We start from the raw sequence: 72089 nt of genomic DNA, 5'->3' as shown, positions 1-72089 counted from the left end.
ATCCTTCAACCATACAGATGCTTTTTCAGTCATGCAAAGGCTCCATATTGCAAATCTAAGCTCCTATGGCATGATTATCACGTAAAGTTGCAAACTTTACGTGCATACAAGATCCCCAAAACAAGCTAAAGGAGTGGCTTAAGGTTGAGGAAATGTCATTTCTTAACAAAGACTGATACCTTATGACAAAGAGGGACTAAAGGAGTCCAGATCTGAGGTTGCAAACCTCATATCTTAACCCAAAACGGAGAACCACCTCAAAACCCCAAAAAGGCTCTAAACCCATAAATGAAGAGATCTAACTAAAGGAGAGTCAAGGTAGCAACTTGATACCTTCAAAACAATGCCAAAACATAGAAGAACTCGTATCTACAACAGCCCCTTGCTTCACACTTCTTGAACTCCAATCCCCTTTACTCTAACGATATTCTTTCAAGATAAGAAGCACACAAAAATAGAGGGAAAGCACAATTAGGGTTTCTGAATTCAAGGGAGGCAGTAAGAGAGGTTAGGGGGAAATAAGTGTTCCTTAAATAGGGTGCAAAACCCTGGAAATTAGGGTTTCATCCTCCAGCTCCTACTCGTCGAGTCCCTTCTTGGACTCGGCGAGTAGGTTACTAAAAACACGCGAACCAACCCACTGCTACTCAACGAGTAGGGCAACCAACTCGTCGAGTAGACCTTGAATCTAGGAAATTCTTATTTAAAATCGATACCTGAGAATCGAGGCATTACATTATGGGGAATAGACGTTCTTCACCTGTTACCAAGATTGTGACGTATGGACTTGTGCTCGTTGGTGGTGCTAGGTTAGATTTGATTAATTGCAGCTTTTCATCAGAATTGACAAGAAACATTATTTCATTTCATAAATTGTTTAGACAAGGTTTTAGATATTCATTTGATAATGACAATGCCTTTATTTTATTTTTTTTATAAAAATGGTTGTTTTATATTCAAAGCCTTACCTTGTAATGATGTGTATGAAAATGTGACATGTGTTGATAACTTAGGCAATAATGTGTTCCATATTGATTCGTCTAATCGTGTAGACAAAGCATGCTTGTGGCGTTGTCATCTTGGGTACATTAACAAGAAACAAATCGCCCAACTCCAAATGGATGGAGTGTTGGACTCATTTGACTTAAGGTCAAATGATGAATGAGAGTCTTCTCTTTTGGCCAAGATGACAAAATCACCTTTCACTGGAACATGTGAAAGAGGTGAAGGATTACCTTATCCATAAGGATGTGTGTGTGTCCTTCGGATCTGCTACAAGGGATGCCAATCGATACTATGTGACATTTACGGATGATTATAGCAGATATGGGTATATCTACTTGATCAAACATAAATCATAAACCTTTGAATAGTTTAAAGAGTTTAAGCACGAGGTCGAAGATCAACTGGGTAGGAAGATAAATATGCTTCGATCTGACAGAGGTGGAGAGTATCTTAGTATCGAGTTGCACGAAAATCTAAAGGAATGTGGAATCGGTTCATAAATGACTGCTCCCAGAACACTACAAATTCAAGGTGTGGCTGAGAAGCGTAATCGAACCTTACGTTCCATGATGAGTTGAGATCTGCTTTCAATATCTTTCTGGAGGTATGCCTTAGAGACAGCCGCCTATACCCTAAATCTTGTTCCCACTAAGAAGTTTTTCCAAAACACCTCATGATACGTGGACAAGGAAAGTACCCTCACTCGTACATATCAAGGTCTAGGGTTGTGAAGCTCTTGTAAGGTGAGAAACTCATGACAAACTTGAGCCCAGATCCGATAAGTGTATTTTCATTGGTTACCTACAAAAGTGTGTTGGATACTTGTTCTAAGACCTAGTGAGAACATGGTCTTTGTAGCTCAAAGAGGAGTCTTTCTCAAGAGAGAGCTCATATTCAAAAAGGAAAGTGGGAGTGTTATTGATCTGGAAGAGATTCCAGAGTCATCCAATGAAGGAACCTTATATGAAACTAGCTCTCAACCAGTGGATGAGACTCCTATTGATCCCCTTGACAATTCATTATCTCTTCGTCGATCCAGTAGGGTTAGCATGCCACTTGAGTTTTATGGTTTTCATATAGCTGCAGATGGGGACACGTTCATTAGTGATAGAAAACTAGTGAATTTAGATGAACCTACAACCTACAAGGAAGCGATGGCAGGCCTTGAGGCTGCAAAATGGAAGGAGGTGATGGATAGCGAGATCCAATCCATGTATGATAACCAAGCATGGAACATCGTTGATCATGAACCTGGTCGAAAGATAGTAGGTTGTAAATGGATCTTCACGAAGAAGACCGACATGGATGGAATGGTACACACGTTCAAGGCTCGACTGGTTGCGAAGGGCTTTACTCAAACCCAAGGGGTTGACTATGATGAGACTTTTCTCACCAGTGGCTAAGATCAAGTCAATCAGGATTATGCTTGCCATAACTACCTTTTATGATTATGAGGTATGGTAAATAGATGTTCAAACCACTTTCCTAAATGGGAAGTTAACTGAGGACGTCTACATGAGACAGCCATAAGGTTTTGTACATGCAAAGTATCCTAATAGAGTGTGTGTAAGCTTGAGAAATCCATTTATGGATTGAAACAAACATCTTGCTACTGGAATCTTTGCTTCCATGAGAAAGTCAAAGAGTTTGGATTCTCTAGGAGTGAGGATGAGTCTTGTGTGTATGTCAAAGCTAGTGGGAGTATAATAACTTTCCTAGTGTTGTATGCTGATGACATACTCCTTATAGGAAACGATGTTCCAACCTTGCAAGAAGTGAAATCTTAGCTTGGGAAGTGTTTCTCTGTGAATGATCTAAGGGAAGCAACCTATATTATTGGGATAATAATTTTGAGGGATAAAAAGAACCATCTTATTGGTCTTAGCCAGAGTACATACTTGGACAAAATATTGAAGCGTTTCAATATGGAGAACTCCAAGAAAGGGGATTTGGCGATTCACTATAATATCAAACTAAGTACGACTCAAAGTCCCAATATTGAGGAAGAAATAGAAGACATGAGTCAATTCCTATATGATTCAGCTATAGGATCGATCATGTATGCTATGGCATGTACTCGTTCTGATGTGGGTTATACTTTGAGCATAGTTAGTCGCTTTTAGGGAAATCCTGGCAGAGCCCACTGGACAGAAGTCACGAATATTCTTAAGTATTTACGAAGAACAAAATACATGTTTCAAGTTCCTGGCGGCAATGATACGTTTAGAGTGAGTGGTTACAGTGACACCATCTTTCAAACATATAGTGAAAACTTTTGTTCTCAATATGACTAGGTTTTCTTGTTGAATGGTGGGGTGGTGACTTGGAAGAGTCCCAAGCAGTCAACGGTGGCTGATTCTACTTTTGAGTCAGAGTACATCGCATCGAGTGAGGCATCGAAGGAAGCGACTTGGTTGAAGAACTTCATCGGAGATTTCGGAGTAGTCCCCACCATTCAAGAGCCAATAGAGCTTTTCTGTGATAATGAAGGTGCGGTTGCTTTGACAAAAGAATCGAAAGACCATGGCAGGTCTAAAATTATCGACAGAAAGTACCATTACATCAGACATAGGGTTAAAGAAGGGCATCTCCTGGTGAAAAGAGTATCATTAGAAGATAATCCTACAGATCCTTTGACAAAGGTTTTGAGGAGGGTCAAGCTCAATCAGCATGTCAGGAGCATTGGCCTAAGAAATGATGTTAGTTTTAGTAGTTAGTTGATAGATTGAAAATTTGTAACAAAAATAAATTTAGTTAATTTTGGTGAATGAATAATAGAGAATTATTTATGAGTATCGTACTGCCTTCTTCAATTATTTATTCTTGTGTTTCGCTTTGCATGTTTTACTTCCTGAATAATTTAATTATTCGAAATTCCACAGTCGCTCATACTTTTGGAAGTAAGTAGTGATTTACACTACTAGAAAAACAGCCTTTTATGACGCGCAATGTGTATCGTAAAACGCTCAGACGAAGCGCAAATGCATGTCAAGGAAGGCCCTGTCATAACGAGAGACGACACGCTTTTGCACGTCGTCTATAGACGACGCACATTTACGACGCGCAATTACGACACGCAATTACGATGCTCATTTATGACACGCAATGCGTATCAAGGAAGGCCCTGTCATAAAGGAAGATGACACGCATTTGCGTGTCGTAACCTTACAACGTGCGTTTAGGACACGCATTGCTTATCATTATAACCTTTGTCATAAATGAAGATGACACACATTTGCGTGTCATAAACTTCAGCAACCATTTACAATATGCATATACGACGTGCCTTTACGATACTCTTTTACGCATAATACAAAAATATAGAAAAAAAATATATAGCAAAATAATAAATTTCATCCAATAACATCATGTCAAAAAATTGTAATACATTGATATTAAAGGGATCTAATTGTACATTGTTATTAAGAGGTTTTCCCTAACTATATAATCTAATACTACATTGCTATAAAGGGGCACCTTCTTGTTTCAGATATCATGTCAAAAAAAAATCCTCCATATCATTAGTTTGTCATGACCTGGTGTACTAGTCTACTGGGCTGCTGTCCACCGGGCGTAGATGGCAAGTAGTGACTTGAACATTAGCTGAAACATCATGCATGTCACCAACTCCAGTATGTATGCACATATAGAATATTCACAGCCATGCGGTTCTCTATAAAACAAAATGGATATAAAATTTAGCTATTGAAATTATAAATTTATATATATATATATATATATATATATATATATATATATATATATATATATATATATATATATATATATATATATATATATATATATATATATATATATATATATATATAACTTAGAAACAAAAAATATATAAATGTGGAGGAAAACAAAAACTGAATATTAATATTATTAATTTTAATATTTTATTACAAATTTGACATTTTTTCTTTTTCCGTACTTTGACAATTTGTGTTGCTGCTGATTCCGGAGCCAATCCGCGACTGCATTCTAGAGCTGATTCGGCGGAAAGAGCATCCCAGACTCCATCACTTGAAATTACAAGCCGCCCACCAGCAGAAGATAGCTGAAGATCATGAATAAATAAAAGTTGTTAATAAAAAGAGAAATAAATTGAGTTTAATTACAAAACTAACCTTCACTTGTTTGACATGAGGAACTGGAATAATGAACTCCTCAACATCTCTATCTCCAATAGATCTTGAAAGGCATAACCCACCTCGCCAACATTTTAAAGGACCAATCTATCATAAATATAAAAACATTGGTAAGTTAAGTAAGATCCCATTTGGCCATTTATATAGAAAAAAATTTAAAAAATAAAATTTTATAAGATTTTATATAGAAAAATTATAAAGTGATTTTTACCTTTGCAAGGAATCCAAATTGACCTAGCATGCGAGTGCTAACAATGTCTAACATTGTCACATTATGTTTCAAAACAATGCTGGTAAGTACTGCCTGTAAAATCAGGGACAAATTTTATAGTTGTGAATGATAAGTAACCTTTCAAATTTTTTAGTGATTAAGGTACCAGGTGCTTTCATGAACAATAAATAAACCTAGTCAACTTTTCAATTTTAGACATACTAGGTTCCCAAAGTCAAAGTGTACCTCCTAGTCTTACCCTTCTATTCACAAAATCATTATTCTACTATTTTAACAGGAAAATGCAATGCCTGATATCATAAAGTGACACTCTCCTCACTTACCCGATACAACATACTAAAGAAAGTGAATGACCTTTTACCCTTGTATCTGCAAAACTACTAAATCTAATAGAAACATGGGTAGAACGGGAAAATACAACATCTTAATGCATAGAGTGAGTGACACCCATTACGACATTGCTAAAGAAAGTAAATGAAGTGTCTGAATGTGAGTAAATGACCATTTTACCCTTGCATTAACAAAACAATAGTGCTACTATTAACTACATGATGCTAAATGTATTCAAGTCAGAAAGAAACGAGCCTTTAGTCAACTTACCAATCTCATTTCCACGTTCCATGTCAGCAGCATTAGCTTGGTCAACAACAGTCTTACTTCTGATTCCCAACAAGCTTCCATCAATCAACATAGCATTTTCAGTCCCATTATTGGTGTTATGAGATAAATGATCTAAAGCTTGTTTTTGTTGTTCTTTTTGCAGTTCCCTTTCCTCTTCGGCTTTCCTTTTAGCCTCATCAATCTCTTCCTCCTCTTTAATTCTATCATCCATGTCTTCTTCCTTCTCCCTTAACCTCCTTTTCCTTTCTTCTCTATCCTCTCCACTACTTCTATATTTCCTCCTTTTGTTATACCTATCATCATTTTCTTGATCCAAAATCTCATATTTCCTATCTTGTTCCCTATCTTTTTCCTTTTCTCTCTCCTGTTTGCGTGTCCTTTCTTTCTCCTTTTCCCTGTATTCCCACTCTTTCAAACGTGCTCTGTATCTGCGTTCATCTTCACGTATTTTGTATTCTCTTTCCCTCTCTCTTTTAACCCTATCTTGCTCTCTTTCCCTTTCATATCTTTCCAATTCCCTTTCCTTTTCACATTTCAGGTCTCTCTCAGGTTCTCTGCTTCTTCTACTGCTTCTGTCAGGTGAACTTGTTTCAGGTCTCTCACTGCTTTTGCTCCTCATTTCTTCATCGTTTCTATCTTCTGTTGCATGTATAAGTCAAATAGTCAACTGTTTAAGTCATTCTGTCCAGATTAAGTACAAAAAGAAACAGCCATGTACAGAGGAAGGAAAGAGAAACATCCCCTTAGTTATTTACCATTTCTTGTTGTATCAACATCTGAATGTTCAGGGGTTGAATTTGGAAGAACATCAGAAGCAGCTTGTGGGGGTGGAGGTGGTGGTGGTAAAGGTTTATTCTTTATCCTTTCTTCTATCATTCCTGTAAGCTTTTCACTAGATTCTCTGTCTGCTTCCTTATCTTCATTACTCACAAGGCCAAAAGTCGCATATTCATCAGTTTCTTTCTTTCCTTCACTCTTATCATCTTCCTTTTTGGATTCCTCCACAGAAGGCTCCTTTTTCTCTTCCTCTTTACCACCACCTTCAGTATTCTTCAAGTTCTCTTTTATCTTTTCAACATAACTCTTGAGATACTCTTTTGTTGCATTATCAAATTTCAACTGTAAACTCAAAATAAAAAAAAATGTACAGATCAGATAGAGCATGATTTACATAAATATACACGAAGAAGAAAGATAGAGAATGCGGAAATCATACCATGAGCTCCTGACCATCAATACTTAATTTACTCAGAAGCCTTAAAGCACGCAGAACTCCTTCAACATTTCCACATTCACAAAAACCAAAGCCCTTCAAAGCCCCAGTAGTGGGATCTGGTACACGTTTCCAACTTTTAACAGGCCCACAGAGCTTCAAAAGACATATAAATATGTAATCAGTCCATGAACATTGGGGAATAAGATCTGTTTCTAGTAAAGATGTGAGAAAAGAGGAACTTACTTGCAAAAGGGAGAGCATGAACTCATTGTCCACCGATGATGCTATCTTGCCAACATAAACTGTGGTCGTTAGCTTTTCAGTTGGAGTTATTGTATTGATGGGTGGCCTAATGATTGTAGGGACCACTGGACCCCGCATAGCCATCATTGGTGGGCGTGCTAATGATGGAATGACTCCCATTGCTCCGAGTGGCCTTTGAGGATATGCTGGTCGCGGCATTTGTGGATATGGAGAGGCATAACGGAGAATCCCTGCAAAAATAAGACAAAAATACTAACAAAGAAAAGAGAGATCGAATAGTGAAAGTATCACATAACAAGTCAAACATATCGCACATATTTTCATCATTAACATATATAACTATATACCAAAAACTCAAATCTGATGTGAAGTTTAAAAAAAAGGAAATTTTAACTGAATTTAAAATTAAAACATGAAGGGCTGTAACTAAGCTAATGCTCTGTTCCATGGAAGGCTCGTGGAAGGTCAATGAATGATTTGATTGTTCCACTTCCATAACTCTCTGTCTCTAGCTGAATCACGAGCTTAAAACAACAAATTTGGGGGAAATTCAAGAAGAAGTGATCATTTGATATCAGCAAAAGAACCCTAGCTTTGATCGTACAATGCAAATTTGAGAAATGAGTTAGTGAAACTTTGGAATAACTTTTCAGTTAGCCAAGTTGGGAAGCATCAAATGGGAGATGTGTGGGAGATGATGGTGGAGTAAAGGTAACTGGCGAGGGCTGGTTCAGATTCGGCGTCACGGCGAGCTTCAACTTTGATTTCGTTCCAGACCCAGTCGCATTCATTTTCTCTGCCGTTAACGGCAGTTTTTTGAGACGATGATGACATCTTGTACTGCGATGTGGAGTTCCGATCTTGAACCGACATCTTGAGATGGCGGAAGTGTTTGCTTAGGTACTTCGAACTCTTAAAGCTTATGAGGTTCGATGCTGGTGGTGGCGGCTTAGGGCTTGCAGAGAGAGAGGGAGACAGAGAGAGAGAGAGAGAGAGAGAGAGAGAGGAAGACGAACTCCTTCAAGGATTATTAGGGCGTTTTGGTAGAGGATTTTAGAAGAAGAGGAAGAAGGAGATGCATCGGCGGGCTGTTTAATTTTTTGGGATTTCATTTCCCTCCAAGAGAACGCGCCTTCCTAAAAAAAATATAAAACAACACATTTACACGACATGCTTTTTATGATTGGTGCCATCCGTGTTTTTTTTGTTGGACACTAATTTTAGGGCACGCAAAAATGTGTGTCCTCTATCCTTCAAATTTTACAAAACTGACATTATTTTTTAGGACACGCACAAATGCGTGTCCTCTATCAGCGCGTGTCATTGTTTGCACATCATTAAATGGTTGTTTTCTAGTAGTGTTAATACTATCATGAACCGATTGTAGATTGTCTATAGAGATTTGACATTGCATGGGATTGCTGCAATATTCGTGAGTACTTTGAAAATAGAGATTTTAAGTATTGGATAAACTCACGCTTAGATATTACTTCATGGATTCAATCACGAGTAATTCTAAGACAATAATATCTTCTATTCTTCAAACGAAGATATATAAGTTGTGATTTACAACTCGGTTGTGCATTGGTGTTTCGAAAACGCATCAATAACATGATGTTATAAAATGTAGTATCATGTATGATTTGGTGAGTAAATGACACATTTATATAGCCAAAGTTTATTCCTTCCTTTTGACCTAACGGAAAAAGCAATATCTTTGGGCCCCTCAGTGATTTTGTGTTGACATTATAGTGTTGGGCCCAGCCAGGACTCATTACAGGAATAACCACCTGCGCCGACGACATCTATACAGATGACGTATGTCGTCGGTAAGGTTTACCTGTCCCGACGACATGTTGTTGGTACAGAGTTGACCAACTTTCTTTGACTTGGAACTCTATGCTGACGACATATCGTCTGAATTGGCTAGGCGGGAATGGAATTTTTTTTGGCGGTTGTCTGAAAACTATGCCGACGATAAGTCATCGGTATAGGTAACGGAAATTGTAATTTTCCAATTTTTTTATAGTTCGTGTTTCAGTAAATAAAACTAACGTCGTTTTCGTGTAAATTTATCCGACGACAAGTCGTCTGTAAAGAAAATGGTGATCCGTGTGAACTTTGTACTGACGACTTGTCGTCGGTATAGGGTTCCTATTTTTTATTTTTTTTAGTTGCGAGAAAAGGATACGATGTCGTATAACTTAATGCCTATACCGACGATATGTCGTCGGTATAGGGTTTTAACCCAAATTAGACTGGTTCGTCTGCCACATTTGCAGCCATCGTATCTCACCTCTTCTTTTCTCTTCTCCGTCGAAATCCCACTTGAAGACGAGAAATCCGGCCGCCTCCTGCACCTTCGACCGTCGGTATAGGTAAAATCACTCCATAATTCTGATTTTCTCATCTTTTTGAAGTTTAATTTTGATTTGGGTGCCTAATGTACCACCTTTTTCCTTTGTTTTCCGGTTAGGGTCTCACCGGAGGACCACTGTGGACCTCACTCTTCTTCCAACCTCTCTCTGGCCGTCGACAATAGGTAAGATGTTTGATTTTTGAGTTTTTTTTACTGATTTCTGTTTTCCGGTGACCACCAGCCACCTCCAGTAGACCACCGTTAAAGCCTACCCCCGACGTCCAGCTACCACTGCCCACAAAACAGGTAAGGATGTTTGATTTGTTTTTTTTATTGATATGTTGTTTTCAGGTGACCACCAGCCACCACCGGAGGACCACAATTGAAGCCAACCCGGGAGAAATCCCGCTAGCACTGCCACAAAACAGGTATGTTGTTTATTTTTATTTTTTGTTTTATTGTTTTATTGTTTTTTTGGTTGGATAATCTTATGAAATTGTGATATCTTGTATGCCTACTATATATGATGATTTGTATAATTGTTGGAAATTGATTGTATGAAAATGGTAAAAATTTCTTTGGTAATCGTATGAAATTGTGGTATAAAATGTTTGTTTTTGTGTTTAGATGTTTGAAACTGAAGTTTGGTATATGTCTTGATTTTGAGTGCTTCTGTATTTTGATGTTGATGTGCTTGCTTGAAGTATGACTTTAATATGATATTGGAGTGATTCTTTGCTTGAAATTTTATCATTGCTTGGAATATGAAAGTGGTATTGTATTTCTAAAATGAGATGGAAATTGGAATTGAATGTATTGTATACATGTATGATTATGTGATATTTAGGTTTAATAGTTTGAGTGTATAAAATTATATGTATTCGAATTGTAGTATACTTGTATGAAATTGAAATTGTTGTATACTTGTAAAGAATCAGAATTGATGTATAAAATTGTATGTTATAAAATTGGAATTGATTGTGTTAGATAAATTGATAAATTTCTTAATTGATAAGTTAAAGTGCTTGTATTTAGAAAAGTAAATAACTTAAGAGCTATGTTTTTTTATATACTTGTGAATATAATATAATATAAAAAGTACGATGCTATAATAGAAAATAAATAAAAGTATGATGTTATAATTAACAAAAATATGACTCCATTAATGATGACGATGACGGTGGTGATACGTACTCTTTAGATAATGATGGTGATTTACATGTATATTGTTCTAGTGATGATTCTGATTGATGGTATGTTACGGCTGCTATACATTTTGATTGCTTAAGATTGTTTATTAGTTTTTTTAAAAGTATGTTTAATATATTTTCTAATATTTGTTAAGCAGATGGCTATAGATGTTGCGATGGGGCATGGAGGAGACGGCGGGGACCGACCTCCACACGAGGGCGCAGGCAAGATACCGACGAGTTGTCAATCTTGTAAGTTACATGAAATTATTAAATATATTGGATATATTTTCAAAAGTTTAAATTTCAAAATTTTCAATTCTATGTGTCAATGTATCAAACCCGGCATGTCGATGTGGAAAGGGAAGTTGCTTAAATATGCAAAAACTGTTCAAGGGCGGTGGTAATAAACTTTTACCTGTGGAAGTTGATAGCGACGGGGGGAACTATAAATTCATAAATGAAAATAGCAAAATGGTGACAAGGTTTATCTCAATTTATGTGGCAGATCATGTACCACTCCATTATAGGACTTGGAGGCATGTTCCTTTCCATTACTATGAAACTATGTATCCTGAGATTGAAGTAAGTACACAATACTTTTTATATGTGAAAATTTTTGTACTTTTTAAATATTTTTTACTAATTAAATTTGTTTTTTATTGCAGTCATTTTTTGATCTTGATATGTATCGGGGTACATATATGTGGGAAGCCGTTCGAGCGGCTGTACAGAGCGACTGCCAAAGAGCTTATAAAGAACACAAGCATGAAGTGAAAAAAAATATTTTGATAGGGTTGGCGGATATGATGATGTGGAAGGTGCAAGAAAATGTCCACCAGATGATATGGACGACCAAGCTTGGGATGACATGATTGATCTTCTTTTTTGGATGAGGGTTATAGGAATCAGTGCGATAAAGGTAAAGAAAGTAGGGCCAAACTTCCATATACCAGTTCTCATGGAAGTAGATCATATGCAAACAGACGTTGCGAGGATGTAATTAAATTTATTTATATTATATAAAAATTTTAGTAACACTTATATAAATATATTAATTGTTTTTGGCTTATTATAGAGAGCAAAAGAACAAGACCCGCAACATATCGATGGTTGAAGACAAATGTGATTTAAAGAAAGTCGGGGTTGGTGTTCACCGCAAGCGGAAGTAACTTGGGTAAGTAATAAACAAAGTTAATATGTTATTTGATAAATATGTTGTTGTTATTGTAAAGCCTGGTTCCTTGTGTCACACCCCCGAACCAGACGGCGGAAACGTCCGGAGGCGGGTGACTTCATTGTGAAGTATCATTACAATTGAATATAAATGAAACATAGCAAATCCAAACATCATACATTGAGATAACAAACTTACATCGTTTACATATTGTATTTGTTCTTCAAATTACACAAAAGAGACATAAGTAAATAAATTTCCAAACTACAGCAAATAGTCCTAAATCCGCGTCCCTTTAACCTCCTTACTAGATCCCTGAGAATACAAGTCGTTTTGAAAAGCATCAACTAAAAAGTTGGTGAGTTCATAAGCATTTTTGTATAAAAATAGTTTTACACTTGTTTAGAATTGTTCTCGTACTTTTAGAAAATCCGATATTTTCTATAAAATCGTTTGAAGTCTTGCTCTAAAGTCATGGATATATGCATGCATGTCAAAGCTAGTGGGAGTATAATAACTTTCCTAGTGTTGTATGCTGATGACATACTCCTTATAGGAAACGATGTTCCAACCTTGCAAGAAGTGAAATCTTAGCTTGGGAAGTGTTTCTCTGTGAATGATCTAAGGGAAGCAACCTATATTATTGGGATAATAATTTTGAGGGATAAAAAGAACCATCTTATTGGTCTTAGCCAGAGTACATACTTGGACAAAATATTGAAGCGTTTCAATATGGAGAACTCCAAGAAAGGGGATTTGGCGATTCACTATAATATCAAACTAAGTACGACTCAAAGTCCCAATATTGAGGAAGAAATAGAAGACATGAGTCAATTCCTATATGATTCAGCTATAGGATCGATCATGTATGCTATGGCATGTACTCGTTCTGATGTGGGTTATACTTTGAGCATAGTTAGTCGCTTTTAGGGAAATCCTGGCAGAGCCCACTGGACAGAAGTCACGAATATTCTTAAGTATTTACGAAGAACAAAATACATGTTTCAAGTTCCTGGCGGCAATGATACGTTTAGAGTGAGTGGTTACAGTGACACCATCTTTCAAACATATAGTGAAAACTTTTGTTCTCAATATGACTAGGTTTTCTTGTTGAATGGTGGGGTGGTGACTTGGAAGAGTCCCAAGCAGTCAACGGTGGCTGATTCTACTTTTGAGTCAGAGTACATCGCATCGAGTGAGGCATCGAAGGAAGCGACTTGGTTGAAGAACTTCATCGGAGATTTCGGAGTAGTCCCCACCATTCAAGAGCCAATAGAGCTTTTCTGTGATAATGAAGGTGCGGTTGCTTTGACAAAAGAATCGAAAGACCATGGCAGGTCTAAAATTATCGACAGAAAGTACCATTACATCAGACATAGGGTTAAAGAAGGGCATCTCCTGGTGAAAAGAGTATCATTAGAAGATAATCCTACAGATCCTTTGACAAAGGTTTTGAGGAGGGTCAAGCTCAATTAGCATGTCAGGAGCATTGGCCTAAGAGATGATGTTAGTTTTAGTAGTTAGTTGATAGATTGAAAATTTGTAACAAAAATAAATTTAGTTAATTTTGGTGAATGAATAATAGAGAATTATTTATGAGTATCGTACTGCCTTCTTCAATTATTTATTCTTGTGTTTCGCTTTGCATGTTTTACTTCCTGAATAATTTAATTATTCGAAATTCCACAGTCGCTCATACTTTTGGAAGTAAGTAGTGATTTACACTACTAGAAAAACAGCCTTTTATGACGCGCAATGTGTATCGTAAAACGCTCAGACGAAGCGCAAATGCATGTCAAGGAAGGCCCTGTCATAACGAGAGACGACACGCTTTTGCACGTCGTCTATAGACGACGCACATTTACGACGCGCAATTACGACACGCAATTACGATGCTCATTTATGACACGCAATGCGTATCAAGGAAGGCCCTGTCATAAAGGAAGATGACACGCATTTGCGTGTCGTAACCTTACAACGTGCGTTTAGGACACGCATTGCTTATCATTATAACCTTTGTCATAAATGAAGATGACACACATTTGCGTGTCATAAACTTCAGCAACCATTTACAATATGCATATACGACGTGCCTTTACGATACTCTTTTACGCATAATACAAAAATATAGAAAAAAAATATATAGCAAAATAATAAATTTCATCCAATAACATCATGTCAAAAAATTGTAATACATTGATATTAAAGGGATCTAATTGTACATTGTTATTAAGAGGTTTTCCCTAACTATATAATCTAATACTACATTGCTATAAAGGGGCACCTTCTTGTTTCAGATATCATGTCAAAAAAAAATCCTCCATATCATTAGTTTGTCATGACCTGGTGTACTAGTCTACTGGGCTGCTGTCCACCGGGCGTAGATGGCAAGTAGTGACTTGAACATTAGCTGAAACATCATGCATGTCACCAACTCCAGTATGTATGCACATATAGAATATTCACAGCCATGCGGTTCTCTATAAAACAAAATGGATATAAAATTTAGCTATTGAAATTATAAATTTATATATATATATATATATATATATATATATATATATATATATATATATATATATATATAACTTAGAAACAAAAAATATATAAATGTGGAGGAAAACAAAAACTGAATATTAATATTATTAATTTTAATATTTTATTACAAATTTGACATTTTTTCTTTTTCCGTACTTTGACAATTTGTGTTGCTGCTGATTCCGGAGCCAATCCGCGACTGCATTCTAGAGCTGATTCGGCGGAAAGAGCATCCCAGACTCCATCACTTGAAATTACAAGCCGCCCACCAGCAGAAGATAGCTAAAGATCATGAATAAATAAAAGTTGTTAATAAAAAGAGAAATAAATTGAGTTTAATTACAAAACTAACCTTCACTTGTTTGACATGAGGAACTGGAATAATGAACTCCTCAACATCTCTATCTCCAATAGATCTTGAAAGGCATAACCCACCTCGCCAACATTTTAAAGGACCAATCTATCATAAATATAAAAACATTGGTAAGTTAAGTAAGATCCCATTTGGCCATTTATATAGAAAAAAATTTTAAAAATAAAATTTTATAAGATTTTATATAGAAAAATTATAAAGTGATTTTTACCTTTGCAAGGAATCCAAATTGACCTAGCATGCGAGTGCTAACAATGTCTAACATTGTCACATTATGTTTCAAAACAATGCTGGTAAGTACTGCCTGTAAAATCAGGGACAAATTTTATAGTTGTGAATGATAAGTAACCTTTCAAATTTTTTAGTGATTAAGGTACCAGGTGCTTTCATGAACAATAAATAAACCTAGTCAACTTTTCAATTTTTGACATACTAGGTTCCCAAAGTCAAAGTGTACCTCCTAGTCTTACCCTTCTATTCACAAAATCATTATTCTACTATTTTAACAGGAAAATGCAATGCCTGATATCATAAAGTGACACTCTCCTCACTTACCCGATACAACATACTAAAGAAAGTGAATGACCTTTTACCCTTGTATCTGCAAAACTACTAAATCTAATAGAAACATGGGTAGAACGGGAAAATACAACATCTTAATGCATAGAGTGAGTGACACCCATTACGACATTGCTAAAGAAAGTAAATGAAGTGTCTGAATGTGAGTAAATGACCATTTTACCCTTGCATTAACAAAACAATAGTGCTACTATTAACTACATGATGCTAAATGTATTCAAGTCAGAAAGAAACGAGCCTTTAGTCAACTTACCAATCTCATTTCCACGTTCCATGTCAGCAGCATTAGCTTGGTCAACAACAGTCTTACTTCTGATTCCCAACAAGCTTCCATCAATAAACATAGCATTTTCAGTCCCAGTATTGGTGTTATGAGATAAATGCTCTAAAGCTTGTTTTTGTTGTTCTTTTTGCAGTTCCCTTTCCTCTTCGGCTTTCCTTTTAGCCTCATCAATCTCTTCCTCCTCTTTAATTCTATCATCCATGTCTTCTTCCTTCTCCCTTAACCTCCTTTTCCTTTCTTCTCTATCCTCTCCACTACTTCTATATTTCCTCCTTTTGTTATACCTATCATCATTTTCTTGATCCAAAATCTCATATTTCCTATCTTGTTCCCTATCTTTTTCCTTTTCTCTCTCCTGTTTGCGTGTCCTTTCTTTCTCCTTTTCCCTGTATTCCCACTCTTTCAAACGTGCTCTGTATCTGCGTTCATCTTCACGTATTTTGTATTCTCTTTCCCTCTCTCTTTTAACCCTATCTTGCTCTCTTTCCCTTTCATATCTTTCCAATTCCCTTTCCTTTTCACGTTTCAGGTCTCTCTCACGTTCTCTGCTTCTTCTACTGCTTCTGTCAGGTGAACTTGTTTCAGGTCTCTCACTGCTTTTGCTCCTCATTTCTTCATCGTTTCTATCTTCTGTTGCATGTATAAGTCAAATAGTCAACAGTTTAAGTCATTCTGTCCAGATTAAGTACAAAAAGAAACAGTCATGTACAGAGGAAGGAAAGAGAAACATCCCCTTAGTTATTTACCGTTTCTTGTTGTATCAACATCTGAATGTTCAGGGGTTGAATTTGGAAGAACATCAGAAGCAGCTTGTGGGGGTGGAGGTGGTGGTGGTAAAGGTTTATTCTTCATCCTTTCTTCTATCATTCCTGTAAGCTTTTCACTAGATTCTCTGTCTGCTTCCTTATCTTCATTACTCACAAGTCCAAAAGTCGCATATTCATCAGTTTCTTTCTTTCCTTCACTCTTATCATCTTCCTTTTTGGATTCCTCCACAGAAGGCTCCTTTTTCTCTTCCTCTTTACCACCACCTTCAGTATTCTTCAAGTTCTCTTTTATCTTTTCAACATAACTCTTGAGATACTCTTTTGTTGCATTATCAAATTTCAACTGTAAACTCAAAATAAAAAAAAATGTACATATCAGATAGAGCATGATTTACATGAATATACACGAAGAAGAAAGATAGAGAATGCGGAAATCATACCATGAGCTCCTGACCATCAATACTTAATTTACTCAGAAGCCTTAAAGCACGCAGAACTCCTTCAACATTTCCACATTCACAAAAACCAAAGCCCTTCAAAGCCCCAGTAGTGGGATCTGGTACACGTTTCCAACTTTTAACAGGCCCACAGAGCTTCACCAGAACACTTGAAGTGTTGGATGAACTCCTTGAGGAAATTGCTATCATATGGTTATGAACACATAAATTTATGTGTGAGTAGAAGTTTAATATAACTATATGTATAAATCATTTGCTAAGCATCAAATTCTTACCAAAGACTAGGAAGAATGGTGAAGAAATGGCTTCTGGAGTTCTTGGTTGATTTCTTGAGAGAGTCCACGAAGGTTCACAGAATGTGAAATGAATTTGTGAAATGAGGAAAGGAGTTTACGCTCTATTATGTGGGAATATGAAATGGGATGTGATGTTTACTTAGATTACTATTGGGTAATGCCTATTACTAGAAGTTAAAGAATAAATTATTGGGATTTGCCTTGGGACTTTACGCATTACAGCTTGACATCACCGTAAACATATTGAATTGGAAAGGAGTTCACGGCCTAGATGGACCTTAAACTAATGTTTACGGCCAAAGGAGGTCCACTAAAGGTGGTTTACAGCCTAAAGATGTCATGGGGAGAGGTTTACGGCCTAAAGCTTGCCTAGAATGATGTTATGGTCAAAGCTTGAATTATTAAATGTGTTTACGCCCAAGACACCTCCTAGGAAGGTGTTCACGGCCTAAAGGTGCTTCTTTATGTTGTTCACGGACAACCTTTGATGTTTTAAGGAGGTTCACGGCCAAAGTGATTTCTAGGAAAGTGTTCATGGTCTTGGTGGATTGGAAACTCTAACATGTTAGTTTTATTGTTTATGTGTTTACTACTTTGACGTAACTTATATTCCTATTGCTTGCATTGACTTAGGAGGCTTTAGGGTGGTGTAATTCTAAAAAACATTACATTACCCAAGCATAATAATAGCATAGCTGCAACCATTACATATACGATACTCTTTTGGCTTGGTTTCTAGACTTGAAATTTTTCCAGTTGTGACATCATCCCCCCGTTAGAGGGAATTTTGTCCCGAAATTCTTTAGGAGTTACCTTTATGAAGTAGCGAAAAGGTAAGGGAACTTTTGCATCATTTGATTCTCGTGTTCCCATGTGATTTTCAAGTCCACGCTCGGCATTTTATCTAACCTTCACGATGGGGATGCGGCTTCGTTTCGTGCGCTTAACTTTTCTATCCATAATTTTGATAAGCTGTTTAACGAATAGGAGGTTCTCATTCACTTCAATCTCATCTAGCGGAACTGTTAGGGTTTCGTTGGATAGACACCTCTTTAGGTTTGATATATGGAATACAGGGTGTACATTACTGAGTTATACGGGTAGTTGGAGTTTGTAGGCTACCTTACTGAGTTTGTAGGCTACCAGACTGTAACGACGTAAATTTTCAAAACAAATTTTTCATGTACAATCACATAAGTCTCATAATATATATCACAAAAATCTCATTTATTAATTTTATAATTCAAAACTTCATAATTGCTCGGTTAAAATCCAGGATTCTCAAAAACTTAACTCTTTCACTGGTGTGTACAATGAAGCCGGTGCCTTCCCGCGATCCTGAGAACCACCTGAAACACATAACACATAACACGGTAAGCACGAAGCTTAGTGAGTTCCCTAAATTACCAGATACAACATATTAGCCACTCGAGGCTATAACTCTGAAAGACCCTCTGGTCAATGTGTCCCAGTGGGACCCTCCAGTCCTACAACTCCGATGGACCCTCCGGTCCTAACTTTGTGGACCCTCCGGTCCTAGCTCTGAATAACACATAACATAACATATATATCACACAGACAAAATGCATAACTCAAGTAAGCACATAAGATACTCTATCACACAACTCTGGTTACCACTCTAGGTAAAGTATAGTGAGAAGACTCACCTGACAAGCAGCAAGTAAATAACCTCACACCCGAATCTCGAACTAGCCTCCGCCTAACACAAGGGATGAATATCACTAATCAATACTCTTTTCACAATTCAAACAACCGAAGACTATTCTTTCCCTTTCTAACTCTTTGAAGTGGATAAAAGACCATTTTACCCCTCCATGGTCTTTATTACTCATGTTGACCAAAACCCCAGAGTCAACAGAAGTCAACACTCGAGTCAACAATCCAAGTTTGACCCGACTCGTCGAGTGCACTTATGCAACTCGTCGAGTCCACTCGCATCCTCAGAAGTCTCGTGAAGGTCCAACTCAGCTCGTCAAGTTGACCCCCAAATCGCCGAGCTATCGCATTATCAAGCTCATCGGGACAAACCCTCACCGACTCGTCGAGTCAGGCCAAGGACTCGGCGAGTCCCTTCAATCAGATTCCTCCTTCAAAAGATTTAAGGCAGATCCATCACCCCAAACAGTAGATCTACCATCCTAAGGATTGATTGTCATGTAAAGCTGCAAGCTTTACATTTAAACATGGCATATAAGGCTCATAATGCCAATATAACTCTAACAAGGATGATTAACCACAATAACTCTTCTATGGCTAAATAAAGCTATAATCTTTGGACTCTCTGGACCTCAAAAGGTCCAGATCTGAAGTCTAGGCCTCAAGAGAGACCTTATGCATACAAAGTCCCAACAATGGTGGAAGAAACCCTAATCTTCCATATTTACAAGATCTAAGCAAAATAACAAGAAAAGTGCAAGCTTTTACCTCTTACTCAAGCCCTTGCATGAAGTTACACCAGATCCACTGATTCTCTAGCTCCCTTGATGGGTGATCTTCTCTTCTCCTCAAGAGATACACTAGTCTACTCCAAGTTTTAGCTTCTAAGACTCTCATGGCTCTCTATACATGTTTAGGGTTTGCTCTCAAGGAAGGGTAGCCACAAATGAGGCTATAAGTTCCTTTAAATATGTCCCAAACCCGGGAAATTAGGGTTTCTTTGCCCAGCACCTACTCGGCGAGTCAGCTCTCTGACTCGTCGAGTCCAATCATTAAATCCCTCACGACACTCGACCCTACTCGGCGAGTTGGACTCCCAACTCGTCGAGTCACTCCATAAACTTCAAAAATTCAACCATACACTAACATACTTGAAATTTCGGATGTTACACAGACCGATTCGGGCAAGGATCTCGAATGGTCTGATGTATCGGGGATTTTGTTTACTTCTCTTTCCAAATCACGTCATCCCTTGGAGTCTTACAACAGGAGTCATCCCTTGGGATTTTGTCGACTACGAACCACCATCTTCAAGTCTTACATTCCGGCGGATCAACAGGAAATGCATTCTGATCAGATGTTGATGGATGTACGAGAGCTCGACCCAGTTGCTCGACAGAATTTCATCGACAAGGTTTTTATGCTCCCTGAAGAAGATAACGAAAGGTTCTTGAGGAAGTTCAGAGATCGCGTTCACAAGTAATTCTCCTTCTTCTCTTCGGTCTTTTATCTAAGATCTTGTATTCAAATTAATTTCTACGACTACCAGTATTGATGCATAACTTCAATTCTTCAAATAGTTCACTCACATTATAAGGCTATAAGGTATGTTCAGGGTTGGATGTTATAACATCAAACCTTGTTACATTCTAACATGTTATAACATAGTGTTAAGAGGAGAGGGTTGGATGTTATATCATCAAACCTTGTCACATTCTAACATGTTATAACATAGTGTTAACAGACTGTTAAGAGGAGAGAAACTATATGCAGACAATAGTTTTTCCAGTTTCAATGTGTTATAACACCAACATGCCTTAAAATAATATGAAGCTGGGTATAACATGTCTTAAAATAACATGAAGCTGGGTACCCCTTAACTGGCCATACCCACTGGTCTAAGTCCATTTGAAATAATAAGTCTAAGACATACGTAAGAAATCTAAGAATTCCGTTTTTTATAATATATATATTCGATACTTATTAATTTATCTAAATGAAAATTCCTGCTGTTCGTCGCTGGGAAAAATAATTATTGAAAACCCGTGAATATTTATTTATGCAGTTACTCATAAATATATTAAATGAACTCTGCAATCTCTATTTTCATCAAGTGGATCAAAAGTTTTAATGCTTTTTTTTTTCGATGGGGCCAAAATACAATAATGATAATAATAATAATAATAATAATAATAATAATAATAATAATAATAATAATAATAATTTTACTGCTTTTTTAATTTGGATGGGGCCAAAATACAATAATAATAATAATAATAATAATAATAATAATAATATAAATAAATAAATAAATAAAATTATGCAAACTGTTTTAGGCATGTCTACGAAAATAATCACCACGTTTAACATTTTGAACGCCTTTAACATCATTCTCATTGTCTGTCGGTCTCCATGCATCTCTCTTTCTCTATTTTGCTCATTCATGCATGGTCAGTTTGGCTTTTTGTCTAAAAATGGAAATCTAATAAAGAAATGTTAGTTTGACTTTTTGTCCAAAAATGGTCAAAAAATTGAAATCCAATAAAGAATTACGAGTTTGGCTTTTTGTGTCATAATGTGAAATCTAATTAAGAAATGTGAGTTTGGCTTTTCGTCTAAATATTGTTAATGCGATTATGTGAAATCTAATTAACAAATGTAGCTTTATATTTTATCCTTGTTTTTAAACTACTGGATTTTAAATGTAGGGACCCACCCCATGTAAGGCCACCCTATTTTGGTCGCAAGTATTGTTTGAGTGAGCCAATTTCTTGAGTGTCTAATTAGTCAACAAGTGATTACTAATAAATTAACATATCATTCATTTTATTGGTTAATGTCAGGGTTGGAATCTCCCTTCCAACAGTAGAAGTTCGGTTTCAAAAATTGTCTATAGAAGCTGATTGCCATGTCGGAAATAGAGCACTTCCAACGCTACCGAATTCTGCTAGAAATATTGTGGAAACCTTTCTAGCTGCTATCGGGATCAATTTATCGAAGAAAGCTAAACTACGCATTCTTAAAGATGTGTCTGGAGTTATAAAACCATCAAGGTAAGTATGATTTCTTTAATCAAAATAATGAACTCAAATTAGTAGTTATCATGGTAGAATATTGAATTGCATATGTACAAATCAGATCATCATGAATCTTTTCTAATGTAATGATTTCTAAGTTATTTATATATTTTTTTATTTAAATAAAATACACAAAATCATTTATTTAAATATTAAATTAGTTTTATAAAAGTCTAATAAACTTGATCAAACTTAATTGTTTTTTTTTTTCATCATGCTTTATGATCATTTTGAACGATTTTTCTTTTTACCTTGCAGCCATTCTTGGGTGATATTAAGTGGAATTTATGCAAGTTTTGTGTATGTTACAGGATGGCACTTGTGTTGGGTCCACCATCATCGGGTAAGACAACGCTTTTGTTAGCTCTAGCAGGAAGACTGGATAAAAACCTAAAAGTTGATGGAGAGATAACATACAATGGACATAAGCTCAATGAATTTGAACCACGAAGAACAGCAGCTTACATTAGCCAGAATGATATTCATGCTGGAGAAATGACTGTGAAAGAAACATTGGATTTCTCAGCAAGATGCCAAGGAGTTGGATCTCGTTTAGGTACGTAACTTAACTTTCTTTTAGTTAGATATACTGAGTCACATATTTTATTTTCAAAAGAGCCTTTAAATAGATAATTTTAGTGTAAAAAACAACAGATCATAACCCAACATGAACAATTCTTATAGTAGAATCAGTTCGTTTTCAAGTTACAACTCGATCCTCACTACACAAACTCTAACCTATTCTCTATATTGATTACACACACTCAATGTTTAACCAAAACAAATTGTTTACAGAACAAAGAAACAAAGAATGTGCAAACCCTAATTCAGGTGTAAAAGAGAAGAACAAGAGAAAAAAATGAGGGAGAGAGTTCCTGACTCCTGAGTGAAATATGTGTAATGATGTAAACACCAAGACAACCCCAGCTTATATACTCCATATAGCACCTGTACAACTGAAACTAAACAACACACTAGTCCACAAGTTTTAAGGAATTAACAGTTATACCGACGGATGGAAGATTCAGTAATCTTCCGTCGGTAATTACCTACGAATCCACACTAGTCCATCCATCGGTAATTACCTACGAATTTTGCTTATTTTCGATATTTCAAACACCGAACGTCGTTTTTTTCGCTTCGCTTTTTTTTACAGGTCTACTATACATGACTATCTACACCTTCACCAACTTATAGTCGTGTTCATCTTTCAATCTGTTACTCATTTCATGTTTTAACATTACAATCAATACTTTTACCAACACCTGTACACATACACATATACACATACACACATACACATACACATACACACATACGTACATACACATAGACACATACACACATACACATACACATACACACATACGTACATACACATAGACACATACACATACACACGCACATAAATATACACATATACACATACACACACTAAGACACATATACACATACACACACTAAGACACATACACACATAAACATACATACACACATACAGATACACACATACATATACACACACATACACATACGCATACACACATAAATATACACAAACACATACACACAGACACACTAAGACACACATACACACATACATACACATATACACGCTAAGACACATATACACATACACATATATAGACACACTAAGACACACATACACACATACATATACACAAACGCATACACATATACATATACTCCTAGACACACATACACAAATACATAGACACATACACATACACATACACACACAAATACATACACTCATACACATACGCATGTGTGTGTATATATGTATATGTATGTGTGTATGTGTATGTATATGTAATACACTAATGTATGTATACGCATGATAAATATATAAAAAAACGAACCAAAAAAAAAACTACGTTTTAATGCTCTAATAAAAAAAAAAATAATAATAATAATAATAATGGAAATTGTAATAGTACGTCCATATTTCATAGCTATTTTCTTCCGTTGATATTTCGTAGCTACTCCGTCGATAATTACCTACGGATTTCTTATGGCCTACCTTTCGTAGCTATTCCATTGTAATTTCATTACTAAATTAGGGCATTCAAATCCGTAGGTATTCCGTCGGTAATTACCTACGGAATTATTTCGTAGGTAATTATAAGGTAAATCCACGTTTTTCAAGTAGTTTAATAAAAACATTGCATGAATGAGAAGTTTAAAGTCGACTATAGATATTTTAATATCCCCTTAAATTTATCATTTAAATCAATCTATTAAAAAATGATTAAATAACATAAGACAACTACTAAGAAAATAATGTTGATAACCTATAGAAGACTTTGTATCAACATTTACAGATGTGATTCAATTTTATTAATTTTGATAACCCCATCAGATATCTTTTCACGAATAAAGTGATCATCAATTTTAAAATGCCAGGTTTTTCTCATGAAAAACAAGACTAAGAGTTTACGTAATTGGAAAATCATTATCACAAAAAACTTTAAGATGAGTTAAGTCTTTAATTTCAAAATCAAACAAAAGTTTTAAAATACACAAAAATCGCATAGGTTATTGTGACGTTCTGGTTTTCAGAATAATTTTTTCATTTTTAAAATGAATAAACACTCATTTTCATAGCGATAGTCTTAAGGTAAAACCATTTGTTCATAAATCATAATTTAAAATCAGAATTATAAAGAAAAGCAACGCGAAATTTCAAATCATACAGTTACGCCTTCGTCTTCCCACAAACTAATAAAGTACATAAAAAATTTAATCTACAACTATAAGTCAAAGCTTAGCGAGTTCCCCAAAATTATCACATAACTATACATAACAACAACAGGTCCACACAACCCCAGGCCCGCATCAACCCACATCAATGAGTTTGTATCAACCTCGGGTCCGCATTAACCCACAACAACAGGTTCGTATCAACCCTTTTGTCCTTCCCAACCCACAACAAAGCATGCCAACATACAATCAACAAGAAAGACCCTACTAGTCTAGCATACAACCATGGCATAGCAACTATGTCATAAGTAATACAGTGAGAAAACTCACCTGGACACAAGCTGACAAATCAACACTCACCGACTCACCAACATAGCTACATAAACCTCCAAACCTACCAGAGGTCAACTTCACCTGACTACTCGAAACCCTAAGTTTAACTAAAAGTCAACGGTTGACCCACCGCGCCATGGCAACAAGACGACAATTTAGACCCGTCACGACCCACCACTCACCGCGTCGTGGTTATCGTTTCGAAATAGCTTAGTGGATTAAACACTTGACTCTTAACCTCCAGAGCTCAAGAGCTCATATCTGATTCTCCTAAGCATCTTAATGGATAAAGTTTCCAATTTTATCCATTAGGACATCATAATAAGCCAAGATCTAAAACCCTAAGTCCAAAATCTCACAGAAGGTCATAACGTGTGCACGGACTCAAAGCAAACTCCATTTCTTCATTGACAAAGGTCCAGAAGCTAAATATATCACTTAGAAGTTTTGGAGTTCATCAAACTCCAAGAACACAACGGTTTTGGGACCAAAACATCATAAAATAGACCCAAAACACAAGATACTCATAGATCCAAAGATAAAATTCAATAAATCATGGCAATTTGTGACTTACAAAGGTCCAAAATGTAAATGAAGGCTGACTTCTTCAAGGATCACGCTCCCACAATCAATCTTGCAAGCAATAACAACAAAACAACCCCCAAAAGCACCAATAATATATGACAGAAGAGAGGATAGGCTCAAAGTTGTGAAAAAGAGGCTAGGGTTTTCTCCCAAGGAGCTCTTGATATGATGAAGGCTGTAAAATGACCTAAAACACGGAGGTAGAGCCTTTAAATATGGGGAAATCTAATTTTATGGGCTTGGGCTGAATAGCTCACCACACCGTGGTGACACGTTTCTCACATTCCATTCCAGCTTCAAACAATCATAAATTCTTCGTTCCAAACATGTTTCTAGTGATTTTTATATGCACACGAAGGTATTAACAAACCCCAAAATTATATCCAATCACTTTTGACATAAATCATACATAACATAATTCATTAACACATGCAAACAGTCCACAATATCACTTTTTCCCATTTTATCCATTTGGCTCTAATACATAATTGAGGGACTTAAATCTCTTAACCAACATTATCAACATCTAACAAGGTCTGAACGTCATCCCTTGAAGCCCGAGACCTTTACTTACTCAAATTGCGGTCTACTTTCCCAAAATAAGAAACATCTTGAAACTGGATGTTACAGTTATCGAACCTAAAGCTCTATATATTCAGATTCTATTGAAGAAAGATCCAGAAACAATGTTTTATTTCTTTCTCTCCCAAGACATAAGAGAATTACCAAGGTAAACAAAGTATCCAGTTATAGATCTACGAGCATTTAAGCACATACCATAGTCACCATTCACGAAACCTTTCAAGGTAAAATAATCTGTTTTAGAAATACTAATATCTTTTCCAGGACGAACTTTAAGAAAACGTAATAACGTAAAAGTTATACCAATATGTGATTTACAAGGTTTGTGCATAAACTGACGTAATATTTGAACTACATACAAAATATTTGGATGAGTTATAGTCAAGTAAACCAATTTCCTAATACCCTAGCTACCTCGAACCACCCCATCCACCCCACACATACCCCACCCCATTCCTCACCTTTTCCCCACCCACCTACACCTCCCATACACACCTACCTCCACCCATCCCTACCCGTTTACACCCCTCCCATATCAATACCCATACCCTACCCCGACCTTCACTCATCTCACCCACACCCCACACTAACCGCCACTTATACCTTCACCACAACACACACTTACCCAGTAATATTTACCTATACCTTCACCCCCAACACAAACTTACCCATTAATATTTAAAAATGTTATAGGTTGGGGTTAGTGTGGGGTGTGGGTGGGGTGAGTGAGGGTCTGTGTATTGATATAGGAGGGGGTGTAGGTGGGTAGGGATGGGTTGAGGTAGGTGCATGTGGGAAGTATAGGTGAGTGGGGAAAAGGTAAGGGATGGGGTGGGCTAGGTGTGGCAGGTGGGGTGGGTAGGTGTGGGGTATAGGTGGGGTGGGTTTGGGTGTGCGTATGGTTGGGTGTGGAGGGTGGACGGGTATGGGTGTTCAAATACGTTAAATATTGAATTATTTGAAATAACAAAAACCAGAAAATGAAACTAATAAATAATTTACATCCAAACACATTGTTTAATTTTCTAATGAAAAAAGGTTTACTCAATTAGTTTTAGCGAAAAACGTTTTTCAAAATTTTCTACTTACAACTTAAAATATAAACTCATTTCATTTTTTAAAAAATTGAAAACCGAAAACAGTTTTCCATAACTAAACGGAGCCTTACATTTTCTCTCCAAATGAGCCCTTTAATCATCTATAATAGGAATTTTTTTAAGTAAACTTTTTTTATAACGTCATCAACATAACATCAAATGCCAAAAACCTTATTAGACATCCATAATGTGGGCACTTTTTCACAAAACTTATTTATGGGTCATAGTTGTTTTGGATAAAGGTAAAGTTTCAAACAAAGGATAAGATAATATACACTAAACTAATCTTCTTATTGATATGTACAATGTATATACAACCTAACTAATACATAGACCCTTTATATACATATTGATAAGGCGGTTGGACATATTCCAACCAACACAACACTTCATAAACCATTACAATGGTTTATATATAACTGTCAATCTAGTTAACAGTAACTAATCATCAATAACATAATTTCACATAACTAACAGTAACTACCATCAACTAAGATTTAACAATCCGGGTCAATCCTAACATATCCCCTTAAGCTAGATTGTTTCCAATAAACATTCATCATCTTGAATCTTTGATCTTGAAGCATCATCATCATCATCATCATCATCACCTTGTTTCATGTCGCAAGGTCATCATCATCATTATTACACCATGTATCATCCATTAAAGTTTCAAGTTCTTCAATTGTCATGAACATTGTATCCCCTTCTTTGGCTTCATTCCCATGCATAAAATTAGCCTCCTCTCTTTCATCTTCTTTTCGTTTCTTGCAATACTTTGTAATGTGTCCGTATTTGTGGCAATAAAAGCACTGCGTTTCTGATAATTAAGGGTAATACATGTTCCTTACATTTTGTTTATTGTAGAAACTTGAAAATCTTTTTCTGTAGAGTCGTCATCGAATTTCTTTATACCCAATTCATGAGGTTGAAGTATCTCCAAGAGATTTTCTAATGATAAAGTAAATAAATCTTTTGATGATTCTTCCACAACTACAACTATATATATTCGCGTGAGACTCCTTAGATAAAGTTTCAAACAAATTAAGGATAAGATAATATACACCAAACTAATCTTCTTATTGATATATAGTATGTATATACAGCCTAACTAATACATAATTTTATATACATATTGATCAGACGGTTGGACATATTCCAACCAACACAGTGCTTTACAAACCATTACAATATATGGTTCATATATAAATGTCGATCTAATTACAATTAATAACAAGTAATAAATATCAGAAATTAACATAACTAACGGTAACTACCATTAACTAACAATCTCGGTTAATTCCTAACAATAGCAATATCAATTTGTAAAGTAAATGAATCAAGTAGTATCAAAAATATGAAAAGTCTTTATCCATTGAGGTTGTAAATTTACAAGCAATGTGAAAAAGCTTCCACAATAGCTTTACTTTCATAGCTTATTGAACCCAATAAGCTCTTGAAAAAGCGCATACTATGTATGCTCTTAGAGAAAGTTATACTATCAATTTCAATTCTTGAAACAATAAGATATTGTTAGAAATAGATAATTCTAAGAAGGGTGAAAACAGAGAGGAAAGCTTTGTTCTTTTTATTTCATGAAAGGATGATAACACCAAACTGAACAGGAACAATATTTATAGTCGATGTGAAGTATTTCAGAGGTCTCTTACAACCTAACATCTTCTTAACTGATGCAAAACTTTAAATGAAAGAGTTAAAACAGGTGAAGAACTAAATGTGGGGACACAAAAGATCTCATGCGTCAACACTCCTCCTTGAGACTTTTGCTGTAACACCAAGTTTGGATCGAGGGAACTCAAACTTCCCTTTTGGCAAGGCTTTGGTTAGAATATCTGCAAGTTGAAACTCTGAGGGGCAATGGACAAGCTTCACAAGTTTTTCCTATTGATCATCTCGAAGTGCATAGAACTTGACCTTCATGTGTTTTGTCTTGCTGAAACAAACTGGATTTTTTGAAATGGAAATGGCTGATTTATTGTCAACGAACACATCAGTAGCATAATCTTGCTTGAATCCCATGTCTGCAAAGATCTTCCTCAACCATACAGCTTGATTAGCAGTAGCTGAAGCTGCAATATATTCAGCCTCTGCAGTGGACTGAGCTACAACTTCTTGTTTCTTGGAAATCCACGAAAACACTCCCGAGCCAAATGAGAAGGCATAACCTGAGGTGCTTTTCATGTCATCTTGGGAACCACCCCAGTCACTATCACCTTGACAATATGCTTGCAGAAAACATTAAATCTGGTCGTGTTGCTGTCAAGTATAACAAGCTTCCAACTAAGCTCCTGTACTGTCTAGGATCAATCTTTTTGCTTCCATAATTTCTAGAATACTTTTCATTTACCACAAGGGGTGTTGCTACTACTTTGGAACACTGCATTTTGAACTTCTTGAGGATATCTTCTGCATACTTGATTTGGGAAATAAAAATCCCATCTTCTGATTGTTGAACCTCCATGCCAAGAAAGTAATTCATTAAACCCAAGTCAGTCATCTCGAACTTCTTTTTCATCTCCTCCTTGAATGTAAGGATCATCTTTGAATTATTTCCTGTAACAAGAAGATCATCGACATAGAGGGATATAATAAGCAAATCATTTTTTCCTTGCTTCTTTATGTACAAAGTGTGCTCATTTTTGCTTCTCTCAAAGCCTTGCTCAACGAGATAAGAGTCTATTTTACTGTACCAAGCGCGCGGGGCCTGTTTTAGGCCATAGAGAGCTTTTTTCAGTTTGCACACCTTCTCTTCTTTCCCTTCAACAATGAATCCATATGGTTGCTCGACGTAAATATCTTCCTCAAGTTCGCCATTTAGAAATGCAGATTTAACATCAAGTTGAAATATTTTCCACCTTTCTTGAGCTGCTAATGCAATTAGTGTCCTTATGGTGTCATGTCTAGCCACAGGAGCGAAAGTGTCTCCATAGTCTATACCCGCTTGTTGTGAGTATCCCTTAACGACCAATTTAGCCTTGTGTTTGCAGATAGTTCCATCAGGGTTTAACTTAGTTTTGTAGACCCATTTCACGCCAATCACCTTTCGATCGCTTGGCCTATCGACCAACTCCCATGTTTTATTTTTCTCTATCATTTTCATTTCGTTCTCCATAGCATCTTGCCATTGTTTGTGTTTTGAGGCTTCAGAATAATCGTGTGGCACATCAGTAGCAAAGAAACACCTCTCACACTGTTCAACATCTAAGTGAATAATTGGACAGTCTTCATATACATCAGAAAGTGATCTTTTACCTCTAGGACCTGTGACATTTTTTGAGTTTGAACCCGATGTTGGTGAGTCTGCATGTGTAGGAGATGACGGAGGCGTATGAGAATCAGAATGCACATCATTGTTGTTAACCTCATATGATTCTTGAGGTTTTTGTTGATGAGGAGGATCATAGACTACATTCATTTTCCTTTCAAGCTTTCCCTCTTCCCAATTCCAGATTGCATCTTCATCCACTTCCACGTCTCTACTCACGATGACCTTCTCGGTGTTTAGGTTATAAATCCTGTAACCTTTTGACTTTGAGTCATAACCGATAAAGATTCCTTTTTCTGAATTTTCATCAAGCTTGCTTCTTTTCTGGGACGGGATGTGAACGTAGCAAACTGAACCAAATACTTTTAAATGTTTTGCTGTTGGCCTTTTCCCATTCCAGGCTTCAATTGGAGTTTTCTCATGAACCGCCTTAGTAGGTAGTCTATTTAGCAGATATACGGCTGTGTAAACAGCATCCGCCCAAAATTTCTTTGGCATTTTCTTTTCTGCGAGTATGCATCTGGCCATTTCCATGACGGTTCTGTTCTTTCTTTCGGAAACTCCATTTTGCTGAGGCGTGTACGCGACTGTAAGTTGTCGTTCGACGCCTTCATCTTCACAAAATCTATCAAATTCCACCGCAGTATACTCCTTTCCTCGATCAGATCTCAACATTTTCAACTTGCAACCACTTTGAGTTTCAGCAAGAATTCTAAACTTCTTGAAAATGCTAAAAACTTCTGATTTTTCCTTCATGAAATACACCCAAGTCATCCGACTGAAATCATCAATGAACAAGATGAAATATTTGTTCCCATTAAGAGATGTTGTTCTTTGGGGACCACATACATCTGTATGCACGAGTTCTAACTTTCCCTTTGCTCTCTAAGCTTGTCCTTTCTAAAATGGTAGTTTATGTTGCTTCCCGAGTAGGCAAGGCTCACAAACATCTTTTGAAACATGGATCGAGGGAAAGTCCCTAACCATACCCTTCTTATGTAGGTAATTTAATGCGCGTACATTGAAGTGCCCATATCTTCTATGCCACAACCAGGTACTTTCCATATTAGCTCTGTTTAATTTCTCTGAAGGATATTTCCATATCAAAGGGAAGCTTTTATTCTCCACCACAACTTCAACAATCTTTTTCTTTGCAGGATCTTTTATAGTGCAACGGTCATCCTTAAAGAGAACTGAGTATCAGTTCTTAATCATTTGAGACACGCTAAGAAAATTCTCAGCAAGATCCGGAACAAGAAGAACATCATTGATATATTTCGTACCTTCATTTGTTTCCACAGCAATAGTACCCTTGCCTAAGGACTTAGAAACAACTCCATTCCCCATACGCACCGGTACTTTGACAGAGTAATCCAACATGCAGAAGATGCTTGAATTATTTGTCATATGATTAGTGCAGCCGCTGTCGATAAACCAAATTTCCTTGTTGCTCGAGGCTGATGCTTGGCGCGCACAAAACAGATAATCTTCATCCATGTTGGTACTTGAGAATTGCGCTTCTGCCTTGGACTCCTTTTGCTTTTGTCTACAATCTTTTTCGACATGACCATATTTCATGCAATGTCGACATTGAGGTTCCCTTTGAAATAGCAATCTTTTTCTGCATGATTTGTCTTCTTACAAGTTCCACAAGGAGGAAATTTTCCTTCTGATTGTAGAGCTTGTTTTTTATGATTTTCGCTGGAATCTCCATAACTTTTCTTCTTCCAAGAGTTGTTTTTAGGACCTGATTGCTTTTGTTTATCATTGGACCGGAAGACTTCTTCGGATGAACTTTCTGTTGCTTTTTTGAGTTTTTGATCGTGTAGTTGCAAAGAACTCATCAGCTCTGTAACGCTAAGTTGGGATAAATCCTTTGATTCTTCAATTATAGTGGCGATTGTATTGTACCTATTGGTCAACGTCGCAAGAATTTTTTGCACAATTATTGCATTAGAGATGTCTTCTCTGTAAGTTTTCATTTGGTTTACAACTTCAAGTAATCTAGAAGTGTAAACCTTTGTATCTTCATTCTCCTTCATTTTCATATTTTCAAAATCTTTTCTTAGATAATTTAGGCGAGCGGTTCTTACTCTCTCATCCCCTTGAAACTCCTCCTCAAGGGATTGCCATGCTGATTTTGCAGATAATGCTCGCATAATTATGGGAAATATGGTGTGTGTGACAACGTTAAGTATATAGGACAAAGCTTTGGCGTCTTTAAGCTCATCTTCCTTCAACTGCTGTAATTGAGCTTCTGTATACTGGACTCCTTCAGCTTTTTGTTGAAAGCCAGTTTCCACTATCTCCCATTGTGCGTTCGCTTTTAAGAAGAGCTTCATTTTAATGCACCAGTATTCATAATTTTCTCCATCAAAGACAGGAGGTGCTGATGTAGAGAATGTTATTGCAGATGTACCGGCCATTCTTGCAAACTGGATTGATTTTCTGGCCCTTAAGATCCTTGTTGCTTTGATACCACTTGTTAGAAATAGATAATTCTAAGAAGGGTGAAAACAGAGAGGAAAGCTTTGTTCTTTTTATTTCATGAAAGGATGATAACACCAAACTGAACAGGAACAATATTTATAGTCGATGTGAAGTATTTATAGTCGATGTGAAGTATTTAAGAGGTCTCTTACAACCTAACATCTTCTTAACTGATGCAAAACTTTAAATGAAAGAGTTAAAACAGGTGAAGAACTAAATGTGGGGACACAAAAGGTCTCATGCGTCAACAGATATGATTTATAACCAAACAATGAAATACAGAACTGCTAACGGAGCTCGCAAGAAGAGAAAAAGAAGCAGGTATCACCCCAGAAGCTGAAGTAGATCTTTACATGAAGGCAACTGCCATTGAAGCAGACGAGAGTAGTTTGATTACTTACTACACTCTAAGAGTAAGTATGAATCTTTATTATCTGACCTTTCCACCCCTAATTCAAAAATATTTGTTCATTAGATTAGTGTGATCAGTCCCAAGTTGTATCTCCAAAAGAGCCCTTGAGGTGAAACAACAGACTGCCAACTTATATAAAACTGTATCAAGTCGATGTAGGACACAAACAATATTTATATCTTTTTAAAACCAAAACAGATATTGGGCCTAGATATATGCCGTGACACATTTGTTGGAGATCAAATGAGACGAGGTATCTCCGGAGGACAAAAGAAGCGTGTAACCACAGGTTAATTTTTTTCTTTTTTTCACATTAACTACTGTATGGATAAAGTAGCTGAATTGCTAAATACCGGACTCAGGTGAGATGCTTGTTGGACCAGCAAAAACTTTGTTTATGGCCGAGATATCAACAGGTCTAGACAGTTCCACTACCTTTCAGATAGTCAAGTGCTTGCAGCAAATTGTACACCTCACCGAGTCAACAATCTTAATGTCGCTACTACAACCTGCCCCCGAGACATTCGATCTATTCGATGACATCATCCTTCTATCCGAGGGCCAGATCGTGTATCAGGGCCCACGGGAAAATGTTCTTGAGTTCTTTGAGAGTTGTGGATTCATATGTCCAGAGAGAAAGGGCATTGCTGACTTCTTGCAAGAGGTAAACATTCCTACTGAAATTTCGGCATGACCTCCACATAAATTCAACATTAGCCAAAACGTACAAGTACAACCTTGTACCCATTTAGGATTGGGATTTGCTGGTGCTACAATTGTCCTGTTTGATTACATCTATTTTTTTTTAACATTTTGTATCTCCGTGCTAGGTTACATCTAAGAAGGACCAACAACAATATTGGGCAGATAAAAGAAAACCGTATAGATATATACCAGTTAGTGAATTTAATGAAAGATTCAAGTGTTTCCATGTGGGGGAGAAGCTGAAAAGAGAGTTGTCAATTCCATACGACAAAAGCGAAAGCCATAACGCTGCTCTAGTTTTTGAAAAATACTTAGTCCCCAAAATGGAGCTCCTTAAAGCCTCATGGGATAAAGAGTTGCTACTAATGAAGAGAAACGCTTTCATTTACATTTTCAAGTCTATACAAATCGTGTTTGTAGCATTTATTGCCACAACTTTGTATCTTAGGACCACAATGCACCACAGGAATGAACAAGATGGTGTGATTTACGTAGGGGCACTTTTGAACAGTCTGCTCATCAACATGTTTAATGGTTTTGCTGATCTGTCACTAATCATCATGAGACTTCCAGTAATTTACAAGCAAAGGGACCTCATGTTCCACCCGCCATGGGCTTTCACTCTTCCAGCTTTCTTGCTACGTATTCCTATATCTATAGTAGAGAGTATTATGTGGTGTGGGATTTTATACTTTGGTGTTGACCTCGCCCCTGATGCTGGCAGGTAATTAATTAACTAACTACTTTCGTTATTTTCATCAAGACCTTATCTATAAAAAAAGTTAAGAGACTAAATGAATACATGCATGAAAAATAGGTGGAGGGTAAATTGTTGAACACGACTCTTTGTATGGGAAACAAAAAAGACTTTTATTAAGACACTTAAGAAGACCTTACACTTTGTGAGACTACTACACACTTTGCTCTCTTTGAGGCTTTCTTGGATGGTTTGGAGCAAATGAGCTCCACACCTATTTATAGGCCTCTTAGGAAGGTTCTAGATACTAGTATACACTTACTACCTACTAGATAACTCTAGAAATATCTAACATACTCTATATGCTTCCATATGTTTCTAGAATATTCTACCATGTTCTGGAGAGGTCTAGGTTGCTCCAGTGTCTTCTAGAATGATCCATAACCTTCCAGGGTCTTCCATGTCGTTCTAGAGTATTCTAGACTCTTCCGGTATATTCCGGAGTCTTCCATAGTCTTCCATAATGTTCTAGAATCTTCTAGAGCGTTCTAGAACAAGCTAAAGTCTTCTAGATAATATTTGTTCTATTGGGCTAGTGATGATCTTTAACACTCCCCCTCAGCACTAGCCCTCATTCTTCGTACCATGTTAAGCTGACAGCGAAAACCTTCACATTTTCCAATACTCAGTCCTTTGGTGAACAAGTCTGCTATTTGGTCATCGGTCTTGATCTGTCGCATCTCAATTTCTTCCATCAAGACTTTCTCTCTGATAAAGTGATAATGCACTTCCACATGCTTTGTTCTAGCATGAAATACTGGATTTTCTGCCAGCCGAATTGCAGATTGGTTATCGCAGTGAAGTGGTACCGCATAGTCAACTTTTTGATGTAAGTCCTCCATTAGGAGTACCAACCATGTACTTTCTTGAGCTGCTACGGCCGCTGCTTTGTACTCCGCTTCTGTGGTTGACAATGATACGGTTGGTTGTCTTTTACTACACCATGATATTGGCCCCGACCCAAGCTTGAACACATACCCAGTGGTTGATCTTCGGGTATCATGGTCTCCTGCATAGTCAGCATCACAATATCCAACCAACTTGCAGTCTTCTCCTTTTTTATACAAGAGACCATAGTCAATTGTACCTTTGACATATCTTAAGATCCGTCGGGCAGCATCCAAATGAGGTTTCTTCGGATTTTGCATGTATCGACTCATAACTCCAACTGCATAAGCAATGTCAGGCCGAGATAAAGTTAGGTAGATAAGACTACCTACTAGTTGTCGATACATCGTTCCATCGTCCAACTCTTTTCCTTCATGAGCACATATCTTGGTATTTGGCTCTATTGGTGTTGATACTGGCTTACACTCCAACATGCCAAACTTTTGAAGTATATCTCTTGTATACTTTTGTTGGCAGAGGAACAACCCTTCCTTTGTACGATCAACTTCTAACCCCAAGAAGTGTTTAAGCTCCCCCAGCTCTTTCATTTGGAATCGCACCGATAGATTTTCTCTTGTTTGATGGATTTCTCTTTCGTCATCCCCGGTGATGATCAAGTCATCCACATAAACCAACACAATTGCCAACTTCCCTTCTTTTTCTTTAACAAACAGGCTTGAGTCAGCATGTGCAACTGAATAACCACTTCGGGTAAGAAATTCAGCAATCTTACCATACCAGGCTCTTGGTGCCTGCTTCAATCCGTAAAGAGCTTTTCTCAGCTTGCACACATGAGTGGGATTAACTGCATCCTCAAATCCCTTTGGTTGGTTCATGTAGATCTCCCGATCTAATTCTCCACGCAGGAAAGCATTCTTCACATCCATCTGCCATAATTTCCAGTCTTTACTAGCTGCAAGAGCTAGCAGCACCCGTACAGTAGTTATCTTCGCCACTGGACTAAATGTTTCATCATAGTCCAATCCATATTGTTGTGAGAACCCTCGAGCCACCAAACGAGCCTTGTATCTTTCAATTGATCCATCTGTGCGTCGCTTTAATTTATAAACCCACTTGCAGGAAATGGGTTTTATATCTCTTGGTCTTGGTACCAGTTCCCACGTTTGATTCTGCTTTAAGGCTGTAACTTCTTCTTCCATTGCCTTCTGCCAAGCTTTATTCTTAATTGCTTCTTCATATGTCTCCGGCTCTTTAACACCGTCTTCTAAAATAGCCGCATTAGCATACTTGGGATTAGGCTTTCGGATTCTTTCCGTCCTTCGAAGTTGTGGAGGCGGCGTCTCCCTTTCACCGGCATTACTTGTTTGAGTTACTTCTTGCTCAATGACATCAGTGTCGCTCGGATCTTCAGGTGTATCAACACTTGACCAAATGTGTGTAGTTTGCTCCCCCATCTTTTGTTTTAAAACTTCTTCAATATTTTCCGAGTCTGGTAATACTTTCTTCTCTAAGGACCACCATGAAGATGCTTCATCGAACACTACATCTCTTGAAGTGTAGCATCTTCCGCTTGTTGGATCACAACACCTCCATCCTTTTCTTTGATTGTCATATCCAACAAATATACACCTGACTGCTTTCTTGTCAAACTTGCTACGTAAATGACTAGGTACAAATACGTAGCAGACACAACCAAATACTCGAAAGTAGCTAACAGTAGGTTTCATGTTCCATAGTGTCTCAAATGGTGAGATGAAACCTAACCTTGGTTGGGGAAGTTTATTGATCACATGGGCAGCAGTTCGCATTGCTTCAGCCCAAAATCTTCCTGGGACATTCTTCGCGTGTAGCATGCTTCGACAAATTTCTGCAAGATGTCGATTCTTTCTCTCAGCTACACCATTTTGTTGAGGTGTGTTGGCACATGTGAATTGATGACGTATACCACATTCTTTTAGATAGCTATTGAATTCTTCCAAGGTGTATTCTCCTCCATTGTCTGAGCGTAGACACCGAATCTTCTTTCTCACTTCTCCTTCGACCGTTGTCTTGAATTCTAGAAACTTTGAGAATGTTTCAGATTTTTCTTTCATGAAGAAAACCCACACATATCTCGAATAATCATCAATGAATGTCACCATGTACCGCATCCCGCTAATTGATGTCTGCTTGACTAGACCGAACACATCCGAGTGAATTAACTCTAGTGGCTTCTTTGCTCTAAAATTTGACTCCTTGTATGGTAATTGATGAGCTTTACCATACTGACATCCAGCACAAACAACATCTGTTTTAACTTCAAGTTGAGGTAAGCCACTGAGCATGGATTTCTCCATTATTACCTTCAACTTGTGATAACCAACATGTCCCAGCCGTGCATGCCATAGATCTGCTGTCTCGTTCTTACGAGTCTTATCTACATAGGCAGACTCTGCGGAGAGAACATAGACGGACTCCACTCTCCGTCCTTCCATTGTTGGCTTTTCTGATATTTTAAGATCTCGATAGACCTTCACATCTTGTGGGCCAAACAAGACGTAGTTTCCTGATGATGTTAGTTGCGATACCGATAACAAGTTCTTCTTCATACCTGGCACGTGATAGACATTATGTAGTGACACCATGTCAGATTTATTACCAGGCATGATCGTTGTTTTGCCAATCTGAGCAATTGGAAGTCGTGCATTGTTGGCTGTAAGTACCATGCGACTCCCTTTGTACTCCTTCACGTCTTGTAGTTTGTTCTGATCACCAGTCATGTGATTGGAGCATCCTGAATCAATGATCCAGTCATTCTCATAGTTGATACGCTCTCCCATCATTGCCATGAGCGCCAACTCGTTTTCTTCTATGGCGCATAATGCCTCAGCATCCCATTCATCCTCTATTTCCTTTTTGGAAGTTACGACATTGCTTTCCACAGACTTTTTCTTTGACCAACAATCTTTGGACATGTGGCCCCACTTTCCACAATTGTTGCAGTTGCCTTCGAACCTCCTCCCCCGAGAACTCTTATTGTCGGTCTTTTGAGATCTCCATGGTTGTGAGGTTCCTGGCTGACTCTTCCATTTGTCAGCATTTTTGTATCCTTCTTTAGAAGGTGGCTTGAAATTTCTCCGACTTTTACTTGTGTAGAGTGCTTCTTCTTCACTCTTCAGCGTGATGCCTCCCATTTGCTTAGCCATAGCTTCTTGGCTGGCCAACAAATTCTCAAAGTCTACAAGTGATGGTTGAACGGGCCATCCTTGTACAGCAGTAACGAAGCTTCTATATTCCGGCCTCAGTCCATGGATGATGATCCTCTTCATTCGAGCTTCTGTAATGACGGATTGCGGATCTAGTTCAGTAATCTCCCGACATATCGACTTGACCTTGTGGAAATATTGAGCAATCGTCATGTCACGTTGTGAGATTGATAATAGCTCGTTCTCCAAAAGTTGTAGTCTTGTATCATTCTTCTTTGAGAAAAGCGTCACAAACGTGTCCCAAGCTTCTTTCGGTGTGTTCTCGTCCCGAATATGCTCCAACATCTCTTCTTCGATTGTGGTCTTCAAGGCAAACATTGCTTTGCCTGCTTTGATTTTCCATTTGCGTAGAGCGCCATTAACATCTTCCTCCGGAGGCGTGGTTTTGCTTCCGCCAACGACCTCCCATAGATCTTGTCCTTGTAAGTAGGACTTCATACATGTTTCCCATGTTTTGTAGTTGTTGTTGTTGAGTTTCTTGATTCCTCCGACGACTTGGAGATCACCCATCGTGTTGGCAGTACCTCGGTAATACCAAACAAGCTAGTTTCGACACTAAACTTGCAGAGTCACAAACTACTCACGATACAACGAGAATCACTCGTTCTCACTATCAAGAAACCTTGCTCTGATACCAGATTGTTGAACACGACTCTTTGTATGGGAAACAAAAAAGACTTTTATTAAGACACTTAAGAAGACCTTACACTTTGTGAGACTACTACACACTTTGCTCTCTTTGAGGCTTTCTTGGATGGTTTGGAGCAAATGAGCTCCACACCTATTTATAGGCCTCTTAGGAAGGTTCTAGATACTAGTATACACTTACTACCTACTAGATAACTCTAGAAATATCTAACATACTCTATATGCTTCCATATGTTTCTAGAATATTCTACCATGTTCTGGAGAGGTCTAGGTTGCTCCAGTGTCTTCTAGAATGATCCATAACCTTCCAGGGTCTTCCATGTCGTTCTAGAGTATTCTAGACTCTTCCGGTATATTCCGGAGTCTTCCATAGTCTTCCATAATGTTCTAGAATCTTCTAGAGCGTTCTAGAACAAGCTAAAGTCTTCTAGATAATATTTGTTCTATTGGGCTAGTGATGATCTTTAACATAAATTTCAATCTAAACCTTTTTCATACTTATATATACTAAACTAATTTGGTTTACAGGTTCTTCAAGCATCTTCTGTTGGTTTTCTTGATCCAGAATGTGGCAGCAGGGCTGTTTAGGCTAATTGCTGGGGTTTGTAAGACAATGAATATTTCTAACACAGGAGGAGCTGTTGTACTTTTACTTATATTTCTGTTAGGTGGTTTTATACTTCCTAAAACCCGGATTCCAAATTGGTGGGAGTGGGCATACTGGATTTCACCTCTGTCTTATGGCTTCAAAGCATTTGCTATAAACGAGTTTCTTGATCCTAGGTGGACAAGCAAAAGGGTAAGTCAAGTAATTCTTAACTCAAAATGCAAATTCCAAAAAACCCTAGGTACTTTTTAGTTGTGGAAAAATGTTTTCGGTTTTCTTGGGTTTGTGATTGTTGGGGGTGGGATGGGTGTGGGGGTGTTGGTGGGGGCGGTGAAGGTGGGGTGTAATAGAAAATTCTAACTTCTTTGAAAACTTTTCCAAGAAAATGTCAAGCCAAAAGTGTTTTCAAATTCACTTTTCTAAGATTTTTTTTTTTTGGAAAATTAAAGAATTTTACACAACCACGCCCTTATATTTTCAGAAAAAGTTGAATATTGGATGGTTATTAATTTATTGTTTTGTACATTTAGGATCTATGAACAAAAAAAAAGGTGTGTTTCATATTTATTATTTTTTAGTTAATAATTATAAAAAATGTTGATTATTTTGTATACCTAGGTGTGCAAGTAAATATTTTTCTTTTGTTCAGGGACAGGATCCTAGGTGTACAAGAAAATTATTGTCCATTTTGGAATACCATATATGCATTCAAAACGGTTAACATGTAATAGCCAGTCATAATTATATAAATACCAAAATTATATGTACCAGAAAAAACTTCCAATGCCATAGCCAAAATTCAACTTTTTCTCTTTATATATATTTCACTTTCTGGCAGAGCTCAGACAATTCAACCAACATGGGGTACGCAGTGCTAAATAACCTTGACATCCCAACTAAAGAAAGCCATTACTGGATTGGTGCTGCTGCTCTTCTTGGTTTCATGTTTCTGTTCAATATTCTTTTTACCATTGCTCTCATGTATTTAGAAGGTAAGTTTCCATGGATACCCCTAAGGATGACTGATATTTGCACTAACTAACCTTCATGATTCTTCTGTTGACTAACTAGCCCCTGGAAAACCACAAGCAATTATCTCCAAGGAAGAAGCTGCAGCCATGGAAGGTCAGAATACCAACCTAGTGTCAGGATCGAGACACTTAACACACGACTCTAAACACACACAGAGCTCACGAAAAACAAGAACACAAGGATGAACACGAGGGATTTAACGTGGTTCGGTCCTTCTCTGACCTACGTCCACCGGTAACTAGGAATTTATATTTCTTGGTGCTAATCTGCACTCTTTCTGTGTTACTCTAGATACAAGTTTTACAAATACAGATGAATCTCTTATATAGAGATGGAAATCAGAAGTAGTCAAAAAACACAACCGGGAAAAAAGCCTCAAAACATTTCCCTTGTTTTCTGCCACTTTTGACCAACTTTTCTGTGGATTCACACTCAATAATCTCCGTGGATTCACACTCAACAATCTCCCACTTGAAGCCACGGAACAATCTTCACATGTGCTTCAACTGTGCATCTGTATTAAAAAAAATTTGATCTTAACTCCTTCCTAGTTACCCTGGCCTTCTCTTCAATTAACCTGAAGGCCAGTTGAAGCTTTCGTTAGCTCCAACACATCAGTCATGGCTAAGTCTGCTACTGACCTGTTCTCTGTCTCCACCGGCTCCCACTGAAATGAACTGCCCGATCCTAGAACATCCTGAGAACAAACGACACTCTCCATTTGAAGCAGATAATCTGGAGAGACTTTTACAGATGGAATACTGGTTCTCTTAACCCACTGTGTTCTGGGTATTCTAGCTGAAACAAAGCCCATGCTCCCACTGCTATGAATGCCCTTGACTGGTTTTTCTGAACCGTTCCAAACACGTTCAACCTGAATCTGACCTGTGACTTTGGGTTTGCCATCTGCAAAGCAAACCTTCTTCTGTCCACGAGACTCTATGAACCGGATTTTGTTTTTCTTCTGAACTGGGACGGTTACTCCCTCAGATGGTAAAGTGACCATATATAATGAACCCCTCTTATGTCCACGAGCTATCACAAGATTTCCTTTGACAACCTTCCACTGCCCATTCCTGAACTTAACCTCGTGTCCCTGTTCATCCAACTGCCCAACAGAAATCAACTGTTTCTTCAGACTTGGAATTACCCGGACATCCTTCAAAGTCCATGGACCGACTGGAGTCTTCAGATCTAAGTCACCTATGCTCGTCACATCAAGAACCTCATCGTTCGCCAGTCTTACCTTACCAAAATCCCCTTCTTTCAGATTCCGCAGTGCTTCACGGATGTGGGTAGCGTGAAATGAAGCACCCGAATCCATAACCAAGGAATTCACATTGCTCTCCATACTACAGATCAAAACATCATCATCTGAATGGTCTACTGCAACGTTAACTTCTTTCTTGTCTTTTGGACATTGATTCCTGAAATGTCCAACCTCTTTACAGTTCCAACAAGTCACATCATTTCGAGTCCTCGACTGACTCCTTCTCCTGTTCCCGCTCCCACTACCTCTGTTATTTCTTCTACCTCTGACCGCATTCAATTGTTCACTTGATGATTCCCCGGAATTTCTTCGTCTGACGTCTTCGCCTAGAATTACATCCCGAATTCCCTCAAAAGTGAGCCCTTTCGATCCTGTGGAACTAGTAACGGCTGTAACTGTTCCAGACCAACTGTCAGGTAATGATGATAACAATAGTAAAGCTTGAACTTCATCCTCGAACTTTATTCCCACTGACCCAAGTCTAGATAAAATCGAGTTTAAATTGTTGATGTGTACTGTAACTGAACTTCCTTCCCTCATCCTCGTGTTGACTAGCTCCCGAATCAGGAAGACTTTATTTGCTGCCGACGGCTTCTCGTACATATTAGACAACACCTCCATGATTCCCTTTGCCGAGGTCTCCTTCAAAATGTTGAAGGCAACATCCTTTGACAACGTCAGTCTAATAAATGCCTTGGCCTTCTTATCCAAAGTCTCCCAGTTTGCCTGTGTCATCGCCTCCGGTTTTTTTACCTAAAACTGCGTCCAAGTCTTTCTGCACGAGCGAATCTTCAATTTGCATCTTCCACCAACCAAAATCTTTCCCATCAAACTTCTCAATCTGAAGCTTACTGCTTTCTGCCATTTTCTGAAAGAACAATGACCTATCTTGCAATTTTCTGGAAATTCAGGGGCCAAATTGCAAATTTTCAGTGTTGCTACAGTGTCTGCTAACGTCACCGCTGACGTAGTGCTACAGTTCCTGCTACAGTGTCTGCTGACGTTACCGCTGACGTAGTGCTACAGTGTCTGCTTACGTCACCGCTGACGTCGTGCTACAGTGCCTGCTACAGTGTCTTCTTCTCCGGCGTACTGCTACAGTATCTGGTGCTACAGTTTCGTCTTCTCCAGCGGACTGCTACAGTGAATCCGACAGCTACAGTAACGTTGACCGGTGATTTTAGGAGCCTTCCGGTGGTCGAAAAAATTCAGAAAAAATATTTTCGGAATCTGCGGAACGAGACCTTTCCAACAGTCTACACCAAATTCGTTTTTGAGAAAAAAATTTCGACCAAAAACAGAAAATCACCCTCTGGAGCTAAAACCAAAGCTCTGATACCACTTGTTAGGATCGAGACACTTAACACACGACTCTAAACACACACAGAGCTCACGAAAAACAAGAACACAAGGATGAACACGAGGGATTTAACGTGGTTCGGTCCTTCTCTGACCTACGTCCACCGGTAACTAGGAATTTATATTTCTTGGTGCTAATCTGCACTCTTTCTGTGTTACTCTAGATACAAGTTTTACAAATACAGATGAATCTCTTATATAGAGATGGAAATCAGAAGTAGTCAAAAAACACAACCGGGAAAAAAGCCTCAAAACATTTCCCTTGTTTTCTGCCACTTTTGACCAACTTTTCTGTGGATTCACACTCAATAATCTCCGTGGATTCACACTCAACACCTAGAACCAATATCACATCCTAGAGGCACTTCTGATGCTAAGAAGGGCATGGTTCTTCAGTTTACTCCATACGCCATGTCATTTGACAATATCAACTATTTTGTTGATATGCCTCATGTAAGTTCATTTCTACTTTAATTTGTGTTGCTACTAACATTTATAGCATATATACTATATGAGTTTCAGATAAGGTTAAAGTAGTGGAGTAGTACAAAACAATATTTTATTTTTCTAGTACAAAATTCCAAGTAATATCTGCATATTTATCCCTCTTACTTTCATTAAGTATTTGCATATGTACATCCTTCTTACTTCTGGCTCTGTTGATTTTATCTACTTGTTACTTTCTGCTTTATTCCACTATTGTTTGTAACTACATATGTACATGTTTCTTTATGCTCTATTGCTTTATTGTTTTATTGCTTGTATTTGCATATTTACATATTTGTTACTTTCAGCTCTATTGTTTGCATCTGTTTGTTACTTTCTGTTCTATTGCTTATATCTTCATATTTATACGTCCTTGTTTGGCATGCATGTTTATGGTAGCAGACTCGATCTTCGGGTCTACATAACCTCCCCCTTACCCCATTTCTGTAATGGATCTGTTGTTATTGTTAATTAAATCTTTATCTAGGAACTAAGAACTTGACGATTATTTGTTGGCTACACAGGAAATGAGAGAACATGGGGTGACAGAAAAGATATTGCAATTACTTTCTAATGTAACCGGTGCCTTTAGGCCGGGAGTCCTAACTGCATTAATGGGAGTAAGTGGGGCTGGTAAAACTACATTGATGGACGTTTTAGCAGGAAGAAAAACAGGTGGTTATATCGAAGGAGACATAAGAATATCAGGATTCCCTAAAAAACAAGAAACATTTGCAAGAATCTCTGGATATTGTGAACAAACGGATATCCATTCTCCCACAATCACTGTTCAAGAATCTTTAATCTACTCTGCTTTCCTCCGTCTCCCAAAACAAATCAGCAAAGAAGACAAAACGGTAACAACGTAATGATGAAATAAGCAAAATATTAAAGAGAAATAAAGGCCTCTGACCTTTTTTTTTTCGCATTCAGATTTTTGTGCGTGAAGTGATGGAGCTAGTTGAACTAGACAATATCAAGGATGCAATAGTGGGACTTCCAGGAGTTAGTGGTTTGTCAACAGAACAGAGAAAGAGGTTAACAATCGGAGTGGAGCTTGTTGCAAATCCATCCATTATTTTCATGGATGAACCGACTTCTGGACTTGATGCAAGAGCAGCTGCCATTGTTATGAGGGCTGTAAGAAACACAGTGGATACAGGGAGAACTGTTGTTTGCACCATTCATCAGCCTAGTATTGATATCTTTGAATCCTTTGATGAGTTGCTGCTACTGAAAAGAGGAGGAAAAGTTATCTATGCGGGACCACTAGGAAGGCATTCTCAAAATGTCATTGATCATTTTGAGGTATTTTACATGCATAATATACGAATTATAATCACAAAATGTTAATTCTACTTAAAATAAACTGTTTTACAGGAAGTTGCTGGGGTTCCAAAGATCCCTGAAAAATACAATCCAGCAACATGGATGTTGGAAGTCAGCTCTGCTGCTACAGAAATACGACTGGGCATTGACTTTGCTGACCACTACAGTGCATCGCCTTGACAACAGTAAGACTAAGGGTATTCTCAAAACATCATTCACCACACCTCTCACTTTTTCTCTAAAGGGATGTTTTTTTTTCCTTATGCCTTGTTCCCGAGTTCTACTTAAGGAGGGAAATAGGAGGATATGGAGGGAAAGTGAGGGGTGTGGAAGAAAAATCGTGTTCCCGAGTTTCATTAATGGAAGGAAAGTGAGGGGAGGGGAAGGATTTTGGAGTCATATTTTCCTTCCAAATTTTCCTCCCAAATTGGGCGGATTTGGGAAGAAAGTGAGAAGAAGGAAAATTTCATGTTTTATTTTCTTTTTCCTCCTAACTCAGGAACACAAAAACTTAAAACTTTCCTTTCATTTCTTTTCATTTCCTTCGAACTCGGGAACACGGTATAACGAATATTTTCCTTCCCCTCCCTTTCTTTCGGTCAAAATTTTCCTTCCCTTTCCTTTAATGTTTTCTCGAAGTTTCTTGTCTCAAATAACATAAAACAAATTATTTTGTGTTTTTTTTTTATCTCTGATTTGGCCTTAAATCGGGATATTGATTTCTTGGATTATTCCAAATTTAATTTCGTGGAAACCTAGGAAATAGAGTCGAGAGTCGAAATTAAATATTTTGGAAAATATGTATAAGATTCTACAAGTTTGTTTTGATATTCACTAACCATTTTCTATCGTTACTCGAAAGTTTCTTGTCTCAAAGAACATAAAACAAATTATTTTGTGTTTTTTTTTATCTCTGATTTGGCCTTAAATCGGGATATTGATTTCTTGGATTATTCCAAATTTAATTTCGTGGAAACCTAGGAAATAGAGTCGAGAGTCGAAATTAAATATTTTGGAAAATATGTATAAGATTCTACAAGTTTGTTTTGATATTCACTAACCCTTTTCTAACGTTAATGAGATTAATTAATGGGTTACGCATTTAATCCGGACAACTGTACATGTTTGTTTTCTTTTTGACTTAATCTTGACCAAATGACTTAATGGGTTAAGCCAAAAAAACACATCTGGCTTAATGAATTACACATTAAACCTTTATGGCTTTACCTACCTGCCCTTCTTTTTCCTCCAACCCCTCTCCCATTAAAATTGATGAATATTGTTAAAATTAATGGATAATGTGTAGTTTTTTTTAGTGCAAAGATAAAAGGGTCATTTAATCTCATTCAGAATGTAGAAAAGAATCAGACCTTATCTATACAACATTTTATCCATATAAACATCATTACTCATTCACTCACTTTACCCATACATGACTTAATGAAAATAAAAATAAAAAACATCCCCATGTCCTGTTACCTTGTGGTGATCAAAAGTAGTGATTTAATATTATAATCATATAAAATCATCAACAGGAGGAACAAGGCTATGGTGAAGGAGTTGAGTGTACCTCCACCAGGTGTTGAAGATCTTCACTTTGAAACACAATATGCTCAATCTATGTGGGGACAATTCACATCATGTCTGTGGAAAATGTGGCGAAGTTATTGGCAAAATCCCGATTATAACCTTGTCCGTTTCTTCTTCACTTTGCTTTGTGCACTCATGGTTGGAACCGTATTCTGGAAAGTCGGCAGCAAAAAGTGAGTCTTTGCGTCTTCTTCTTTTTTTTTTTACTTTTTCTTTGTGAAATGACCATTTTCCCCTCCATTATATATATTTATAAATTTCAGGTCGAGCAGCAATGATCTCAGCACAACCATTGGAGCGATGTATTCTGCTGTATTTTTTATTGGTGTAAGCAATTGCCAAACGGTGCAGCCGGTTATTGCCACGGAAAGAATAGTTTTTTATCGTGAAAGAGCTGCTGGGATGTACTCTTCGTTACCATACGCCATGGCACAAGTAAGAGAATTTTTACAAAATTTACTTAATTACAAACTTACCCTTTCTTTTCTTTAAACAGGTGTTTGTGGAGATACCATATGTATTCCTTCAAACAACATATTACACTCTCATAGTGTACGCCATGGTCTCATTCGAATGGACAGCACCCAAATTCTTCTGGTTTTTTTTCATCAACTTCTTTTCGTTCCTTTACTTCACATACTATGGAATGATGACTGTTTCCATCACGCCAAACGAGCAAATAGCAGCCATATTCGCTGCTGGTTTCTACCTACTTTTTAATATCTTTTCAGGGTTTTATATCCCACAACCCGTAAGTCATCTTCCCTTTAAATCAACTCATGTGTTGTTTTTCTTAATTAGTGTGCTTAAAGGGTTGAGTACTTAATCTAGATAGCTATATATGGCTTTTTTTTCCCTTAATCTGGACAGAATGATTTAATGGGTTAAGCCAAAAATAAAAAATGGCTTAATGTATTAAGAGACCAACCCTCTACCTATTTGTCACTTTTTCCTCTCAACTCCTGTAATGTTAACATTGATGAATATTACAATTTTTTTTAGTTAGAATGTAACCGTAAAATGTCATTTACTCTCATTCTGACTAGTTTTTCAATCTAGAAAAGAAAATGACCGTATGTGTACAACACTTTATCCGGACAAATATGGTTACCCATACAAGGCAGTCACTTTAAGTGGGGTGCATGGCCCATTTGGAGGTGGGTCCCACCACATTTAGTACTATAAAGCCCTAAAAAAAACTGATTTTTACTAAAAAAGCCCCTCTTTGTCCCCCATTTTTACATCAAATACCCCTATTGATAATTTTTTTTCTGAAAATAACCCAATTTTTTAAAAAATTTCAGAATTTTATACTTGTATTTTTTTTATCAATAATGGACCCCAGTTAGATTTCGTTCTGGATCCGCCACTGCATATAATGCAATGGGAAAAAACCCCTCATTCTAGTATTCTTTTGTTTCATGTTTGCTAGTGACCCATTGTTGAATTCTTGAAATTATAGAAAATTCCTAGATGGTGGGTATGGTACTACTGGATTTGCCCCATGGCGTGGACTGTGTATGGCTGCATTGTTTCCCAGTATCATGATGCGGATAACACGATTAAGGTGCCTGGCATGGGAATTGACCCGGCCCTCACATGGTATATCAAGGACTACTATGGTTTTGAATTGGATTTTATGGGTCCTGTTGCTGCAGTTTTAATTGGTTTTTGTGTGTTCTTCGCGTTCCTATATGCCACCTTCCTCAGGACTTTGAACTTCCAAATGAGATAGAAAGTACAATAGATTCTACTATTGGGTGTGTAAATTATTATGCTGTAATTTACACGTTTGAATTGTAGCAAACCTACAACAGATTCTATGTGACACCCTGAATGCGGGTTAATGTCAATGATGGGTGACCAACTATTAGATTTGTTCAAAATAGATTATGAACATTATTATACATCATGTCAGGGTCCTTAAACATGCGAGTTTTCATGCTGCCAATCCAACCGGCTTTCTCACCCTTACATGGCAGAATATGCTTGTCTCATCACCTTTACCATAAATTTGATCTTACAGATATCACAATTTTGATTACTCTTTCATTACGATGCAAATTTAAAATAAAAGAAGTGATTCTGTTACATTACCTCTTTCTTTATTTTTTCCACAATAGCAGAAACCGCCATCCTTAGCTACAACCGAAAGTACAAGACCAATTCAAACTCTTTGAAGACTTCTAAGCCCTATCGGATGCCCGATTATTAACCATCTAAGATTGATTTTTCAGTCTTTGATACCACTTTTCCTTATAGTGATCGTGAGCTTCAAATTGCTTATCAGTTTTGGCATGCCTAAATTAATGTTAAGAGCTTTAACATGTATACTTTTTTGCTATGCTCATTGCATGATATGAATAGGGATATTTGGTAAGCCTTTAAATGGTTCATTTAAGAGGTAGCCTCTTAACCGTTCAGCATTTAACATGTTTGGTTACATTAAAGTTAACCTGTGAATGATTAAGTAGCCTCTTGATCACTCAGCGGAAACAGTCTCTGAACCATTCTATTTTAGGAAAGTTCCATATTTGCCTATATAACCCTAAATGAAAAAAGCATATGTTTCCTCTTTCATGTGAGCATTGCGTATACTAGGGATGCGTTATAAAACCGGAAAACAGGACCGTAATCGGACCGGAACCGGAAAATGCTTAAACGGTCCGGGTATTGGGTCTAAAAATTACTCTTATTCGGGTTCCGGATATTCCGTGTACGAGTCCAACGGGTCCGGGTATTCTGGGTTTTAGAACCGGATTTATAAGAAAATTGGAACCGGGTTTAATGGACCGCAACCGATTTAGTGGGCCAAGGAACCGGAAATTGAAGGGCTATCAAAAAATATGCCTACTGATTCAGTTCTAAAAAATTTAATATTCTATTCCATAATTTCTTTTTATTTTTTTTTATTTTTTGCATTGTTGCTAAGTTTTTAGTTAGCTTTAAATTGTCATATTATCTTTGTTATGAGTCTGTTCCGGATGATTTTTTTTTAAATTGTAGTTCACTGTTTGGAAATAGTTATAGACTCTAGAAACACCTTATTTACATGTGTATTGAGTCACTTACAGCCCACCAAAAATTAAATATCAGTTCTGTTTTGTTTCTGTTACAATATTGTTGCTGAATTTTTAATTAGCTTTAAACTGTCATATCTCCTTCGTTATAAGTCCATTCAGGCTGATTTTTAAAAAAAAATTGTAGTTCACTGTTTGACAATAGTTATAGACTCTAGAAACACCTTATTTATATATGTATTGAGTCACTTACAACCCTCCAAAAATGATATATCAAAAAAAATGATAACATTTTTTTATAGATCGTTCCTTTGCACGAGATGTGGTAACCCCTGTGAGTAAAGATTTTGTAACTTGTCGAGTAATATTCTCCTTTCTTGTTATTAACAAGTATTCTGGGTTACAACATTTTTTTTCTTTTGTTCCAAAAATTCGGGTTTCCGGTTATTTCCGGGTCTAATACACGAATCCGGTACCAATAATCAATTTTCGGTTCCAACCGGTTCCATACCCACTATACCCAGCTTGATACCCGGAACCAAACCGGAAGTGGCAATCATATACCGGTTGATTCTTGGTTCTTATAATCCATCAATTTCGGGTTTCAGGTTTTCCGAGTCTGGGTAGACCGGTGCGGTTTTAGACCCACTTTCTTCCCTAGCGTATACCACTACTGAGACTAAGCCTCCGACGAGTTCCTCCCTTCTGTAGCCATCAGAAACCTTCTCCTATCGACAGCAATCCAAGCCTCCGATGACATTCTCTATCTCCCGATATCTCTTTTTTGTTGAATCTTTTGTCTGCTTTATCAAACAAATATATTTCGATAACTCTCTTTTTCTATTGAACTCGGTTTATAGCATATTCCTTGGGTGATTGGATTCACGCTTAGGATTTTGACTTTTACAAATTTGGGTTTTGGGATCAAGTATAACAATAAGTGCTCCGTGATATGATTGTAAACTAAAGGAAAACTGCAACGCAATAATATTATTGTAAATTAGAGGAAAACCACACTTCATTGCGGGCCGAATGAAGGTAGATTTTATTGATAATGAATACAGATAATATATAAGTGGTTGTTTAGTCATACAAAAGATAGAAGCAAAAGATTACAACACTTTCAAAAGTTGATTAAGTAAGACGATAATAGAAGCAGGAGAATGGTTTCCATACTCTGTGAAAAGCAAAATCAAAGTAGTCTGTATATTTTTCAAGCAAATTAAAAATCATTAATAAATACCCTCCTCTTCATATCTTTAAGCATGTCCTCTACACCTGCCCTTTGTGCACCCAATGCTTCTAATTGCCTCTGCAAAATCACCACAATATATGTAAAAAAATCAAACAAAATAACTAACTTTATGCCATAAATATAAATGTTTTTTCATATAAAGTGTCTCTATTAAGTGAATAATTTCCATTTGATAGTATCTTGAAACAATTAATTGTTCATCACAATATAAATGGCAACATACTAACATTTCTTTACCAATAATACTAATGTAGTTTTTTATACCCATAATAGCAACATACTTATATTTTGCAATAAATGTGGATCATGGAAACTGTACTTTTTTCTTACACATTTCTATTAATGGTAAACTAATGTAATTTGGTTGCTATTATGGAAGATATGTGGAGTTACTGGCTAAATCCCGATTATAACCTTGTTCGTTTCTTCTTCACTTTGCTTTGTGCACTCATGGTCAGGACTGTATTCTAGAAAATCGGCCAAAAAAACATGAGTATTTTCTTCTTTTTAAATCAATAATATAAACACAAAGGCGTTATAATAGCATCCATTATTATAAGGTTTTTATTTGTGTCAAATAGGTTGAAGAAATTTAAATAAGTTATTGCAAAGTATGCTTGTGCTTTTACAAGTTTGACCAAATGAGTTTTTCAATAATTTTTTTTATCTTTTTTTCTTTTGGTTTATTAGTTACAAAAAAAATGTTAATATATTTAATATAATGTAAAAATATTTATAAAATATTCTAAAACTTATAAAACATATTCTTGATTTTATAAATTTTCAGGTCGAACAGAACTGATCTGAATAGAACAATTGGAGCCATGTACGTTGTTGTAATTTTTATAGGTATAAACAATTCCCAAACAGTGTAGCTGGTTGTTGCCACATAAAGAACAATATTTTATTGTGAAAGAGCAGCTGGAATATACTCCTCATTACCATATGTCATGGTGCAAGTAAGCAAAATTTTGAATATATATATATATATATATATATATATATATATATATATATATATATATATATATATACTTTATTACAAACTTACCCCTTTTTTTTAAACAGGTCTTTATAGAAATACCATATGTATTCCTTCAAACAACACATTACACTCTCATAGTGTACGCCACGGTGTCATTCGAATGGACAACACCCAAATTCTTCTGGTTCTTTTTCATCAACTTCTTTTCGTTTCTCTACTTCACATACTATGGAATGATGATTGTTTCCATTACACCAAATGAGCAAATTGCAGCCACATATGCAGCTTCCATTACACCAAATGAGCAAATTGCAGCCATATTCGCAGTTGGTTTCTACCTACTTTTTAAAATCTTTTCAGGGTTTTATATCCCACAACCCGTAAGTCTGCATCCCTTTCATTCAACTCAAGTGTTGTTTTTTTTTTACTTAATGTGCTTAATGAGTTATGTACTTAATTTGGACAAATATATACGGCTGTTTCGTTTTTATTTAAGACTTAATGGGTTAAGCATAAAAAATACCTTTAATGTATTAAGCCACCAACCCTCCACCTATATATGAAATTGTTTGTTATAATTTAAGGGTAAAATGGTCCGATTTTTCCCCAATAACCGAATACTTTTGTCTGTAAATACCGTGTCCCAAAACGCTCTTTAAATTCTTTAATTTTTTTATTGACTTCATATGTTTATTCATTGAACTCACAGTCACAAATGAGATAGAGGGATTTATATAGAATCCCCATCTACATTCACATTCGATTAGTAAGGAAAATTAGATGTCTACGAACAAGGAAGCTATAAGTAATGAAATTATGAATCTCATGGAGAGTTCGATCCTGGCTCAGGATGAACGCTTTCGTTCAGATGGGTTATTTAATCTAGAAAAACATCATTACCCATAGTCTCATATAATATTTAATGTAGAAAAAAGGGAAAGAAAAAGAATCAACCCCTCATGTTTGTGTTCCTTTGTTTCATGTTTGCTAGTGACCATTTGTTTAAATTCTTCAAATTTTAGAAAATTCATGGATGGTAGGTGTGGTACTGTAACACCGGATTGCTAGTATGTATTTTATTTATGAATTTTATGTATTTTCTCTGGGACTCGACGAGTTGATGGCCCAACTCGTCGAGTAGAGACGGGATCCGCGGGAAGTTTAAGTGACCTACTCGACGAGTCGGGGACTGACTCGGCGAGTAGGTGCTGTTTGGGTGAAACCCTAAATTTGAGGGTTTGCACCCTATTTAAACGTCTTATTGCAGCCTCCATCGTCCCTTATGCTCCCAGAACACCTCATATCGAAACCCTAGCCGCTTTGAGTGATCTAAGGCCATTTTTGGTGCTTTTGGGTGGTTTGTGAAGCTTGAAAGGAAGGAAGAAGCTTGTGAATTCGAGTTGGGGCTTGTAGATCCAGAGATCTTATTCCATTTTCAGCTCAATCAAGGTAAATGCCCCCTGTTTTGGTCTTCCATTTGGTTGTTCATCTTTAGAGCTTAGACTTTGGGTGCATTTAGGGCTTTCTAAGCCATTTTCGGATTTGTGAAGTGATTCATGGGGTTCTACTTTCAGATCTGGGTCATTGGAGGGGTCTCATGGCATAAAGGTGCCAACTATATAGCCATCAGAGCCCCATGCACATTGTAGAGCACCTTTTATGGATTTTTGAGCCAAAGACCTCATGCATGTGCACCAAGTTTGGAACTTTACGTATAAAATGGACATTAGGAGGCCAGATCTATGGTTTTGACATGTTAAGACCCATTTAAATCGACTGTATAGTAAGGTTCAAGAAGGGACTCGACGAGTTGTTCTTGGAACTCGACAAGTCGGTGTGTAGTGACCATTAAATCCCTTTTGTGGTTGGACTAGTGGTTCGGGAAGGAAGTCCCGTAAATGTTTAGACTCGTAAAGGGACCTGGGAATTATGGGACTCGACGAGTGTATGAACAGACTCGGCGAGTCCAAGGCAATCTCCCAACCTTTGAAGATAGACTCGACGAGTTGTTCATACAACTCGGCGAGTCATAGACTGGACACGTTCTTATGAGGGAAATGAACTCGCCGAGTTGAAGGAAGAACTCGGCGAGTCGGATGAAGACGGTCCCGATGGTTTGAATGAAGGAGAACTCGACGAGTTCTTGCAAGGCTCGACGAGTGGTGACGAGGTTGGATCGGGTTATTGGAGCATGGACTCGACGGGTTGGTAGACCAACTCGGCGAGTCAGGTCAACTGGGCGTTGACTTTGACCAATGTTGACTTGCCTGGTTTTGGTATTGACCCTGGTTGGGTTGTATGTTCGGTTTGATGACTTGAAGGTTGTCGTGTAAGGATTGAGGAGTCGAGGAGGGCCGACCTTCGCGCCGAGGACAGTTTAGACACTACACGACATCGAGGTGAGTTACCTTCCAGCAGCGGTGGGTCTACGGCCATAATGTCGGCCCACCAGTAGGAGTTGTATGTTGGATGAATGTCTTTGTGATATTCATCTAGGTTTGCTACTACCTGTTATGTTTATGTGCTAGCATGATATGATGTTACGTGATGATGGTAGTAGTAGGGGGAAATAGTCCCCAAATTACCGGCCGATAGGGCCGAAGGGGTAGCTTAGTACCCAGCTATGTTAGATTATGATTACGTGACTGTATGTGATAGACCGGTCGAGAGGGCCGAAGGGGTAGGCCAGCACCCAGATATGCTAGGCAAGGTCACCGGTCGAGAGGACCGAAGGGGTAGGCTAGCACCCAGATATGTTAGGCAAGGTCACCGGTCGAGAGGACCGAAGGGGTAGGTCAGGCACCCAGATATGCCTGGCAGTATGTATGTTATGTGTTTGTATGGTATGTGGTATGATGGGGGAACTCACTAAGCTTCGTGCTTACAGTTTTCAGTTTTGTTTCAGGTACCTCTTCAGCGAAGGGGAAGAAGTCGGCGCGGTAGCGGCACATCACACTCACGCATGATTTCCGCATTGGGTTTTCTGGGATTGTACTCTGATTATTACTATTATCCGATGATATGTTTTTGAGACACGGCGTAATGGTTTTATGAATTAATATAATATTAGCAATGTTTAATAAATGATTTCACATGATTACTTAATTAAAAATGAAATTTTTAGCCTTGAAAAATGGGACGTTACAAGTTGGTATCAGAGCCTTGGTTTGAGGGATTCGGGCACACTCTTGAGTGTGTCTGGACTCAAACTGAGGACTTGGTATAAATTTGTTTTTCAGAAAAAGGAAAATCATTTTTATAAAAGAAGTTTGAAAAGAGAAAAGAACTTTGAAAGAGAACAAGATGTGTGATGTGCGCGACCGGCCGAGCTCAAGTAAGTTTTCCCCAAGATACCCATACATGTTATGATAGGATATGATTATAAGAACTGCATGCTAGATTAGGGCTAGAGGATCTAGGAAGGATGCCTTGTATGCCTACTGTATATGAATGAGAACTGCATGCTAGATTAGGGCTAGAGGATCTAGGAAGGATGCCTTGTATGCCTACTGTATATGAATGAGAATTGCATGCTAGATTAGGGCTAAGGACCTAGGAAGATGCCTGATATGCCTGCTATATGTGTTTTTGAGCTGCAAGATGTTACTGATTAGTCAGTTATGTGATAGCTTGGATAGAGGATGATTGGAATGGGTTACTCAATGCCCGAATGTTGTTGCTTTGTGCTTCGGGAGTTCTAGTTCTTTTTAGCTAACTAGTAAACGAATACGTTAAGTTACATATTGCAAGGACGAAATAATTTCAGAAGGTTAGGTCTGGCTCTACTGCGCAGCTCTTGTTTGAGTCCAACCGTTGTGGGGTAGGACCTTTCATTCGAAGAATTATCTGGTCTTAGTAATATGTAATGGTATTCGCAAGCTAGTTAGGTAAAGGTAGTCGGGGTTCCTTATGCAGCTGATGGTGGAGAGTAGGTCGGAGAGTTACCTTAGGGTAAGCCTAGGATGAGATTGGAAAAGAGTGCAACAGTAGTAGAAGGGACTTGGTGAAGTCGAAGCAATCCTTGAGGAAAGTACGGATAGATGTGGAAGGTAGTATGGGCCCGTACTACTGAAAGCAGAGGATCCGTACTCGAGTCAAGGAAGGCCGAGATAGAACCAGGAAACTTGTAGAGTGTATGATACCTCCCGAGGTTTATATATGATTCCGACAGTTATGTGTTATGTTTCAGAATGGTGATGATCACACGTCATGGAGGAGGAGGTTCAGGATCAGGATCCGGTTCAGGATCAGGTACGGGAGCAGGTACCGAGCCAGTTGATGAGGGACTACGTGAGTTCATTGCTTCTGAGATCACGAGAGGTATCCTTGAGTCGACCCCAGTGATTTTCGGGTCGATCAAGGAAGGGATCATTGAGTTGATGGAGGATCTACTCAGGGCGTTCAGGAGTAACATGGCGGCCAGCCAGTCAGTATCACGCACGCTGTCCTTTAAGGACTTTAGGGGCAGTGGTGCACCGGATTTCCATGGGGCGAAGGACCCCATTGTTGCCAGACGATGGATTGCAGACATTGAGTCTGCACAGTTGACTAGCTTCTGCCCCGAGGGGTCAAAGGTTCGACATGCGGCAGGATGCTTGAGGGACAGGGCCAGGGATTGGTGGGAGTCGGTTGGTGACTCTCTGGGAGCCTCGGCTATTGAGGCTATGACATGGCCGGATTTCGACATTTCGTGACCCAATTCAGGGCTGAGTTCACACCCGTTGTGGAGCTCCAGCAATTGGCCCGGGAGTTCCTGGATATGAAGCAGACGACTGAGACAGTGGCGGAGATCACCGCCAAGTTTCGAGATAGGGCTTTATTGGTACCCCAGTATGCGGGAGATGAGGCTATAAGGAGGACCCGCTATCACGACATGCTGCGTGTAACAACGTAAATTTCCAAAACAATTTTTCATTTTTAAAACATACTCTTAATCGCAAAATAATATCAAAACATAATGTATCCAATGTTATCATAACAAAACATATCCCAGAATCTCAGAACATAAACTCCATGAGTGTGTACGGATCATGTTGGCGCCTTCTCGCGATCCTCGCTAGTACCTGAAACACATAACACAACAACTGTAAGCATAAATGCTTAGTGAGTTCCCCAAAATACCACATACGCACATACGCCACTCAAGGCTATAAGACCTTCCGGTCACTGTGTCTCAGAGGACTTCCGTCCCACAACCCTGGTAGACCTTCCGGTCCTACCCGTAATGACCTTCTGGTCCTCATCATCTTGACCTTCCGGTCCATTCACTGTTGACCTTCCGGTCCATTATCATAATGACCTTCCGGTCCATACCATATTACTCATAACATAGCACATACATATCACATAACAACATACATCACATATTCTGCATAACATATAAGACCTTCCGGTCACACATAATTACCACTCTAGGTAAAGTATAGTGAGAAGACTCACCTCGTACGATGTCGGATAACCTCTCGTGCTCGATAACCCAACCTAGCCTCCTCCTATTAACATAATAACATCTCTAATCAATACTTTCTCTTGTCCTCATTTCTAAGGAGTGGGTAAAAGACCATTCTACCCCTCCCAGATCTCTCTCTAGAACCAGCTTGACCAAAACTCTAAGGTCAGCTGAAGTCAACTCAAGTCAACGATCAAACTTTGACCAGACTCGTCGAGTACACTCGTGTGACTCGGCGAGTCCAGGCGTCTTCCGAATCCTCATAGATCTCCACTCGACTCGTCGAGTTAACCCTTTACTCGACGGTTACCACTGGTCATGAATCGCGGGGCAACCACGACTCAACTCGTCGAGTGCACTAATGGACTCGGCGAGTTCCTTCCATGACAACACTCAAATGACCTTCTGAGGTCAGATCTGTTTCTCTAACCTATAGATCTGACCTTACCATACCCAAAAATCACGTAAAGGTCCGACCTTTACACTCATGCAACGTCCATAAAGCTTCTTTTGGTGAAATAGCCTCTAAAATGGCAACCTAGGTTCATATCTCTAATGGAATAGCATAAAGCAAGATAGATAGGACTCTCTGGACCTCTTAAGGTCCAGATCTAAGAAGAACTCCACCTTGGGACCTCACATACTTCGAATCCAAGCTAAAGAAGGCATAAGAAAACCGTAGATTCAAGTAGATCACCAAATACACGAGATTGAGCACAGATTAATACCTCTAGCAGCCTCTTCTGATCAAATGGTGGTAGATCTTAGCTCCTCAATCTTCCTTGCTTGCCCTCCTTCTTTTTTTCTTGCAAAAATCACACTTAGAATGATGAAAACGGCTTCTTCTCTCTCTCACAACTCTCTTAGGTGCTCTGGTGTTCTCAAGGGTGATGGTGGCCGCAAATGAGGGCCATAAGGTCCCTTAAATAGGGCACAGGCCCGAGGATTTAGGGTTTCCACCCACAGCGCCTACTCGGCGAGTCTACTCTTGGACTCGTCGAGTAGTTCATTAAACTTACGTGGCCACCCTGCTTCTACTCGGCGAGTTATAGCACCAAGTTGTCGAGTAGATCAATGATTCACAAAAATAAATAACTAAAATAATATACCTGGAATCCGGGTGTTACAATTCTCCCCCACTAGAATCAGACTTCGCCCTCGAAGTCTCGCTCCGCAAATAACTCAGGATGCTACTCCCGCATCTCCGCCTCCGGCTCCCAAGTCAACTCGGACCCTCTCCGATGTTGCCACTAGACCTGAACCAGGGGCACCTCCTTGTTTCGCAGGACCTTGATCTTCCGATCCAGGATCGCGATCGGTCTCTCAACATAATTCAGTCTCGCATCCAACTGAATATCCTCCAGCGGCACCACTGCCGACTCGTCGGCTATACACTTCCTCAATTGAGACACGTGAAAGGTATCATGAATCTGGATCAACTCTGCAGGTAGCTCCAAACGGTACGCTACACTGCCCACCCTCGTGGTCACCCTGAACGGACCAATATACCGGGGCCCCAGGTTGCCCCTCTTCCTGAATCGGATCACTCCTTTCCAAGGAGACACCTTCAGGAGTACGAAGTCTCCGACCTGGAACTCAAGCTCGGATCGTCGCCTATCCGCATAACTCTTCTGGCGACTCTGAGCTGTCAATAACCTCTGCCTGACCTGATGTATATGTTCAGTCGTCTGAAGCACTATCTCGGTGCTACCCATCACGCGCTGCCCTACCTCTCCCCAACAAATGGGAGTCCGACATCTCCTCCCATACAACAACTCGAAGGGAGGCATACCAATACTCGAATGGTGGTTGTTGTTATAGGAAAACTCAGCCAACGGTAAGTACGTGTCCCAACTTCCTCCGAAGTCTAACACACATGCTCGAAGCATATCCTCGAGCGTCTGAATCGTCCGCTCACTCTGCCCGTCCGTCTGTGGGTGGTATGTGGTACTGAAATGCAGCCTCGTACCCAATTCCTCATGGAACTTCTTCCAGAACCTGGAAGTGAAACGTACATCTCGATCTGACACAATCGAGATCGGTACTCCATGACGCGATACCACCTCTCTCACATACAACTCGGCCAGCCTCTCTGCAGAAGAGCTCTCACTGATAGCAAGGAAGTGGGTGCTCTTCGTCAGCCGGTCAACGATCACCCAAATTGCATCGACGCCCCTCGCGGTCCTCGGCAATTTGGTGATAAAATCCATAGAAATATGTTCCCACTTCCACTGGGGAACCTCAAGTGGTTGCAACTTGCCATGCGGACGCTGGTGCTCGGCCTTAACCTTGCGACAGGTCAAGCACCTCTCAACAAACCACGCGACATCCCTCTTCATACAGGGCCACCAATACTCTCTCTTCAAGTCCAAATACATCTTAGTGGCCCCGGGATGGATCGAGAACCTCGATCTGTGCGCCTCCTCCATCAGAATGGTACGTGCCCCGCCTGCATACGGCACCCAAATCCGGCCTTGGAAGGTCATAAGACCTCGGCTATCGGTAACAAACTCAGGTACCTGTCCAATCACCCGCTCTCTCTTGTGGTTCTCCGGTATCACGGCTCTGCCTGGGCCTCCCGAATGGTGTCCAACACCGGAGTCATCACCGTCAATCGCATACAAGTGTCTCGAATCGGGGCACTCTCTGCCCTTCGGCTCAGAGCATCAGCTACAACATTAGCTTTGCCCGGGTGGTATAGGATCTCACAATCGTAATCCTTTACCGCATCCAACCATCTCCTCTGGCGCATATTCAGGTTGGGCTGATCCATCAAATACTTCAAACTCTTGTGGTCCGCGTATATGGTACACCGAACCCCATACAGATAGTGACGCCAGATCTTGAGGGCGAACACCACTGCCCCTAACTCCAGGTCGTGGGTGGGATACCTCGTCTCATGAGGCTTTAGCTGCCTCGATGCATACGCTATCACATGCCCTCTCTACATAAGCACCGCACCCAACCCCAATATCGATGCATCGCAGTACACCACAAATCCTCCATTCCCTATGGAAGGGATAACATCGGGGCTTCACACAACCTCTGGCGAAGAGTCTCAAACGAGGTCTGCTGCTCCGGACCCCATGAAAAAGCAACGCCCTTCCGGGTCAACTTGGTGAGAGGCACGACAATCTTGGAGAAATCCTTGATAAATCTCCGATAGTAGCCGGCCAACCCCAGAAAACTCCTGATCTCGGTGGGGGATCTCGGCACCTCCCAACTCATCACAGCCTCAATCTTGGCCGGATCGACCAATATCCCATTCTGGTTAACGAGATGCCCCAAGAACTGGACCTCTCGTAACCAGAAATCGCACTTGGAGAATTTGGCGTAAAGCCTCTCCGACCTCAATACTCCGAGGATCTCTCTCAAATGCTCCTCATGCTGCTCTCTAGATCTCGAATACACCAGTATATCATCGATGAATACGATCACTGAACGATCCAACATCGGTCTGCACACCCTGTTCATGAGATCCATGAACGCTGCCGGTGCGTTGGTGAGCCCAAAAGGCATCACCACGAACTCGTAATGCCCATAACGAGTCCTGAACGCCGTCTTCTGGATATCCTCATCTCGCACCCTCATCTGGTGATATCCAGCCCTCAAATCTATCTTGGAGAACCAAGATGCTCCCTGCAACTGATCGAACAGATCATCAATCCTCGGTAGTGGGTAATGGTTCTTGACCGTTAACTTGTTCAACTCTCGGTAATCAATGCACATCCGGTGTGAACCATCCTTTTTTCTTGACAAAAAGGATCGACGCTCCCCAAGGTGAGCTACTCGGCCTGGTAAATCCTTTCCCCAACAGCTCCTAAAGCTATGAGGATAACTCCTGCATCTCTGATGGCGCAAGGCGATAGGGCGCCTTGGCGATAGGCGCCGCTCCCGGGACCAAATCGATGTGAAACTCCACTTGCCTCTCGGGAGGCACACCCGGCAACTCTTCGGGGAAAACATCCGGGAACTCACGCACTATCGGCACATCACTAACCGATCTCGGCCCCTCCGCTGCTACTCGTGTGTCCATCACGTAGGCCACAAACCCACTACAGCCCTGTTATAGACTCTGCCTCGCTCTAGCAGCCGAACAGAACGCTGACCCAGAATGGGTACCCTCGTCGTACACCGTAAGTACTCCCCCACTAGGGTCTCGTATCGTCACCAACTGTCGCCCGCAGTCTATAACAGCCCCAAATCGGCTTAACCAATCCATGCCCACTATGACACACACGTCCCCCATCGCAATCGGGACTAGATCTATCGGAAACTCAACACTGAAGATCTCGAGTACACATCCTTCAATCACATCTGTAGCATACACCGCTCGCTCGTCAGCTATGCAAACTCGTAGAGGTCGACTCAACGCCTCCCGCTGGATACTGATGTGCTGACTAAATGCTAACGACACAAATGACCGACTCGCACCCGAGTCAAATAACACCAAAGCAGGTACAGAACTCACAAGAAAAGTACCTATGCATATCATAATATAAGCACAATATCTCAGCATAAAATAAATGAAAGAATACATACCAGCCACGACATCGGGCGCTGCACGGACCTCCTCCGCTGTCAACTGGAAGGCTTTCCCGCGAGCCTTCGGTGCCTCGGCCTTCATCGGCAGAACCTCAGTAGCTCGCACGGTAGCAGAAGCAAATCCCTGCGGTGCTCCCTGTGCTGTCCCCCGCAGCTGCGGACACTCGGCCTTCCGCTGTCCGGTTTGGTTGCAATGAAAGCAAACCATGAACCCCTTGGGGCAATCCTTGGCTATGTGCCCCTCCTTGCCACATTTGTAGCAAGCACCTGATCGACAAACCTCATCATGTCCCTTGCCGCACTTCCCACAAGTGCGGCCCTTCTGGCCTCCAGATCTCGAATCAGCGGGCCTTGCCCGTTTGGCTGCCGGCTGAGACTGTGCCGGCCGCCGGTCCCTCCCCTGAGACTCGGCCTCCTCCCGGGCCTGAGTCTCCAGCTCAATCTCCCTCTTCCGGGCATTTGCCTGGAGCTCAGCAAATGTCCGGTATGATGAGTTCGCCACGAACTCCCTGATATCCCTCCTCAAAATGCTCAAGTACCGGCTCATACGTGCCTGCTCAGACGACATGTGCTCAGGGCAAAACAACGCCCTCTCATGAAACATCCTCGTAATCACCGTCACAGACTCAGTTTCCTGCTTGAGGGACAAGAACTCCTGGGCTAAACGTTCCCTCTCCACAGGGGGAACATACTCATCTCGAAACATCGTGGTGAACCTCTCTCAGGTCATCGCAGTAAGCTCCGCCGTAGTGAAGTCTTCCGTCACAAACTTCCACCAGTCCTTCGCCCCCAAGCGAAGCTGGTTCAGTACAAACTGAACCCTCAGATGCTCCGGACACGAGCAGGTGTAGAAGCATCCCTCGATATCAGAAATCCATCTCATCGCAGTAATCGGATCCTGCGTCCCATCAAACTCGGGTGGCTTCGTGTTGCTGAACTCCCGGAACAGCAACGAGTCACCCCCCTGAGGTCTAGCAGCAGCAACAGCTGCAGTAGCTGCAGCAGCCGCAGCCTCAATAACCGTTGCGTACCGCTCATCAAAGGTCTCAATCAATGTGGTCTTGATAGACCCAAACATCTCTGGAATCTCGGCTCGGATCGCCGCAGCCACCTCATTGTGGATCATCTGACGAAGCTCCTCGTCACTCACGCCGCTCGTCTCAGGTCTGTGGCGTGTCCCAACCATGATGTCTCTGAAATACAACATAAAAATATCAAAGACTCGCTCGAGCATACTCGCACTCGATAACTCAACTCTACTTGTTCCCTAGTACCCTAAGGATTCTTACTTGGATTGCGCACTGATCCGGTGTCTTTAGTAGTACGGGCCCTATACTACCGTCCACACCGCATCAGTATTCACCCCAAGTCCTCCTCCTAGGATCCCAGATCACAAGTACTCTACATCAAGCTAGCATAGGCTACCCTTCGGTAGACCTCTCATAAGCTCCTCACTGCTACCTACTCACTCACAAGCATCTCATAGCAGCATAAATCTTCCTAGGCTAAGGCATCACAAATCAGGCCACTCTAGTCCTAATATGAATACCTAGCGTACTCTAGCATGCGTAACATATCATAACATAACTAATAACACATAATGTAAGGGTATTTTGGGAAATCACCGTTCAGGCGCTGGCTGATCGTACACACTGCTTCCTTCTGCTTTTCTCAAATTCTTTTACTTTTTTGAAAAATTGTTTATTTTGTGAAAAACTATCTCAAATCCTCAGTTTGAGTTCAAATACACCCGAAGGTGCATCTGAATCCCTCAAACCAAGGCTCTGATACCAACTTGTAACAACGTAAATTTCCAAAACAACTTTTCATTTTTAAAACATACTCTTAATCGCAAAATAATATCAAAACATAATGTATCCAATTTTATCATAACAAAACATATCCCAGAATCTCAGAACATAAACTCCATGAGTGTGTACGGATCATGCTGGCGCCTTCCCGCGATCCTCGCTAGTACCTGAAACACATAACACAACAACTGTAAGCATAAATGCTTAGTGAGTTCCCCAAAATACCACATACGCACATACGTCACTCAAGGCTATAACACCTTCCGGTCACTGTGTCTCATAGGACTTCCGTCCCACAACCCTGGTAGACCTTCCGGTCCTACCCGTAATGACCTTCTGGTCCTCATCATCTTGACCTTCTGGTCCATTCACTATTGACCTTCTGGTCCATTATCATAATGACCTTCCGGTCCATACCATATTACTTATAACATAGCACATACATATCACATAACAACATACATCACATATTCTGCATAGCATATAAGACCTTCCGGTCACACATAATTACCACTCTAGGTAAAGTATAGTGAGAAGACTCACCTCGTACGATGTCGGATAACCTCTCGTGCTCGATAACCCGACCTAGCCTCCTCCTATTAACATAATAACATCTCTAATCAATACTTTCTCTTGTCCTCATTTCTAAGGAGTGGGTAAAAGACCATTCTACCCCTCCCAGATCTCTCTCTAGAACCAGCTTGACCAAAACTCTAAGGTCAACTGAAGTCAACTCAAGTCAACGGTCAAACTTTGACCAGACTCGACGAGTACACTCGTGTGACTCGGCGAGTCCAGGCGTCTTCCGAATCCTCATAGATCTCCACTCGACTCGTCGAGTTAACCCTTTACTCGACAGTTACCACTGGTCATGAATTGTGGGGCAACCACGACTCGACTCGTCGAGTGCACTAATGGACTCGACGAGTTCCTTCCATGGCAAGACTCAAATGACCTTCTAAGGTCAGATCTGTTTCTCTAACCTATAGATCTGACCTTACCATACCCAAAAATCATGTAAAGGTCCGACCTTTACACTCATGCAACGTCCATAAAGCTTCTTTTGGTGAAATAGCCTCTAAAATGGCAACCTAGGTTCATATCTCTAATGGAATAGCATAAAGCAAGATAGATAGGACTCTCTGGACCTCTTAAGGTCCAGATCTAAAAAGAACTCCACCTTGGGACCTCACATACTTCGAATCCAAGCTAAAGAAGGCATAAGAAAACCCTAGATTCAAGTAGATCACCAAATACACGAGATTGAGCACAGATTAATACCTCTAGCAGCCTCTTCTGATCAAATGGTGGTAGATCTGAGCTCCTCAATCTTCCTTGCTTGCCCTCCTTCCTTCTTTCTTGCAAATATCACACTTAGAATGATGAAAACGACTTCTTCTCTCTCTCACAACGCTCTCAGGTGCTCTGGTGTTCTCAAGGGTGATGGTGGCCGCAAATGAGGGCCATAAGGTCCCTTAAATAGGGCACAGGCCCGAGGATTTAGGGTTTCCACCAACAGCGCCTACTCGGCGAGTCTACTCTTGGACTCATCGAGTAGTTCATTAAACTTATGTGGCCACCCCGCTTCTACTCGACGAGTTATAGCACCAACTCATCGAGTAGATCAATGATTCACAAAAATAAATAACTAAAATAATATACCTGGAATCCGGGTGTTACACTGCGAGCCAATATTCTGGAGCATGTCAGCTTTTCAGCTTGTCCTACCCTGGATTCCATGATCGCCAGGGCAAAAGAGAGAGAGATTAATTCGGATCATATCCGTAAGAGGAAGGCAGAGGAGGGACAGGTTATTGGGGCTTCGAGGAAGAAGCCCAAGGGATCCAACTCAAGGTTGAAGGGCCAGCAGGGTCGGGGCCGCTGCGGAAAGTGCGGCAAGACTCATGAGGGGATTTGTAGGATGGGATCATCAGGCTGCTACAAGTGCGGCAAGACGGGACACTTCAGCAGGGATTGTACCGCCCCTGCGCCCACTTTCCAGACATCTGAGTTGCTGTGTTTCCACTGCAACCAGCGAGGCCATAAAAAGGCCAATTGCCCTCAGTTGACAGTAGCAGCGCTAGTGAAGGCGCCAGCTCCAGCGACCCTGCGGATTACTGACGGCCGGCAGGGCAAGACAGAGGCTCCAGTGGTAAGGAGCTGGGCCTTCCAGTTGACTACCGAGGAGGAACGCGCGGCACCCGATGTGGTGACGGGTATGATTTATTCCCTCTAGCTTTTATTTTATGTTTCCTATGATATTGATGTGCCATATGGTATGTCTTGTTTAGGATCGTTCCATGTGAACGGTATCCCAGTGCAGGTGTTGTTCGATTCAGGTGCCACTCGATATTTTGTTTCTCTTGCACTTAGCAAGAGGTTCCCTGAGTCTTCGGACATGTTGGATTGCCCTTTAGAGGTTGAGATTGCCGATGAACGATCGGTGCGAGCATCAGCAGTTTATAGGGATTGTATTTTGAGGCTATTCGAGGAGCGCTACCTGGTAGACTTGGTTCCCATTTCGTTGCGTGGGAACAAGGTGATTATAGTCATGGATTGGTTGAGCCCCAATGGGGAGGTAATAGACTGCGCACAACAGTTAGTGCGAGTCAGGACCCCAAGTGGGGGAGAGTTGGTGATCCACGGCGAGAGGCCACATCATGGACCCACATTATGTTCAGCAGCGAGGGTTAGGCGCTACCTACAGCAGGGCTGCACTGGGTATGTCGCCTATGTTATGGATACCCGGGAGGTGGGTAAGGTGACGGTGAGTGATGTTCCGGTGGTGCGAGACTATGCGGATGTGTTCCCAGAGGAGCTTCCTGAGATACCTCCAGAGCAACAGGTGGAGTTCAGGATCGACCTAGTCCCTGGTGCGGCTCCGATAGCTAGGGCACCATATCGGTTGGCTCCTCCAGGGATGCAGGAGTTGTCTACGCAGCTGCAGGAGCTGCTAGACAAGGGATTCATCAGGCCGAGTAGCTCGCATTGGGGAGCCCCGATTCTATTTGTCAAGAAGAAGGACGGGTCGCATCGCATGTGTATGTTGGGTTATGAGCATTCTAACACTCCTAAGTGTACATGCAACCCTAAATACCTTGGATCTATGTTTTCTCTATTATACATACAATTATGAACATCCAAGGTATTATCCTAATCTAGCATACAAAAATAATAAATATAACAAGATAGAATACATACCTCTTTGATGTAGAAGGTCTTCATGAAGCTTGAGTGCCTAGTGCCCCAAGTGTGACACCTCAAATGGTTCACACAACACCAAATACACTTGGAATAACTTGAGAGAAACTTGAACACTCCTTGAAATCGTCTAGCCCTCACACTCACACATTAGTGCACGATTTCTTGAGCCATGGGATTCTTTTATATGGTGGCTATTAGGGTTACACCATGTAACTCATAACTTTACCCATTCCTTATGCTCCATGGATTTTAACCTCCATGGAGTATCCATGGGTCACCCCATGGACTTAGTCCAACATAAGGAATCTTGGATCACAAGCCCACATATATAAGAATGAATGATTTACACAATCAGCCCATATATTTAATTAGTCTCCTTTTGATCACTTAATTAATTCCAAATTAATTCTTGATCAATACTAATTAAATAACCTTATTAATATATTAGAACTTATAATATATTAACCAACCTTAAGTGTTATTTCTCTCATTATAGTCTATCCAAATGCATGATGCCATGCAACCCAAATGGACCATGCCGGGTCGGGTCAAGTCTTACCAATTATAGTTATGGACTTAGACATTAATCCAACAGTCTCCCACTTGGATAAGTCTAAAACTATTATTGCGTATGACTTCAGGAACCGATCAGCAATCGTAGCTCTCAAAAGCTTCTGTCGAACTCTGACCTTGTCGATGAACTCTGACCTTTGTCAATGACGTGTCCATTAGATAAGGGATCATATATTCCTCCATTCTAGATATCATATGGACTGAGACATGGATTATCAATCATTCTCTCTGTCCATTTGTTGTTTCCTAATTTCCGATTCATGATGACTGACTGATTGAACAAATCAAATCAGTCCTGGCTTGGCCAAGCACTCACATGTATCATCTTTAAATCATCGAGGGGCCCACAGATATCGCTTTTATCCCGAAGGTAAAAGGAATGGATAAACTTCTACTCATATGGCTTGTTCTACTACTTGTTGAATCATACACAAAGACACGTTTTATAACATCGAGTACCGAATGCGTTTCATGCAATCAATGTACAACCAACTCATAGTAACAACTCATATCTCTAGGTTTGAAGAATATAAGATATTATCGTCTCATGATCACTCGTGATAAAATCCATGAAGTGATTCAAATGAGCGCGGGTTGAATCCAATACTCAGAACTTATGAGCACTCATGAGTGTTGTAGCACCACTTTGTCCACCAACTTGGACCTCTACAAACCAACCCATGACAGTCTTGATTCATATCTACTTCCAACATATGACCGACTGTGGATGGTTTGAATAACTTAATCATTCAGGAAGAACGACTTAGTTATTCTGGAAGTCAAAACATGCAAAGTGAAACACAAGAATAAATGAATCAAATATGGTATCAAACCCTATGAATATAAATAAACACTTTTATTTATCACCATACTGATTACTCATTATTCATTGTTTCGGTTTTATCAACTTTATACTTGAATTTAAAACAATAGTTGTCCCATGCTCCAAGCATGTACACTATGTTTTCTAAACACTAGTCATGCCATACACCAAGTATGCATACTATGTTTGTCTATGATCTTTACTTTGTAAAATAGATCAATTGAACATCACTCCAATTATCCTCATTTCATAGTCCTAAATGCTTACTGCAAATGCAAGAATTCCAAATGCATGCCATTTACTAAAATCTGTTAGATTCTAAACTTGTATGCATTGATCCTCTTAATGATTATGCACGAAGTCAGAAAGACTTGACAACAATCATTACAGAGCATTCCAAAGGAGATCAGCTCCTTGGAAACATCCTTCTTTCATTAAGTTTCCTAATCTTACACAGATTGAATAATTTCTAACTTTGAAACATTTCCATATTCCATTTTGACTATCACTTCTGAACAAGAGTTGCCTCCTTACAGATTATGTCAATATGGTCCTTCCAGAATTAACATTATACTTCCAACTGTCCTTGAGCAACCAATCTTTGGTAAACCTTAGATTGTCCTCGACAATTGCTTAATCATTTTAGTCATATCCAATTCTAGACCTTTTCCCTTCATAATGTCCCAGACATTTGGAAAATTTTAGAAAGGATGAATATAGCACATGTAATCGATCCTATATCCGAAGCATATGGGACACGATTCAAGATGTCTCACATAAAGACTAAACCAGTCTTTTGCTATAATATTTCCATTTCAATTTGCCAAGTTCTCAAAATTCAGATTATGAAAAGGGATGCCGTAATCATAATCGAATTTTAGAACGCAAATAATGGACCCATATATAGAATTTCCTTATGTTGAGCCATTCCAACATGAAATTCATATATATATCCTTGATTAAATACGATTAAAATCTCAATCTAAGCTTTTAGAATTGAAATGAAGTATAATTTCCTCTCCCTTAATTATAGCAAAACAACTTTTTCAACCCCTGCAACCTCACGAGTTGAAACTTTTGTTTTCTATAATTAACTTTGCTAACTTGCAACCTTTGTCATAATTATCATGCTCCCACTAACATGATGATTATTAGCATAACACTTATGCTCCCACTAGCTTTGACATGTACTCAGAAATCAGCTGACTTTCTTACCAAAGTTCAGATTTCTGATACTAGATTGTTTTGATAAAACTTTATCAAAATCATACACCTCTCTTAGATACCTCACATGTGTGTCTAAACAATTTTAGAACTATGAAAAGGGATGCCGTAATCATAGTCTCAATTGTTTAGACCTTTGCCACTTCTCACAAGTCCATGTTAGTGTGCCGGTAAACCACACACGCTCCACTAACGACTTTGAGAATGCAAATATCACAATTGCTATCTAGCTAAAGTCTACTTAGTGAAAGTGTTTCCTCACCATCATTTTCATGAATCGGAGAGAAACCTTATGACACTTAGATTTAATAGTGTATGTGTTCTTATCCATGTGAATTTGTCAAAACCATAATCACAAGACAAGGTTAGTGACAAATCCAAACTCATATTGATTAAACTTGTGCAATCTTAAATTCTTGCCATTTGGCAGCTCAGGTGCCTGCCATTGCTTCCAAGTAGTTGTGCAACCAATTGAGAACTCTCAGAACTCCTATGCAAAGCCAACTTGAATAGGCACAAAAATTTCAACACGATAGGTTATAAACCTCAAGTCGTGTGCTAGTGAAGGACTTTAGGTTTTATTCTTGATTAAGTCTTGAAACTTTCAAGAGCTTTAAGACTCCCACTGTCCTTTTGACATATAAGACTCCCTTGTCAAATATTCAAGAGATAGTGCGGATTCTTTATCAAGACTAACACTTTACACAATTGGCCTAAGTTGGTCTCTGTTTTATCCAAAACATCACAACTTACCAATTTCAAATGTACAAGAGTAGATAACCTTTTACTCTTACATTTGACTAGTGTTAACAAACCCTCTTTAAGATATGTCACTCAAGTTACAATCTTGGAGTATGACTCTAAGAGTTGTTTTGGAACGAAGTATGACTCATCTTTTTGATTTAACCATTTCAACAATTCATGACTCCTCTTCTTAGTCATAAGAATGCAATAAGATGACTTTAGAGGACCAATTGTGATATGGTATCTTAATCATTAAGATGATCATAAACATGATACTAAAGTACTCTCCCATCTTTTCAGATTTGAGAAACTTTTATCTTTCTGCCATACTTTGATTCTTCTTATTCGTTCTGTCTCACATTGAAACTTCTCCAATGCTACAGACTTATACTTAAACTTATAAGTATAACCATATTTACTGAACTTAAGTAAATCATGACGAATAGTCTTCTTGATCTTTTGTGGTGGACTTGACCAGTGCACAAGAATGTGTACTCGATCCCTTAGTCCTTTCCTTATTCACATAAGGAATTAGTCTTAATTTTCCAAGCTGAAAGTTCTCATTCATCATACTATACAACTTGCATGATTCCAAGTTTCGGTCCAATTGAACCTTGGGTGATGAGAATCTTTCCTTATTTGGTAATATTAGACACTACCACAACCGAAAGAATCAAATCCATTTTTCCAATATTGCTATCAATGGAATCTTATAAGCAACAACTTTTCACAAATGTCATTGTAAGGATACTTAAAATAAATAAAATCAAAACCTTTTCTTTTATTTTAAAACTTTGCGGAAAA

At 39.1% G+C, this 72089-nt stretch overlaps 1 protein-coding gene and 1 pseudogene across 2 annotated transcripts; one reads left to right on the top strand and one right to left on the bottom strand.

Moving 5' to 3' along the window:
- Nucleotides 1–4660: 4660 nt before the first annotated feature.
- On the bottom strand, nt 4661–9902 carry LOC145105672 (uncharacterized). The gene is made up of 10 exons (XM_079042752.1): nt 9789–9902; nt 7472–7744; nt 7229–7381; nt 6768–7131; nt 5992–6651; nt 5846–5874; nt 5371–5463; nt 5139–5246; nt 4943–5068; nt 4661–4678 (listed from the first exon to the last, which is right to left on the bottom strand). The coding sequence occupies exons 1-10, from the start codon at nt 9900–9902 to the stop codon at nt 4661–4663; spliced, it is 1938 nt and encodes a 645-aa protein (XP_078898878.1).
- A 10582-nt stretch (nt 9903–20484) lies between these two features.
- Nucleotides 20485–49538, top strand: LOC145105669 (ABC transporter G family member 29-like; annotated as a pseudogene). Its single transcript, XR_013707389.1, has 18 exons — nt 20485–20668; nt 22033–22242; nt 22578–22822; nt 33646–33776; nt 33974–34064; nt 34138–34439; nt 34606–35204; nt 40508–40778; nt 41425–41578; nt 41658–41785; nt 44572–44700; nt 45258–45590; nt 45667–46041; nt 46114–46247; nt 47598–47825; nt 47916–48087; nt 48149–48403; nt 49115–49538. The product of XR_013707389.1 is annotated as an ABC transporter G family member 29-like (transcript).
- The last annotated feature ends 22551 nt before the right edge of the window (nt 49539–72089 follow it).

The sequence above is a fragment of the Lactuca virosa genome, chromosome 4, assembly GCF_052849685.1.
Source record: "Lactuca virosa cultivar CGN04683 chromosome 4, Lactuca_virosa_CGN04683_v6, whole genome shotgun sequence".
NCBI lineage: Eukaryota > Viridiplantae > Streptophyta > Magnoliopsida > Asterales > Asteraceae > Lactuca > Lactuca virosa.
Note: the sequence above shows the minus strand (reverse complement) of the source record. Positions and strands in the feature narration are given on the sequence as shown.

Excerpts from the sequence above, each read along its gene's own strand:
- LOC145105672 (XM_079042752.1), bottom strand. The coding sequence starts at position 9,902 with ATGAGAAAATCAGAATTATGGAGTGATTTTACCTATACCGACGGTCGA. Across the intron at positions 5,875-5,991 it reads GGAACGTGGAAATGAGATTG|ACACTTCATTTACTTTCTTT; the intron begins GTAAGTTGACTA and ends ACTCACATTCAG. Across the intron at positions 5,464-5,845 it reads TTACTTTCTTTAGCAATGTC|GCAGTACTTACCAGCATTGT; the intron begins GTAATGGGTGTC and ends CTGATTTTACAG.